The 72,089-nt window shown below is 38.5% G+C and overlaps 2 protein-coding genes across 2 annotated transcripts in view; one reads left to right on the top strand and one right to left on the bottom strand.

Moving 5' to 3' along the window:
- Nucleotides 1-2,388, top strand: part of LOC149798428 (C-type lectin galactose-binding isoform-like) — a 3,790-nt gene extending 1,402 nt beyond the window's left edge. Inside the window, exons 2-3 of the mRNA XM_089963620.1 lie at nucleotides 997-1,179; nucleotides 1,740-2,388. Of these exons, the coding sequence (XP_089819746.1) occupies nucleotides 997-1,179; nucleotides 1,740-1,960 (404 nt within the window). The 3' untranslated portion in view covers nucleotides 1,961-2,388. The remainder of the gene's footprint in view (nucleotides 1-996; nucleotides 1,180-1,739) is intronic.
- Nucleotides 2,389-24,461: 22,073 nt separating this feature from the next.
- Nucleotides 24,462-27,393, bottom strand: LOC149798427 (galactose-specific lectin nattectin-like). The gene is made up of 3 exons (XM_089963619.1): nucleotides 26,872-27,393; nucleotides 25,685-25,867; nucleotides 24,462-25,099 (listed from the first exon to the last, which is right to left on the bottom strand). The coding sequence occupies exons 1-3, from the start codon at nucleotides 27,128-27,130 to the stop codon at nucleotides 24,879-24,881; spliced, it is 663 nt and encodes a 220-aa protein (XP_089819745.1). The 5' UTR covers nucleotides 27,131-27,393; the 3' UTR covers nucleotides 24,462-24,878.
- Between the last annotated feature and the right edge of the window lie 44,696 nt (nucleotides 27,394-72,089).

Raw genomic sequence — 72,089 nt, 5'->3', positions numbered from 1 at the left:
ACGGTGTTGAATGGGCCATGGAAAGGATAGTTGTACAGTTATGCATCTTTTAGTGGCGGTTAAGATAAATTCGCAATTGGTGATTAAGTTGTGTATGCCATTTGGATAGGATACACAAGTTTGTTTGTATAGTATAGTATTTTGCAAAGATATGGATGCTAAATGAACCTGAATACAAGAAAAGTCAAATGTGGCCGGTGGACAGCATAAAGGAAACACACTAAACCAAAAGTCGCAGATTTCGTTCATTTACCCTTCGACCCAATATTAGGATACCAAAATAGTGGTTACAGCTTTAAACTAGATTCAGTAATAGTTGGAAAACTATTACAAACTGCTAAAATTGATCATTATGTACAGGTACATGAGCAGAGAAAATGTAATACCAGACTATTAATTTTGGAGAACATGTTTGGGACTAAAATTGTGTCATTATTAATTCTACCAATATACATGGCGAATTCTCTTTATCATAAAATACTGCTTATGGCAAATACAGACCCTCGTATACTTTCAGCAACTACCGTCAAATGTTCATGCTGTTCATGACTTGAATCAACTAATTTGCAGTTAGAATATGCACAAAAGCTCATGTTCAGTTTGTTTCAATCGCCATCCACTTGCCACGAAATGAAGTCGGGTGGCATTTTGGGCTCCATATTGCTGTGCACTGCATCAATACGAGGACGGAAAGGTGTGACGTTTTTATTATAAGGTATTTAACTAACTTCTAAATGCTCCTGATACTTAAATGAAAGTTAATGGGCATCGCCATGCATCGCGCTTTACCAATAGTCCTTGAAAATGCTCGTAAACGACATCCCGGTGGTTTGGTATTGAAATCACTTAGATGAATGTACACGGTATTTGTAAATGTCCAATGTGGTCAATGAAAGGACGTTACCTTGAATTAAGGGATGCAGCAATTATTGCGCTGATACCTATGTTACGCTGTTCCACAAACGGGATATCATTCACTGAACATTTTTTTTGCAGGCACTGCTACGTGTCGTACTGGGTACGACTATTATCAGCAAGACAAGTTTTGCTACAAGTTCTACAGCGATTGTAAAACCTGGTCTGAAGCCAGACAAGTCTGTCGGCAAGACGGTGGGGACTTAATTAATCTGAATGGTCGCAACCTCAACTTTTTCAAAGATCTGGCACGATCGAAAGCAGGTAAAGTATTGTTAGTAGCTTCTTTTCCATTTGACTTTTCAACATCACCTTAGGCTAAATCCTAAACTATTTCTTCTTCAGCTGCATGTGGCTCTTGTAACATTATTAGTATAGTCAGTATTACAAGTGTTCTCAAAATCGTGAACACAAGCTGTATACTAAATGATGCGATGTAGTTGACAAAAGTTTACTCCCGTGTGTCGAGTTCTCTATATATAGTAAAGTCTGTAATTGACCAATTGATTCTTTTCAATGCATTTTTCTCGTAGTGGTTATCTTGAGCCCAAGCAGTTCATTCATTATGACACGACACTCTTAACAAACTCCTAATTCTAGTCATATCTCGGTATTCAATAGCTGGATCATGCCAGAGTAGTTTTCTATTTAGTAAGTTCAGACGAATGTATGTACAAGTGTTCACGGTGGCTATAAAGAATAATCATTGTGCGTGAAAATCAAAACAATTTCTTTAACAAATGTTCATTCAATTAGACCTACATAACGGATTTTCTTTGGGTAATACATGTCTGCGAAAAATATATTTGGTCTCTTTATTTCAGGTGTATGCGAAAGTGTTTGGGTAGGTACAACGGACATTTACATGGAGGGTCAATGGAACTGGCTAAATGGTGAAGGGATTAGCTCCATTTTCTGGCAGCCAGATCAACCTGACAATTATGGCGGCCTGGAGCACTGTGGTGACCTGGCAAAGCTCTTTGGGTACATGCTGAATGACGAAAATTGCAGTAACAAGTTACACTTTTTTTGCCAGATTGCATGAAACCTTCAATAGTTGGCTTGGCTATTTATAAACATGTACCGATAATTGTCAATTAAATGAACTTGAGAAATTTCATATCTTTAAATAAAGAATTTTCCATGCCCGACATTTGCTATATGTAGCGGAATGTGAAAAATAAATTCGAATCGGACTAGACTCTTTAGCTATCATAATGTATGTGGGCTAATGTTAGAAACAGCCAAGATGTTGAGGTATTTCCAGTTGAGAGCGTCGGGCAAGGATATATTACTGTTTGAATATTATAGTGACGATAAAGTGCATGTCAAAAAAAAATTGCTGAAATGTGTTCGGGTTCTATACATGTTTATTAAAATGTTTGTTAAATTCTTTTTTATTGGTTTACACGTTAAAGTACACAAATGCAAAGATTATATAAACAGGAAATAAAATTGGATTCGATCATGTTATCTGTTCTTTTTAACTACGTACGGATTAAACATTCCTACACTTTTATTCCAAATCGTCTAATGCGCCAAACAGCGATGCAGTTTAAGTTTCACTAAACACGTACCAGGCCCAATCAACAACGACCTTGTTTGCTGATTGAATTAATATATTAACTGGCTTGGAAATTCTGTGAAACACCACATAAATGCCTAATCTTGGTGCACGATACGAATCTCGTCACTCGCACCAAAGATCCCTAAACTGCCACAATGCAGACGTCGAAGAGTTATGGCAGAAAAATTGTTAAAGCTACGTTAAAAATTCAAATCAAATTTAGTTAACGTTTTCGGTTCAAAGCTACTATCTAAAACGCTGTTGCTTGGTAACATCCGTGGGTCAACATATTCAGTCGAAAGCTGAAGCCCAAGGTTTGATAACGAATCCGTTGTAATTGTAAAACATTTACAACCTGAAATGTTAAATAGTTACAATAGGCCAAGAACGATTTGCTGCTTTAAATTTTGAGCTATTAAAACACATAAATACACATTTGTAAATTAAAGAAATTTAGTCGCATTGGTTGAAAACTGGGTACATTTGCTGCTGGTTATTATGGGATTAGCGTAAATAGGGCCGATCCATTTGGGGTCATTTCAAGGTATCTACGGCCAGGAAGAGTTTGTTGGAAAGAAAAACATTATAAAACAAGTTTTGACGATGAGTTCACGGAATCATAAAAATGCCAAAGAAGAACGAGGAAGACACCAGGTACTTCATTTTTAAATCTTGCATTGAAAGTTTAAAAATCCAAAGACTCTAGTCACTCAAGACTGAATACGGTTAGAAATGTCCAGCCCCAGCTTTTGTAAAGGAAACTTGAAATAGTTGGAAAGTACTGTAAATCAATGGCGTTTCTGATTAACCTCAAAGGTATTTAATTACTGTTTTTCTCTGAAAATTTGCCCCGACTCTTGGTTGGATGTCAGATTGTTGGTATTAAGCTGTTGAAAAAGGGTCACTGACTGGTCCTATACCTACACGATTCGAACTTTAAAAGTTAAAGCGTATATCAGCAGTTTAGTAATTTTTTTCGACATCACATAATTGAAACTATTGCAAGAACCTATCATTTCCTGATCCTATATTGATTGTATCAGACTTAACATGCATATGGAATATAATGTCCCTTGCTTTAAATGTTGATCTTTATATTGTAACCTCGGCCTGAACAATAAATGTATACGTAAAGTCGGGTGTAAACAGTTATAATTAAATTCAACATATCCAAAAGTGATAGAGGGAACCGATAGAGTTCCAGATTATGTTGGTATCAACATCTTTAGAGAATACATTAAGATAAACGGTTCAGAAATGTATCCGTATCAGGCCATAATTCTGGTTGAGTTGATCCGGAATAACTTGCCAAGGACTATAGTCTGTGAAAATCTATCACATCTTTACTTCGTCAGCCTAAACATTAGTTCAGAGACTTACCGTAATAAACATTTCTTAATGTTTAGGCTTTTAGGCTGAGGTATGTTGAATGCAAGTGAGATTATTCACGGTTTAGCACCTTTTCATTGCAAAGAAGACATGTTAGTGGTTTTTATGGGACGTTAATATGCTCCAATAAGATTACCACTCTTTAAATAATATAGTACTACATGAACTATAGTACTATAATTAGTGTGAATCTCGTACAATTTTATATTTAGTCAGTGGATCAAAGCGGTCATAGAAAAGCTTAAAATTACCATCACGCCATCCAAGTTCAAACAGCACATTTAGCAATAAGACTAAACAACGATGACATTCAAATAAAAACGGTGAATTCATTAATTTGTTAGATGTTTATCTTTTCCATATTCAAATTAACTGATACATAAATGAGAGATTTTGGTATTTTTGCCGGTCGGTATTTTTTGCATCCGGATTCTAAATTTGTTTCTTTTAACTGAGCTCTTAATGAAACTTAAGTACCCTCGTTCAGAATCAATATACCTGTATGAACGAGACTATTACAGCTCACATCTGCAACATTATTCACATGATTTATTGGCAAGTAACGACTGGGAACTAAACCCTCAACGCTTCATTCAAGTCGGAAGAAAAGAATGTTTCGATATGGAAGACCGAATGCGTTCGTCATGTTCCTAGGTATTCATCATCCGGGTTTTTGGATTGAAATAGAAGTTTTCATTGGGAGATTTAACAGTGTGTGTGTGTGTGCGTTAGTAATCATAAATCACTAGTAAATAGGAATGGTCAGACTACATGTTAGCGATTGTTGCAAATTGATCTTTTTTCTTTCTTCAAAGGAGATATGTTTTTACGACTCTATAGTCTCGTAAATGAAATGAAAAGTAAATGAAAAGAGCGAAAAACCAACAAGTTGTGTAAAACTGAAGAAATAATTTATTTCCCTACTTTACGAATGAAAATTTAAAATGAATTTGCAGTATTGTGTATTAAATCCCAGAGATAACTAAAGTCTCCAAAGTGTAAATGTACAAAGTTCCAATTTAATCTCAGCAGTATTCCAATTGTATTTCTGTATTGGATGTCATGATGTGCACGTAGTCTATAATGTGCTAAAGTGCCAGTGCTCTGGATTGTGGCGATGTGCTAAGAGTCTTTGGATGGAATAGAATAGTATAATTCAACAATTTTCGTATGAATTCATTATAATTCCAAATTAACGATCCAGTACAAAATAGTATTTCTGAATACTTATACCCCATCTAGTAAAAGCGTTCAGTACTAATGTTTCCAAACAAGTCTTATATCCTTTGGAAACGCTTCTCTCAAAACGAGACAACTTTTATATTTAAATGTGAATATATAACCACAATCATATAAATGTTTCGCTGTGCATCCTGTTGCTTAAAAGATAAATGTCCCATGTCAGGTACACAATGAGCGTTGCATCGTTCTTTGCAAGTTCGCTAAGAAATTATAAAAATATCCCCCAATAGCATTAAGATTAAAGTACAGACATCCAAATATAACAGTTGTCTCGTTTTGAGAGAAGCGTTTCCAAAGGATATAAGACTTGTTTGGAAACATTAGTACTGACCGCTTTTACTAGATGGGGTATAAGTTTGTTTTAAGAGATGGCATACATTACTCTACGTTTCTCTCGTATGATTTACAGTAGTGTCAAGAATTTTTAATCTAGCCATCATGGATAATTCCAAAAAAAATCAAAATAAAAGATCGAAACACTTATCAGAGTCTGACGATGAACCATGTAGTGTGGAGTCATTTCCACGCTTCATGGTCATACAGTCAAAAGATGCCACGAAACCGCTTGCCGCACTATCTCCATTTGTCATCGAAAAGACTATCACAGGATCGATTGGCACACCTAAAAGTGTTAAAAAGTTGAAATCGGGTTGTCTTCTTATTGAGTGTGAGCGACGAGGTCAATCAGACAATATCAGGAAAATGAAAACGTTCTTTGATATCCCAGTAACCTCATTCGCTCACACGACACTGAATACGTCCAAAGGCGTGATTCGCTGCCGTGACTTGGCTGGAGTCACCGACGCTGACATCATCGAAGGAATGAAAGATGAAGGTGTCACTGCAGTCCGACGAATACGTATTAAACGTAATAACAATCTGCAGGACACCAACACCATTGTACTCACCTTCAACAGGCCAACTGTACCCAAAGTGGTGAAAGTTGGCTTTTTGCAAGTAAAGGTAGAGATTTACATTCCCAACCCCCTTCGGTGTTATAAGTGTCAAAAATACGGCCATCACGAAGACCGCTGCTCCAAGAGCCAAATATGTGGCCGATGCGGAGACAATACTCATCAGGAATCTGATTGTAGAGCAACTCCGCATTGTGTCAACTGCGGAAAAGAGCACCACGCAAATTCCAAGGATTGCGATACCTGGAAACAGGAGAAGGAAATTCAGAGGGTAAAATACACAAATAATATTCCCTATCCAGAAGCCAGAAAAATTGTACAGGCAAAAACAGCCCATCCTGGCCCATCCTTCTCCACTGTAGTGAAGAGCAATCCTAAAACAACGAAGGACGCTCAAACACAAACAGAAGCACCCGATTCAACACCAAATTCAAACACCCCCCATTACCAAGCACAGAAAAACACGGCATCTACTCAGACTACATTTAATAATACCCAACAACCTAAATCACCAAAGAATAAAAAATCTCACGGAAACAGGCAACAAAAGGGGTCAGATGACCCCATCAAACTTTATAACAGGTTTGGAGACATCGAGAGCATGGATGCAGAAGAATCTGCTCCATGCGCCCAAGGGAACTCCAGACCTACAAACAAAAAATTCACCCCCGTACTTCCTCCAGAGAAATAACAAAACAAATTCCGTCTGCGAAAGGTCTAACCTAGCTCCACAATCTTTAATTTAAATTTATAATGAAAAACACTATCATACAATGGAATTGTCGAGGACTTAAAGCAAATTACAATGATATTCTCCTGCTTTTAAACGAACATGATCCTGCGGTACTATGCCTTCAAGAAACATTCTTGAAAGATACAGACAATATCACATTTAAAAACTACTCCCTGTTTAACACCTGCTCTCCAAATGTTGACAGGGCATCAGGAGGAGTTTCTGTTATTGTGAACAACAGAGCTCCTCATAGTTTCATTACTTTAAACACCAATTTACAAGCCATTGCTGTAAGCGTCACTCTACATCGAGTGATTACATTTTGCTCTATTTATTTACCACCAAACACTAACCTAGTACCAAACGAACTCGATAATCTTGTTCAACAGCTTCCCGCACCCTTTGTTTTTCTCGGGGATTTTAATGCCCATAACATTTTATGGGGATCGAATCATGTAAGTGACAGAGGTCACAAAGTTGAAGACTTTATTTCTAGACACGATCTGTGTCTATATAATACCAAAACACCTACATATTTACACCCAGGCACGGGTACATACACATGCATCGATTTGACAATTTGTTCTCCTTCGCTGCTTTTGGACTATGAATGGAAGGTCGCTGATGACCTTCACAGCAGCGATCACTTCCCAATCTCCCTTGTAAATCATAAGTCTACAATTGATGAAGTAATTCCACAATGGAATTTAAAGAAGGCCGACTGGGCCAAATTCGAAACACTCTGTAAAACCAGGCTGAATGAGGATACCGTTTTCAATGTTAACGACCCCATTCAGCATTTTACATCTATTTTAACCGACATTGCAGAAGAATCTATCCCCAAGTCCTCAGCAAACTGTAAAAGAACCCTAAAACCTTGGCTCACTAAGGAATGTAAGGAAGCCATACGGCAACGCCGAGAAGCCTTGAAAAAATTTAACAATCATCCGACGCCCGAGAATTTAAGTAAATATCGTATTCTCCGGGCCAAAGCTCGCCGCACAATCAAAGAAAGTAAACGAGCATCATGGATGAAATATGTTTCCTCTTTAAACTCTCGTTCCTCAATTAAGAAAGTTTGGGACACGATCCGAAAAATAAACGGAAAGAGAAAACACAATTCTTTCCGACATCTAAAAGTGAACAATAACAATCTTAGCTCAAAACGTGACATAGCAAATGTTCTTGCTGATACATTCTCTAAAAATTCGTCATCATCTAATTATTCCGAAGCCTTCCAAAAATTGAAAACTCAAAAAGAAAAGTCACGTTTAAAATTCACATCCAACAACTCGGAAAGCTACAACCAGCTGTTTTCACTATCAGAACTTATGGAGGCTTTAGACAAGGCCCATGATACTTCCGCTGGGCCTGACACAATACATTACCAGTTTTTAAAACATCTTCCAGAATCATCTTTAACATCTCTTTTAAAACTCTTCAATGATTTATGGATTACTGGTAACCTACCTAAAATATGGAAAGAAGCAACAGTAATACCAGTTCCCAAACCCGGTAAAGATAGTGAAGATCCTACCAACTATCGACCTATTGCACTCACGAGCTGCATGTGCAAAACAATGGAACGAATGATCAATTCTCGGCTTGTATGGTACCTGGAAACTAACAATTTAATATCTCCTTTCCAAAGTGGCTTTCGTTATGGACGGAGCACCAACGATCATCTGGTTAGACTAGAAACATTCATTCGCGATGCATTTATCAAGAAAGAACATTTAGTAGCGGTTTTCTTTGATTTAGAAAAGGCCTATGACACAACATGGAAGTACGGGATACTAAAAGACCTGCACGATCTAGGTCTAAAAGGCCGTCTGCCCTCTTTCATATACAACTTTCTCTCCGACAGAGAATTCAAAGTACGAGTGGGCTCTACCCTCTCCGATCTGCACGAGCAAGAGATGGGTGTGCCCCAGGGCAGTATTTTATCTGTGACACTTTTCAATATCAAAATTAATAACATCACCAAGTGTGGATTGCTCACTATATGTTGATGATTTTCTCATATGTTATCGGTCAAAGCACATGCATACAATTGAAAGACAACTACAGCAAAATATCAACAAGATTCAAAATTGGGCTAGTACGAACGGTTTCAAATTCTCGAAATCAAAAACGGTATGTATGCATTTCTGTCAATTACGACGACACCACGATGAACCTAAACTCACGCTGGACGGAACACCTATTCCAGTTGTTGAGGAAACAAAATTTTTGGGTATTATCTTTGACAGAAAACTGACCTTTATTCCACACCTAAAAAACTTGAAAGCCAAATGCTTAAAAGCACTTGACCTACTTAAAGTAGTAGCACACACTGACTGGGGTGCTGATAGAAAAGTCATCCTGAATTTATATAGAACGTTTATTCGCTCCAAACTAGACTATGGTTGCGTTGTGTATGGTTCTGCCAGAAAATCGTATCTTAAAATGCTTGATCCAATTCATCATCAGGGAATAAGACTGGCTCTGGGAGCATTTAAAACATCCCCGTGTGAAAGCCTTCTAGCTGAGGCGAATGAACCACCGTTATCGCATCGTAGAGAAATGCTTTCAGCACAGTATGCTCTCAAATTAAAATCAAACCCTCTGAATCCTGCTTTTTCGGCTGTTTTTCAACCCAAATACAAAACTTTATACGAAAATAAACCAAACGCCATACCTTCCTTTGGCATTAGAATATCATCCAGCCTTGACACTACAAATATAGATCTTTCAAAAATTCAGAAAACATCCATCTCCGAAACACCACCCTGGCTAATTAAACAACCAAAAGTACGTTTTACGCTACACGATGGAAAAAAATCCGAAACAAACCCTTCTATCTTCCACAACTCTTACCATGAACTCCTCACCGAATTTAAAAACTACACCAGAATTTACACTGATGGATCAAAGGATGAGGAAAAGGCTGCTGCAGCCTTTGTTTGTGGAAATCACACAACGCAAGTTCGCTTACCAAATGGAGCATCAATTTTTACAGCCGAAATCAGAGCAATAGACCTTGCTCTGCAACATATAGAAAAGAATCGTATTTCAAACTGTATCATCTTCTCCGACTCGCTATCTTCAGTCACTACACAATAGAAAACTGGAGAACCCATTATTGAAAAACATACTTGTAAAAAATACCGAGCTGAGTGTCTCCCACAATATAATATACTGTTGGTTACCTAGCCACATTGGTATTAAAGGTAACGAAAAAGCAGATCGCGCTGCTAAAATGGCCCTTTCTCAAGAACCATCTGATTTTAAAATACCATATACTGATTTTAAACCTTGTATCAGAAAGTTCTTACGTCAGAAGTGGCAGGCATCATGGAATGATGCTGTAAATAACAAACTTCATGCAATCAAACCAACTCTAGGAGAATGGACTCCTTCCTACAGAAGCATTCGTAGGGAGGAGGTAGTCATTGCAAGAATCCGAATTGGTCATACTTATATCACCCACACCCACATACTAAAAGGTGAAGACCCACCAGAGTGCGTTTCTTGCAATGAACCATTAACTGTCAAGCACTTTATGATAGAGTGCTTTGACCTACAACCTACGCGCGATCGTTATTACGTTGTGCATGACATGAAAGAACTTTTTGATAATATAAACATCACTCGTATTATCGAGTTCTTGAAAGCCGTAAATATTTACTCTAAACTCTGACTTTTATGCTATCACCTTGTGCAGTTTTATGGAATATACATACCGTCCCATTTTAATACCTATTCATCTTTTTTACGTCTCCCGTTGATCGGGAAGCTTTACTTTGCACCGTTACCATCTTACCGTTTTTAATTTCAACCATTTGTTCTTTTATATCGCTGGTCGATATAGAACCTTTTATAAGTTTTAAAAGATTATAAAAGTAACACTTTCTTTGGCGCTAAATAGCCTAAAAGCGCTGATGCGCCGTAAAAAAACAAACAATCAATCAATCAATCAGTCAAGAATGTACGATTTGTTTTTCTTGCATACATACGAGGACTACCCATGTACATAACACATTTGTGTAATAAAACGATCCGATATCCCGTTTTATTTTTTATTGATTGTTTATCAGTTCTCTGATGAGTTTGAAAATATACTGTCGTGGTTATGGAATGTTAATTGTATAGATGCAAATCTGCAATGGTACATCAAGAAGCCGAAATGTATTGGTATTACTTTAATGTGTATTTCTAAACAGTTCAGATGCACTTCTTGGGATTTTAACTTTATGATTGAAATTCATTCATGTTTATCTTAAACTTGATTCAGACAAATGGATTTCCATTCTTTGTTGTATAAATAGCCGGTTGCTAGTCTATAATGTGTACACGGAAACAAAACGATTGCAATACTCGCTCAATGAACGTGCAAGGTTGGAGTCAACTTGAAGGTACGCGACTTTATACATGCTAAAGAAAATGAAAACGAGTCCTATGAAATGTGGTTGAAATTGCGTTTGTGTGGAATTGGCGTTCCATATGAATTTCACAGCACCAAACGAATATTATTTGCAATCCTTCAAGTTCACTTGTATGAATTAACGGTGAGTCGGTAAGTGGAGAGAAATCATATGCACAATGTTTGTTATAATTGGAAGAAAACGGGATACGTTTCTCAACATTATGGAGACTTGCGTAACGATCGTCTGTGTACAGCAGTATCTAACTTTATTTCTTTTCAAAAAGACCCAAACAGTACGTAATTCACTCTCATATCCTCTCAGACTCGAAATGATTTGTGTGCGTGTGCGTTTGTCTGTGTAATTTGGATTTTTAACGAAGCTTCATCATTTAATCAGTCATATCGCTACTAAATGTCTGCAGTTTGGCATTTTATAATGTCGAGCACAGGGGAGTCATGCCCCACACATATAGTATCATGTCCCATCCAGTCACATTTTTTGACACCAGGTCGATCAGACCTAACATAAACCTCCTAATGCTGAGCGCCAAGCGATGCATTTGCAAGTACCATTTTTACAAGACGTTGGTATGACCCTCGGGGTTCGAAACTGTGACATCCTGCAACCGAGGCAGACGCTCTGACCACTTTGATACTGAATGATTTGTATTGCTTCAATTCTTTGTGCGTTACCTGAAAGATGCTGAATGTAATCTTGCTTTTAGCTCGTAAAATATTATTTTTTCATTGTGTTGAAGCTGTGTGCATAACCGATAATATTTTTAAAATTTGTAACACTGAACAGATATGTGTTTAGAAATTGTTTTATTTTCGAGTACTATATGGATAATGTCAGTGTTTGCTTTCGCAAAGTACACATTTTTGATAGGTCCCTAATGAATCTCATTCGTGTATAATGCATGATATGCAAAAACTGTATGTTCTTTATCCTATTCTAAGGCATCAAAAACGTTATTCTGTTACAAAATTCACTTCTGATCAGTCTAGGTAGCAAAATGGGAGCAATTGTTGTGCAATAAAAAAAATCATTCTTATAATGTATCTTTGCGTCACTTGAAAAGTACATTTAGTTTCTTGCTTTATGGCATATACATGTTTTATATCCTTTATAATGTTAAGTAGTTTCTCCATTCTTCTATTCCATATGCTAAAATATTATTTTATCAAAGTGGAGATGGCATAGTGCATTTTATAAACGTTAACTGATCCAAATATACTTTTTCGAAAAGACACGTATTCTGAACAAGTGGCAGCCGTGAACGTAGAAATGTAAACCACTATCATGCTAAGTTAGGACAAAGCAGAGAAATTTAAATATGCATTAATTGCCTACAAAATGAAAACATCAGTGGCTCTAGCCAGGTACGAATTGAACTTGATTTTGGAAATGGTCAAGTCAAAAGTACAATTCTAAAGAGCCTATAATCATGGACAAAGAAATGACAGATACAGTTTAAATATATATAACACATCCTTTCATTAAAAGAACGATTTATACACTAATGTTGTCCTTTACCTAATAGTCAAATATACATGTGGCTAAAATTACATAATTACATATAAATGACACAAAATATGCACGAAACAATATAATGCTTCTATACATGTGGCATTCATCTGCAATTACATTACCTTTTCCCTTGATTCTTGGTAATATAAATGAATCTATTTTAGTCACACTGTCCACATTGCTATGATCAGTGCACATGCAAAAAGTATTATCTGGTTTCGGTACAAGAATATATGGTGTACTTCAGTCACTTTAATAAATCATTCTCAAGCAAATACCGAATTTCTTTTTTCAGCAAATACTGAATTTCTTTTTTCAACCCTTACTGTTTGAGAGTTTTCATCCTGAATGGATGCTGTTCCAAAGGTATAGAATCAACGATTTCAACACAATGGCGGATAGCCAAATAATAGGTGTTTGCTTCATTCTTTTCTTTAGGCTATATATAAGAATGCTTCTGGGCAGATTATCCAATATTTCTGATTTTCGAAGCTTTGCTACACTAAAGTCAGTACAGTCTGATTGTATTATATTGCTTAAATCCTCACTGAGTTGGACTTGTACAACTAAACTGATTCCATGATTAACCCGGCTATCTCTATCAATATATTCATTTAACATATATAAGAACCCAGAAGTAATAATAGTTTAATTAAAGTCACATATGTTTTTTTTCCTAACATTATTAAGACCACTATACTCAAGTTGAAGAGGATTTCGTGGTAAGGGCAAGGGACACAGATCTCTATCACTAGGCTGTACCTCTTGTTCCTAGTACGTCTGATACACCTTAATTCCATTTCCGACTTAGTTTTAGGAATTGGACAGTGTAACATTATTCTGCTGTATGGTTCGTCAAATACAGGAAACATTTTCATATGAGCCTTAAATATATTCTCATAGGGTTGTTCAATGCATTTGAAAAATGTGACAAGATTTACAGTATTTACAGACATGACTTTTAACTTTGTGCTAATAAAAATGCTTCAAGAGTTTGTGACCTTCCAAACAGGTATTTAATTGGCTATACTAAGAATTTATCATCAATCTAACTTAGGAATAACAATCACTGGCCTCTCGTTACAGCGGGTACCTCAGGTGGTCTCTATGTCCTCATTTGGACCCCATTTTTAACAAAATAACAAACAGGTTGTTGTATGGCTTCTGTCTCGCTAATAGCCCTCTGAAACAAACAAGAGAACTCAGAATCTCGTTTACATTTGACAATGATTTATTCTCGTTTGTCGACCTGATTAGAATAAACAGATTCTTTCGTAAAAAGGAATATTGCACTCAGTACCCCGTACTTGATCAATATGAGAAGCAAATGTGACCTCAACAAAAATATGAACAATGGACGTGTCACCTAAAGGATCAATTTCGTGATCAAAATTATTTTCAAGAGCTTTCTTTGCAATAGCTCTACCAACAGCACAAGCTGGCTATAAATCATAGATTTCAATTTCATTTTCATTATTATCTACTTTAAGATCCAGCCAAAGCTTATCGGATACATGTTTATGTTACACAACCTTATTTTCGGCCCGGTCATTGCGTAGTAATAAATGAATATCTTTGATGGGTGTATGCGTTTATGTTCCAACTGTCACGGGTCCTGATACTAAATCTGATGAGATATTTACACATTGAAGTAAAACATTAACAAAGCTGTATTCTAATCCATGAATAAGAACGATTTCACTAGAAATTTACTCTGCAGATAAAGACAAATTACGTTATAATAAAAGATTCCCTTAAGATTGTAATAGGGATTGGATTTGCAGAATCACTAATAATTGATAAAGAAGCTTTCAACATGAATGGCTCATAATTCTTCATCATTATGTCAACCTGAGGTTAGCATGACCCAAAACATATTGTTTTCAACACATGACTCTGACCTTGACCTCTTAGAAATACAAGCATTGGAATAGCTCTGTCGTGATTCTATTGGTTATTTTATACTGTGCAGCAGTCAGAAATATCACTCCCTTTCGTCTTGCTATACTTACATATAGAAAGTTATAAGGATTTCGGATCAGTCATGTCAGAAAACATTCATAAAAGTTGTGAGGGATTGAGATTTTGGAAGTGCTCGTATGAGACTGAAATGGGTCTTACCAATGAAATGCTGAGTAGAAGATTTGGCAACAATAGAACCTTTGTGAGTCAAGAATTAATTGTCAGCTGTATGAGCAGCATTTTCTAATGGTTTGGACCTCTTGTACATGTAGGGAGGTGTTAACGTCACCGTCGATACAATTCGTTAACCTTTCAATTTATCTTCGTACTTGTATTGGATTTTCTTTTGCCTCAAGCAGAAGCTCCCTCGCCTCAACGCAAGGATCACCAGAAAATATGTTCTAACACTTAGCTCCGTATGACAAAAAGTCAAAGATCCTATAAAGATTAAAGTCTCCGCTTCAAACAGATCATTTGTATGGCGAGCTGAAACAATTTTTTTTCAAGCGCTTTAACCACTCTTGGGTAGGATTTAAAATAAAGTTATCCATTCAAATGATACAGTGAAGGCTTCTTGATTTCACTGATGATTTCTCAGATATGCAAAAATAATACATGGGACTCAGAAAATTCCGTAACAATGTGAAATTTAAATTTAAAAAAAATGTTTTCCATATTTAAAGGAACTTGTATCGTAAGGAAGATCCCAAGTTTACTATTACTATGGTATTAAACTAAATATCAGAAAAGTCAGAACACCAACAAGTCTTTTACTATTCAACGAATAATTTATTTCCCAATAATAGAAAGTGAAACTTTATAAAAACACTCGTTACTGTTAACGAAATACCAAATAATCAAAATCGTTCTATCACCAGTCAAAATGAATAAAGTTCGAATTCAATCACATTGTCTTGTTTTATAAAAATAATATCCAAAGCTAAAGGTGCTACTTTGCCTGTAGTCTTGAATGTACTAATGTACCAGTGGCTTGAAGTGATGTGATGACAGTCTTCCAATTAGTCACTATACTATTATCCGAAATGTCGTCTGAATTTTCTATAATTCCCAATTAATGTGTGTGTGTGTGTGTGTATGTTGGTGTTTAGGATTTTTAACGTATCTTTAAAAAAAAACTCAGTCATTTCGCTACGTCTGCAGTGTGGCAGTTCGTAGTGAAGTCTAGCACTGGGGCATCATGCCGCGGACAGGCATCATGATGTCCCACCCAATCACATTATCCTGACACCAGGCCGACCAGTCCTAACACTAACTTCTTAATGCTGAGCGCCAAGCGAGCAAGCTGTTAGTACCATGTTTGTAATTCTTTGGTATAACTCGTCCGGGGATCGAACCCACGACCTCCCACATCCGAGGCGGACGCTCTAACCACTACACTCTCAAAATACCATCAACGTCGTATAATTTTACAAATGTATTTTTCAGATTAAGTTGTTACGAGATCTGAAACCCAACTTATCCATCACAAAGATTGCAATCCAAATTATTCAATCGAAATCCTGCCTCTTTCAGTCTCAGTCAAACTCTTTTTTTCTTTTGTCAGTGTGGCAAATTGTACAGAGTTAAAACTTTCATGATACAAAGTTTTCTGAGATATAATCTTTGTTAATCCTTTATCTTTATTACGGGATGTGCATAGTTTAGGATAAGTATAACATACTTCTAATTGTCTCTATTTTGTTGTCTCAATACATTGGTTAGATTTGGTTTCAGGTGCATAACTAGGCTTTAAATATGATATGAATTTCTCGAAAGACTTTCAGATGTTTTGCGTTTTGAACATGAGTGGTAGATGATACAGAAGTAAAATATATACGTTTTCATTATAATGTTTTCTTTCTTCATATTTTAAAATATAATGCGTGCACTTTCCGAAAATATTATGACTGAGCTACGAAAATCCATTCCTTATTGAAATTGCTTCAGCTGTTCGTCTTAGACTGCATATAATGTTACCAAGATTGATAGCTGAAAAACGTGTACGTCTATTTTGGCCATCTTTACACTATGAAAATTATACAGCAAAAGAAATTTGCAATGTGCCTTCCGTTCATTCTGCGACATTCCAAAACCCTGACGCTGTATTATTATTCCATTCAAATCTTTTTGAGACATGGTGATCGTGCTTACCAATATTCTAAACTAGTAATTCGCAGAATCTTTATAGTACGGCACATTTGTATTTCTTGTATGAAAAGTAATCTTACTAATAGCATTTAGCATTATCCTATGCAATCATAAAATACAATAACAAGAAATTGTTTATAAATACAACAAACGTTTGTAACCATTAAAAAAAGTAATTGGACAAAAAGAATATAAAAAGATAACAAGCCTCAACATTCCATCTTGTACGCTTTTCTTTTAAAACGTCTACGATAAGAGCAAGTATTCGCTGAAGTATATCTTAGCTTTCTAAACGACATTATATTAAATTAAAAATCTGTATGCAATTGTAAATTTTTTCTTCTAATTTATTCTTACACGATTTATTGAAGATGTAGGTAATACAGATCTAGAAAAATGATACTACAGCAAATAAAATTATTTAGATGTATTAGATATAAATGTATCCAATTTGTCATCAATCGTTCTTGGCTTCTATGTTTGCGGACAATGCTTTGGCTGTCAATAGAGGCTTTCATTGCTTCTTTTCTGCTATCTAGTACGGTGTTCGTTGCATCTGTTATGTATTTGTTTGATCCTTTGTTGACATGATGAATCCGCAAATGATACACATTGTAACATGCACTTCAATCATCATAAGATTTCGTCGTCTTTTCATTACCATCATTTGTAATACTGGTACTAGCAAAAACGATCACAATTAAACGCGTGTGAAACATAATGAGAAAAATACATGGGTATCTAGACGTCATGGACAGATTTATAATTTTCCTCCTGAAGCAGAGTATTGTTTCAAATGGTGAATTAACTCAGTACGCTTTACGTTGTTGTTGTATTTATTTAAACATGTTTTATTGTCACAGTAGTATACAATGGGAGCGTGCACAAGTTTTAGCAAATGATGTTATCCATCTCTCTCTCTACATGATAAAAATATTAAAACATATTCAACATGAGAAAATAATAATAATAATGACAATAATAATAATAATAATAATAATAATAATAATAATAATAATAATAGATGGGAGCAGGAGAGAGAGAGAGAGAGAGAGAGAGAGAGAGAGACAGAGACAGACAGAGCGAGAGAGAGAGAGAGAGAGAGAGAGAGAGAGAGAGAGAGACGGATGGGTCCGAGAAGCACAATGACAGTAATCACGATCTGAGTACATTATTGAAATGTTCCTATAGCGGTTATATATTTGCATGCATGATGTAAAATTCTATTTTTTCTATTTCCGCCACCCTTTCCCCAAATCAGCAAATACAAGCTAATGGTTGCATATGACATTGTATGTAATGTTTTCATCAACTCAGTTCGCTGTCTGCGGTACTTGGAACAGAACATGAAGAAATGCTCGGTGGTTTCGATCCTACGCAGATAAAAAAGCGGGTGTTAGCAACTTGAACACGGCAAATAAAATCTTTAAAGAACTTGCATTAAGTCGTAGTCTAGTATGGATAATTTGCAGGGTTCAATTAATAAAACTTGACAGATTGTTACATACAATATTTGGACAAAGCCCCTTTTATAAAGCACTATATAAAAGATAATGTGGTAGACTTTAGCCTTCAATTGTATATGACCATGTTATTTGAACGTCGAAGGTTATTCATTCGGACACATGGAGAAGAAGTTATTCAGTGAGATAGTCCGAAAATTAATGTTGTAAGGATTATTAATAATTTTGTCTTTTTCTTCTAGACTACCTAGATGGCGATGAGAATCCGCATATGTAAGTTCAATATTATCAAAAACAAGTTCAGAATTACTTGTTACGTTCGTGAAAAACATAGCCACTGTTCTTTTCTGGATTAAACATTTAGAGCCATTGCTTAGACCCGTTATACAGTTTTATTAGATCATTATTCATGACAAGCTCTATTTGAGCACAATATGGTGATGAATAATACTGAAATGAGTCATATGCTAAAAGACAAATGAGATAGCTCATACCAATGTGAATGCAATTTACTTAAATGAAAAACAAGAGTGTTCCAAGCACGGATCCTTGTGGTACACCATATTGTATAACCCTTTCCTGTGAGTACGTATCGTGACAACATACCGTTTGTTTTTTATTACATAAATAACTTTAAAACCATTTATCAGATGACAGAAAACACCGTATTTGTTCAATTAACACCAAATCAAATGCTAGTCCTAGATCACACAATATAATACAAGAATTTGATATTGTTCCAATGAACTGCATATACATACGTTTGAATAAGTTGATCCTCAGTAGAGTGACTAGGAAGAAATCACGATTGTTATTCATTAAAAAGTAAAAATAATCATAGTTTTGGTTAAAAATACATCTTTCACCTATTTAGAAATGGGAAGAACGTGCAAAAGTTTTCATTTATTTTCCTTCTTTGAGCGATTAAGAAGCATCGTTAATGGTGCTGATATTTATAACTGAGGCCTTTAAGCATTCTGAGACTTACGCCATCTGATCGAGTAGCTTTATTGACGGAAATGAAATTAATTATATCTTTAATTTCGTTTTCAGTAATATTCATTTCATTTAGGGTATCAAAGCATCTTTTTCGAAAAATAGGGAGAGGAACATTGCTATCACCAGTAGATGAAATTGAGATAAAATAATCATTTAATTAGTTTTTCTTTTATTTGTCTTCACAGATGCAATCTGAAATATTGTGTAATGTATCTATGATTAGTGGAATATGAGTTTCAGGACTTGACACGTTTTGAAAAGGATTTTCAAAAAATATTCTATGAGCATTTATATAGAGACTGAAAATGCGTATCCATATTATCCTGATATTGCTTTTTAGCATACTTTTACATTATTTGATTCGATTCCTTATTTGTTTGATTTTGTTCCAATGGCAAATTTGCATATTATATCGTTTTTCATATCATGTTTCTTAATTGGTATTCTAACCACTGGTATCCGTTGGTCGAAATTGTTACAGTTTTGCAAGAAATACACAAAGCTGAGAATTCTAATAGTATGGTTGTGATTTTATTATTTATCACATCAATATTGATTGGTGTTAGCAATAGGTCTACCTAGTTAGTTACTGTTACACGAGCGCTCAATTTGGTAAAATCAGCTTTGCTGTAAATCCAGACAGGGCACACGTAGGCCGCTTGGAGGTGCTTGTTAATGCTGATTATTATATTATGGGCAGAAGGATTTCTAAATTATCTATACATTTTAAGATATATGTGTGAATTATATTTGTACAACTACTTACAGAGATTGGATCAAACAAGATTTTGATGGTAGAAGTTACTCCTGTAGGATTTGTTATCACATTTTTAATATTACGTCTTGCCATTAAAATAATGAAATTAAGGTACAATTAAACAGAGGTATAGTTCCCCAAACTAATAATAATAATAATAATAATAATAATAATAATAATAATAATATTCTTATAATTGTTACTAATGATATCAACTGAAGCTTCAAGTCTTTCCCAGAAAATGTTGGGAGGGTAGTTTGATCTGTACCCTACTCCTAAGGCTAAGTTATGCTAGGGTAACGTAATCTCAATCCACATTAGTGCAATATCGTGACAGCGAAAGTTCTTTTTGTGCAGACGTTTTTAAGATAGCTTATCAGTAAAAGATACCATAGGGCCGCCTCACTGACAGTTTATATCATTCTAAAAAATTTTTTTCAATCTGCTTTTAAACAATCCATAGAGATGTTAGAATTTAATCGTATTTCGCTAAAGCATAACATTAGAAATTTCTCTACTATATTTTCCAAGTAATCAAGATTTTGTCTGATTCTCACAATATTTTAATGAAGTAAAAAAAAAATCATTTTCATCGATAGGTACCGGGTTTGTTTCAATGTACCCCAAAAGAGTTTGTAAGAGTGAAATCATCAAAATGAATGGAATATTCTTGATAAATGGCTATATTGTTGTGTCATGTTAAATTTATACATTTTCGTGAATGGTGAAGTTTCTACAAGAGACAATAGCGTACCTCATAAAATATCAAAATGTGTCGACGTTATGTAAACATACTACCCACAGATAGATTGAAAGAAGTCTTTCGTGAATTATTATATTAAATCTTTGCTGCCTAATTGTTTTTATTGGGAGGAGATTTCATCTTGTACAGTCAAATAAGTGACTCTTCGTCAGACAAGGCAACTGAGCTATCAGCTTGATGTACACAAAAACAACTGGTTAGCAGAATTGTTTGGTTATCTTCTACATGGTACTTGTAACTGGTAAGTTTTGTTTAGATCAAAATTTAGATTTCTTGAAAATAAAGTCTCTGATTTATACCCTGCTCGTGCAGTTACTAGAACTATGTCATGAAAAGATCACGTCAATGATCCTGATGAGGATAATAATTCCTTAGGCTGACACATTCACTGGTCAGGCCTTTGATAGGGTCACTTTTCGTACTGGTACTGATCAATCAGGCGGTAATGATCGTTATGATCCTCTTTTAACCACTCATTCTCTTGTGATAAACGACAATCATTTAGTCTCGAACAGGAGAAAGATCCTGACATCTTTTTTGTTTCAGGTGGCTGTTAGTGAAGCTTATTTCGCTCTAAAACTTAGTTTTAATTCGTATAAACAAGAGACTCCCTTGGATGGTTTATTGAATACAGTAAAACCTGTCATAAGGTCTTATTTCATTTTATTGGCCGAAAATTAAAAGTGATGTTTCTAAATACTGTAGGTCTTTTCACACGTGCTAAATTGTAGGAAAAGCATAATAAGGATATCTTAAACCACCTCGACAACCAATTCCGTCGTTTGTCAAACCATTTAAGAGAAACATGTTAGACTGTAGGTCCCATATCTAATACCAAGCAAGGAAACCAATACATGTTGCCTTGACGTGGTTTTCAGAGACAATATATTTACTGAATATTTAGACTACAACTATGCTTATAACAGTAATAAAGTTAGTTTTTACATTTTTGGGCATTCTGAAATATTACAATCTGAACAAGGTTCTGATGTCATGTCACGTATCTTCCAACAAACTATATGAATTAGGTATACAATTAATGCCATCAGCATATCACCCAGAAAGTCAGGAGACATTAGAAAGATTTCATCAGACTTAAAGAGTACGATAAGGTCATATTGCCTTGATACCAGAAGATATTTGGAGGATGTGATGTGATGCGATTTTGATTTTTAACGTAGCTTTAACAATTTTTCAGTCATATCGCTACGATGTCTGCAATGTGCCAGTTTATAGTGATGTCTAGCATTGGAGCATCATGCCGCAGACATGTCCCATCCAGTCACATTATCCGTACACCAGGGCCGACCAGTCCTAACACTAACCTCTTAATGCTGAACGCCAAGCGCGGCAGCTGTTAGTACTATTTTTGTAAGTCTATGGTATGACTCGACCGGGGATCGAACGCACGATCTCTTGCATCCGAGGCCGACGCTCTAACCACAAGGCCACCGGAGCGGTGATATTTGGAGGAAGGTGTTCGTTTGCAATTGTTTTCTGCCAGGTAGTCATATAAAATGCCTAGCATTTAGTCCTTTGGTCTTGAGCCATTGAAGTTGTTCAAAGAGAAACATCTTTCAACATGTATCCGAGATTAATTTACTTGATTATGACTTTCGGAAATAAGTGTTCACTCTGAAGACATAGCATGGCTTTACAAGCAAAGAATAGATGAGTTTCATTTCATAATTAAACACAGATTACTGGAATAAGACTGATAAGACTTGTCTAGATGATGCGACTGGGTGGGACATGCTATTAATAACAGCGTGCCAAAACGGAATGCTTAATTTGTCAATATCTCTAAAAGTTACATGATGAAGAAAGGTTTCACAAGATGTTAATTAGATTAGGTTACAGTTAACTAAATTACAGTTAAGAAAAAGATCCACATTTCGGATTAAACAAATATAAGCACATTCTGCATGTACCAAAACTGGACCAAGTACACAACTAGACTTGAATTCACAGAAAAATCGATGTTTTATTTTTGTTGGGTCAATGTTCTATTATAACCTAGTATCAATTAGAACTGAAAAGTGCATCAGAACCCAAATCTAAAACACGACCATTATGTTTATCATGGTTTGAGTAACATGTTTAATAAATACAATGACCCATTTTCCACAGGTGCGTTTCGAAAGTATGGTTGATACACTTGTCACCACTATACTCCGTTTTCTTTGTCAGATTAAAGTGAAAAATATTACCATTGTTACATAGGCAAAACAATCTCTGAATCTATGTATTTAGATGATTCTGCACGGAATTAACCGACACGAGGGTATAAAAATCTTAAATATTTATTGCCGTTATTACTGTTACGATCATAATCATTCATCCCGATTATATTGTAAATCTGTATTTGCGCCGACACCCGACTTGTAGAGATCATTCGAACTTTCATAAACGTATATGCATACATGTATTAATTTATGTATGCATGATATATAAAATATATGCATGCATGTCCTATAAAACATTTTACAGTTTTGGTCTTCAAGTCAAAGTCACTTATAATTGAGCAAAGTTGGAATTCTGTTAGGTTAAATTTTGGTTCGATTCTTTACAGCACGGCGACACATTTTAATGCAGTGGTAATTTGATCCAGGTGCATTGCCCAAGGACACTACAGTTCTTGTTCCAATCTGGTCTTATGGTAGGACAGGAAGCAATTACAAGTTACATACATTGAATTAATATTACATACGGAGAGAACATTGTCTGAAGCAGGTTCATGCAAGAACGCTATTATAATAATCCTCTTCAGTAGTTTTGATAATGTGTTTCTTATAATAGTGTCTCGTGTGCTACAGCGGTCAATGGTTTGATAAATCTATCGTACTTGATGAAATGTACACATGTGTGCATATGTTCTCTGCAGTGAATATAACGGGGGATGGACCTATATAGCAATCTTATTTGTTCATTAGTTCTATACATTGATCATGCATAGCGATAGACCTATATGGCGATCACATTTATTTACTAGCGCATATATTGACCAGACAAGCACTCATTTAACACTATTTCTTTTCTCTGGGCTGTTTTGGTACTACTCTTTAGTCTAGATATAAAAACGTTAGGATGCTGTTATACAATGTTTATTAGGAAGTCCACATCAAACATTGGCACACTCTTGGTGATGGATTGTTGGATTTTAAGACTATAACGCATTGCGTGCTAAATTTATATTTTATTAAGGTTGTTTTCCATTTACATTTTGGCGAGATGTCTTAGAATTACATCTACCGTGCGCAGGGAGCAAATTTAGGGAGTCCCTATTTATTGTATTTATCGATTACATTTCACATTTTGGCTCAGACGTATCTGTTTCACTTAACGCCTTTAAGGAAGCAGCATCATGAAAATGCAACTTGCTATCTGATCGCGCTAGTGAATATAGAAAACATTAAGACACATGTGTAGCCCACGTTCAAATGATAAAAGTATCCACTGATAAATTATAATTACACATCTACCATTAGGTTGCATGTCCTGGTTGTGCACGTGACGAGAACGCACTATCGATATTAGACAGTTTTAGCCCATATGAGCAACACAATGCGTGTAGTCACATACTATAGCTCTTCCCTACCTTTGGGTATTTAAAACTGCAATAATTTTTAAGTAGCGCATTAATTCTACATAGAAAACAGTTGACAATTGGTTTGCAGATTAGCGGTTGCTTTTTAATTTCATAAAATAATTTGACAGATTAATTTCGCAATACATGCACAAAAACATTCAAAGATAGAAACAAAAGAATTTCACAGGTAAACTTTATATAATCATTTTTATGCTAAACTCGAACCAATTAAAAAGATTTTGCGACAGCAAGTGTTTACAAAGACTTTGTTGATGATAAATGATCGCGAGGGGCATATATTTCAGATCTACAATAAGCAAAATCGACACAAGTATGAAGTCCTCTCATCACGATGTAAATAACGTCCATGAAAACTCTACCGGTGTGAACAGGGTTCACAGAATTTAAACAAATGTTTTCAACAGTTTATGAAATGTCTAAAATTCATTCATTCCACGACCGAATGTCTACGTTTCTTAAACCAAAGGATTGAATGTTTTAAACACTCTGACAAATAAAGTGCAAGTTGTTGCTGCAATCCTCATCGTTCATTTTGTAGCCAAAGAACTTCGACAGGTCACCACAATTCTCCTTCGAGGCCCAATTGTCGGGTTGATCCTGTGCCCAGAAAACCAAGCCAATCCTTTTACCATTCAGCCAGAACCACTGTCCTTCTGAGGTAACGTCCGTTGCACCGACCCAAACATTGTTGCAATCACCTGAAGCACAAAAGAGAAATGTAATACAACATTCAAAACAATGCAAAGTTTACAAGGACGTAGGCAAAGTTTACAAGGACGTAGGCGTAAGTGATTGATTTGACAAAAAGTTTACTACAGATGCTGGATTAACTTCATACAAAAGCAAATCTAATCATTAGTATAATCTTTCTACCTCATTGTTGCAATTGGTGGTCGATAAATTTATGTTTCTGATACAGTATACGACCGTATCAAAAGTAACTATGCACATGTAAAGGCGTGTTATACGCAGTTTGGTATCTTCATTTTTTGAATCTTTGCCTTTCCATATTTTTAGCTGAAACATCCGTTTGGATCTCTATCAGAGCTTTGAATAATTGCCGTAAAAGCCATGCGGCTTCACGTACTAGCATATACACCGCTTAATTTCAAATACGTTATCATTTAGTGTACAAGTTAGGAAGTTTTTTTAAGACCTTAATACTAATAGAATTACTGTAGCTAGCAATACCAACAGCAAAACGCTTACAATAGTAAAACGAAGTAGCACAGGAAGAATATGAACTAGAAATAACAGTAAATACCTTGCTGCTGATACCTTACCTGCCTTCGATCGTGCCAACTCCAAGAAAAAGTTGAAGTTGCTTTCCTTTAGACTGATCAAGTCCCCACCTTCTTGCAGGCAGACTTGTCTAGCTTGTGGCCAGGATTTACATTCGCTGTGGAACTTGTAGCAAAACTGGTCTTGCTGATAGTAAACGTACCCAGGGGGACAATCACCAGCGACTGTAAAAGGTCATTTTATCTGTCATTATGAACTACTGACGTGTGTATTTGTATGATTGCAGCACTTATCAAATTTAGAAGAGCAAAACCTATTTCAATATTATGATCGTTTAGACAAATCTTTGTTGGCCGTTTATTTGGTATTTAAAAGTAGCCGGAATCAAACTAATGCAACCCAACCGATTATCGTAAACACTTAGAAAAATCCCAAAATATTAAAGACCGGTGAGTTAAGGACCCTCGGATGGGCAATGACATGTAACGACAGGTCTGAAACTTACAAGGGTTTTAATCATTTTGCTAGAAATTTGTATTCATTCAATCCCTTAATTATAATATCCTTCCATGGAATTATAATTATTTGTATATGCCTCAAAATTCAATGAAACTATGTTCCCTAGAATATCCCCACATGTAATCCTTGTCAGAAAAATAAGCAACGCGTTCATGCATTAGGAGATGTCAAGGACCTACAATTATCTTATATTTTCGTATACGAAATATTTCGCGTGCACAGTTGTGCCTCACGTTAGACGTGCACACTTCAGACGATTGCTAGCTCTGGATGGATAGTCTTTTTTTCCGAACAGTAAAGGTAACATTTTTTTAACGGGGCCAATAAATTTTGCTTCATATTTGTCAAATGCCCAAACGAATCTACTCAGAAAATAGTAATGCATACATGGCGAACATATCCATTGTGTTGTTTCAGAAAACATACGTAGCCATTTTCATCAGCTGTCAGAAATTCAATGAACAGTATGACTTTTAGGAAGGATCTTGATAATCATTATAAGTATCACAAAACTAATATTACGTATGCAACAGAAATACATACGAGTAACGACAAGTAGCACAATTTTCAAGTTGACAGCCTGCCATAAGCCATACTTTAAGGAATATATTTTCTGACCGAATTGTGGAGGTGCAGTGTTTGAGATGGGTTATCCTTAATAAAAGCAATAACGGCCGAATCCATTTGAACATAAAAAAGTCATGCTTACCTGTGCCTGGTCTGGTAGCTGTCATATATAGGTCAGAAATTCTCTTGTCCAAAGCCTCCAGTTTTGTACCCATAGATGTATATTGTTCGTCGCCTTTCTCCGCGCATGCATTTTTCATAGCATTTGTTATGTCTTCCTGAACGCTGCGTTGACAACCCGAATCCCCCAAAAACAGACTCACACTGCGATCTGTCACAGCATACACGTTCTGCGTCAATAGCTGCTGAACAAGGATCGGTAAAATAAATGTAATTATCATTCTAATTCTTAACACCTTTACTATGATATAACGTAATCAATAATGCCGTGTTGCTACTACGTAGTAGCTTATGTACGAAGCAGATTCGTTTCAGATACCAAGAGGGATCAACAAGGTTTCAGAATGCACACTCGCGTACGTTAGAACAGTCGGTAAAAGTGACCGCTCTTGCTCTTCAAATCAACAGTGAAACAACTGTCACATAATTATGTTTAGTAAAATCTGCATGCGTTATATATGAAGGAAAAGTAGACGGGTTTTGATGGCGAGTAAAGCGTTACCTAATGGCGGTTTAAGTTTTGCCTTAGCTATTGCAAAATACTGAGTTCAGTTTACACATTGCTGCACGAGCAAAGTGACTTCAGCGAGAAACCAGATTACATCAACTTCTCTATCCTTTGACTGAACCATATCAAGGGAGCTTATAGAATACATTGTCACTGTACATTTATTATTCAAATTACTTTCTTTTTGTGTTTCGTAAGGTTATATATGTGAATGTACAATCGAAAATATTACAAGTAAATACATGTTCTAAATTCTAGATCATACATACATACATACATACAGAGACCGCGTATTCTTATATTCTTTAATATGATATAATTGAAAAGAATATAAGACTACGCGGTAGATGTATGTATGTATGTATGTATGTTCTATACTTTTATTGAACAATACCATGATACACGCATTTTCTAGTATATGTACATTATTTTATGAACTTTATAGCTTCCGTGAAGTGAACAGCATGCATGTTTGTATATATGGATGGATGGATGGATCTTTTATATTATATAATTGACCACTCCGGTGGCTTAGTGGTTAGAGCGTCCGCCTCGGATGCGGTAGGTCGTGGGTTCAATGCCCGGCCAAGTCATACCAAAAACTTAGAAACATGGTGCTAACAGCTGCCTCTAGGCACTCAGCATTAGGAGGTTAGTGTTAGGTGTGGTCGGCCTGATGTCGGGATAATGTGTCTGGGTGGGACATCATGCCCCAGTACTAGGCATCACTATAAACTGCCACACTGCAGACATCTTAGAGATCTGATTGAACAATTGTTAAAGCCACGTTAAAAAATAAAATCACACACACACATAAGATATAATTTGGAATAATCTGAATACGTACGGCTCAGAAGGTAATGTATACTATAATAATAATGATGAATAATTGTGGGATTGGGTCAGCTAGCATGCGGCATGAAACAGTGGTACTGCTGAATTTAAAAAAAGTAAATACATCATACGACCTTGAAAAATAGTTACGCGCGAGTGTTAGATACATCGTTTTAGATAGACTTTTCGAGTTCCTCTTTATTTCTCATTACACCACAATTTTGCCATCATGTTTAAATTTACGTTCATCGATCTACACTTTAGTTCAAGAATACCCAACCCCGCACGTGCTAACATTCTTTTCCCTCGCACGAGCGTTTTCTGTACTATACCGGTCTATTCATTTTAAATGACATTTCTTGCTTGTATAATTTTGAATACACTTGTATTTTAATCAGTACTATAGTCTAAATCTAAAAATTGGTTAATAATTTCATATGTTTCCCTTTCTGTGCTAAGTTATGTTAATATCAAACTAGACGTGAAGTAATTGATTATGTATAATTCTTCGCCTATATTTTAACTTCAAACTACCTTGTTATGTGTAATTTTTTCGTCTGGGCACAGTTGCGATCTAATATTCTGTACATGTTTATCTGTGTGTAAACATTTGCAAACGCATATATATATATATATATATATATATATATATATATATATACACACACACACACACACACACACACACACACACACACACACAAAAGCATGCGCGCCTGTGTGTGGGTGTGGGTGTGGGTGCGATCTAATATTCTGTACATTTTTTGTGTAAGCATTTGTAAACAGTAGTATAGTGGGGCGATTCAGCGTCAATGGGAATTAGCATTAAAAACTACCCTGGGCCTGTTTAGCGTCTGTGTAAATTTAACATGGAGAAAAATCGTGGGCCTGTTTAGCGTCAAGGGGAATTAACATGGGGAATAAATCGTGGGTCTGTTTAGCGTCAAGGGGAATTGAACATGGGCAATAAATCGTGGGTCTGTTTAGCGTCAAGGGGAATTGAACATGGGAATAAATCGTGGGACTGTCTAGGGACAACACACACACACACACACACACACACACACACACACACATATATAAAATAAAAATTTGGGGGTAGGCAATTGAAAGTGGATCTCTTTTCGAGAAATGTGGGTGGCCCTGAAAAGGGCCTTTGGGTTTTATGTTAATGTATCCATTAACATAAAGGGCACCGCATTGGTCTTCTTCTTGTCCTTAGGCTGCGCCTGACTGCAGGACCGTAAATCAGGACTCTTTTGAGGCATCCTTGACTTTCTACATAGACTCTTCGCATCCACAGACTGGTGTCTGTCCTGTGGACAACTGTCCAGTTGGATCGGACATACATTAGCATGTCCGTCCTGAACATCATCGAAGACACAAGGGTTGATGATTCGACTGTGGTCCACATCTTGAGGCGCCGAGAGCAGGTGAATCAATGCAGTGAACTGCGCTTATTTATAGGTAGAGGAAGGATTGAAACGGATTGAGTTCATTGACCAATCCAAACACGCGTTACAAAATCCAGTCAGCCCACGTCCAATCGGAAGAGAGCAGTCTGTGACGTCACGTGGTCTATATAGATTCGCTAGCGCCCGTGTGTAGTCAATCCATGCGACAGTTATTTTCAACATGACGGAAACTCAGAAAACGATTAACTGGGGTGCACCAGACGTTGAGACTACACAAGGGAACCCGGACTTACTTTCAGAAGAGGTGAATTGGGATTTTGTGGATTTTCTTACCTCGCAAGAATTTGTTCCGGAACCTTCGTCACCTTCATTACCACACGTGGAGAATTTTAGACAGAGACAGAAAAAAGAATTGGAGAAATTTATACAGCGGCAAAAGGAAGCAGAACAAGCTTTTCTCCTACAGCAACAGCAACAAGAAGAAGAGGTAAGAGAAAAACAACAAGAAGAAGCAGCAAAGAAACAAGAGGGTGAAAGTCAAACCGTCACGGTACTGTTGGACATTTTAGCGGAGTTAAGAAATCTGAAACAAATGTATCAGACTTCTTTATCACGACCGAAGAGAATACGACCTTCCCGAGCTAAACACGCCAACCCTGTGACTAAGCCTACCGTACCACCCTTAGTGATTTCAACCAAATCATCATCATCAGAAGTAGGCCTCGGCCGTGGCAAAGGCTTAAGGCAGTTAAAGTTGATTGCTTAAACTCACACCTACACCAAAAAAGGCCCTTTTCAGGGCCACCCACGTCTCTCGAAAAGAGATACACTTTCAATTGCCAATAACTCAAAAAACCCCCCCAAAAAACAACCCATTTTACCCCTATAGTACGTGTCTGTGTATGAATACGTGAGTGTAGGTTCTTATTTCAAAATCAAAACCCAAAGACACTTACGTTATATAATTAATTTATTCTTTTATCAATATTTACAATTCAATTCACAATTCACAACCAAACACTCTAAAAAGTTCATAGACTTCTTCTGTTTTTTTTGTTTACTCTCTCTGTTTTTTCAATTTCTTCACCGTCACAGTCTTTTCCTCTTCTTCCTCCTCATTTTCTTCCCTTCTTCTTTTCTTCTCCTGTTTCTTTTTCTTCACCTGTCTGCTTTCTTCCTCCTCTTCTTCCTCTTCTTCTTTCTCTGAAGAATCCCTCTCTTCTTCTGACTCCTCTTGTTTCCTTTTTGGGCAATCTGGAGACCAATGTCCTTTTTCTTGACAATAATAACAGGTATCTTGACTTTTGTCTTTTCTAACCCCTTTTTTTCTTTTTTGACGGTCTGGACACTCTGAAGACCAATGCCCTTTCTTCTGACAGATATAGCAAGTATCTTAACTTTTATCTCGAAAGGAAGGAGAGTAGTCCGTCGGCTGGTCTGAAGAAAATTTTCTAATGACCCCTCGCAAAGCTCTGATGAAACGTTCGATTTGTGTAGTCTCTTCCATCGTTGTGCTCGGTTTGAGAGTGAAATGAATAGTGAAAGGACAAGACACATGCCCTTTATATACGCTGGTCTGCCATGACTATAAACTAGTCCATGGTGTTTAAATTTTAGTTATTTGACTTTTTTGCACTCAAGATGAAACGATCCAATTCATTCGAGAAGAAAGAAGAAGAAAGTAAGAGGCAGAAACGTGATCTATCGCCTCGTACCAGAGCTGAAGTCTTGGCACAAATTCATGCCAGTGATTTTGAAGAGGACATGAGCGAACCAGAATCCAAACCCTCTAAACAAAGTTCACCACCCTTAGTCAACCCTGAAAACTACTATTCCATTCGAGAGACAGAAAAGCGCTCCTCTAGAAAATTTAGAACCACGGCTTACAAATACACGGTGAAATTTAAAGATTTCAAGTCCGAAGTACCCTTAGAGAAAGCAGAAGGGTTCATCACCGGGGTGTGGGATTCTTTACTCACCACACTCAAGCGACAATGTCAACCCAAAGAAGACGATCGCTTGAGACTTTCCATACAACACGACGGTTTGAAATCCCCTGTTTGGATCGAGTTTAGCAGCCCTGCAGAATTGACCACTTCCAAAGTCATGGACAAGATTCAACACGTACAACAATCCAATGACCAGTTTGACATCACCGATGGAAAAGCCACACTGGACATGACCCACGTCTCTCCTCCTCAAGGGACCGGACAATGCAATAAGGTGTTATTGGTGAACAACCTTCGCAGCACCAAAAAGAGCCTCGTCCAAATTCACAACCCTCAAGATCAGATGTGTTTAGCCCGTGCCATCGTGGTGGGACGAATCTATGCCAACAGGAACGACACGGTAGAATGGAAAAGAACCTGGAAAACTATTCAACAATCCGACCGAGCCAAACAACGAAGTGAAGCAGAACTCCTGTTACAACAAGCTGGTCTGTCCAAAGACACACCCTGTGGCATTCCTGAAATGCAAGAATTGCAAGATGTCCTAGCTCCACTCTACACCTTGAAAGTGCACCCTCAAGAAGTACGCTGACCTCTGTTGTTTCGAGGGAAAGACTTTAAGGATGGAAAATACATTCACCTTTATCATCACGATGACCATTTTGATACCATTACCAGTATCACTGCATTCCTGGGATACAGTTATTACTATGAGAAATGTGACTATGGCTATAACAATCGAGAACAACACAAACATTACGGATTGAAATGCTCAGGATGTTTGGCCTCTCCACCCTGTCTGAGCGAAGGGCAAGAACCAGTGCACTGTCCTGCTTGTCTGCGCACGTTTGTCAGCCCTACCTGTTACCAACAACATCTGAAGACGCAAGGTTCACAGCAGAAATGTGCTTGTCAACTGCTGCGATTGTGCCCTACGTGTGGACAAGGCATACGTAGCAATAATGCCAAGGCACACGTATGTTCAGGAAAGAAAAAATGTCACATTTGTCACCACATCGTGGACTTGGAACACCAATGCTACGTGCAAAAATACCAACCCCCACCAGAGAAAGAGGACGGTCACAAGAAGAAAGGCAATTTCATTTTTTTTTTATTTCGAATGCATGCAAGAGGCCGGTATTCACATTCCTAATTTCTGCGTGGCTCATCGAGCGTGTGAGAAGTGCATTCAGGAACCTATCTTCAGTCATTGCCCTCACTGCAGCAAGATTCCCGGAGGGCGTGAAAAAATCTTTCGAGGACCGAACACGTTAGCCGATTTTGCACAATGGGTCTTAGACCCCATCGACAAGACGTGGAGCCAAGAGGACATCGAACGTTACGGAGATTGTCATCGTCATGCCACAGTGATGGCTCACAATTTCTCCGGATACGATGGACAGTTTCTTTTGAGATACTATACGGAACAAGGCACCGAGCGTCCTAAAGTCACTTTGAACGGAGCCAAAATCATTTTCATGCAAGTGGGATAAGTACAGTTTAAAGATTCGATGAGTTACTTGGCCATGCCTTTGAGCCGAATGCCTGAAACGTTTGGAATGACAGAAATGGCTAAAGGGTAATTTCCACACTTTTTCAATACGGAAGCCAATCAACACGCCGTTCTACCCCATTTACCTGAGGCTCACTATTACGACCCCGACAACATGCGTACCGAACAACGAGAAGCTTTCTACGCTTGGTACCAGGCTCACGCCTCGGACCCTTTCGACTTTCAGGAAGAAATGTTAAAGTATTGTCGTTCCGACGTGGACATTTTACGACGTTACTGTGGAAAATTTCGAGAACTGTTCATGGAACACGGAGGGGTCGATCCTTTGAAAGAAGCTTGCACCATTGCCAAAGCGTGTTCCTTAGTGTACCGGCAACGATTCATGCCTGAAAACACCGTGGCAGTCATCAGTCCTTAAACAACCAACTATCTCAAACGTCAATACTCGGTCAAAGCCCTACGCTGGTTACATTACTTGTGCGACAAGGAAGACAAATGGATTCAGCATGCCCGCAACGGAGGGGGCGAAAAGACCATCGGAACGCATTCGGTCGATGGCTGGGACTTAGAAAACCCGAAGATCGTGTACGAGTTTAACGGTTGCTTATTTCACGGATGTCCCGTCTGTTACCCTGACCGCGACACTAAAAATCAGTTTTTACAACGAACCATGGAAGACTTGTACCAGACTACTTGTCAGCGACGCCTAAAGTTAGAACAGGAAGGATACCAAGTGGTGGAAATGTGGGAACACGAGTACGATCACCGTTTGAAAACCGATCCCGAGTTTAAACGCCTCGTGGAAAGTTACCAGTTCATGGACCCGCTGAACCCGAGGGATAGTTTGTACAGAGGAAGGACCAATGCCACGTGTTTGCTGTACCAAGCCGACGAAGAGAAAGGAGAAGAAATGAAATACTTGGACGTGTGTTCGCTGTATCCTTACGTGTGCAAATATTGTCGCTTTCCTGTAGGGCACCCACAATTGTTGACGGAACACATCGACCTGAAAAACATTCGAAGGTCTGATCAAGTGTGAAGTTTTACCTCCCACGGACTTGTACCATCCCGTGTTTCCTCACCATTGCCAAGGCAAACTGATGTTTCCTTTGTGCCGTACTTGTGCAGAAACGTGCAACCAAGATCAACCTTGCCATCACACCCAGGAAGAACGGGCCTTGACGGGGACGTGGGTCAGCGTAGAATTGTTCAAAGCTCTGGACATGGGATACCAACTGTTAGAAGTGTACGAAATTTGTCACTTTCCCAAGACACAACAATATCACAAGGGTGACCCCACTCAGAAAGGCATTTTCGCCGACTACGTGGATGCCTTTTTGAAACTGAAGCAAGAAGCCAGTGGCTATCCGTCCTGGTGTCACACTCCCGAAGACCAAAAGACATTCAAAGAGAAATACCGGGCACAAGAAGGCATCTCTTTAGATCACATCGAGAAAAACGAAGGCAGGCGATCGTTTGCCAAAGTGATGTTAAATTGCTTGTGGGGTAAAATGGCACAACGACCGTGTTTACCCAAGACGGAATATTTGACAGAACCTTCCCGCTACCTTCAGATGATTCACGACAAAACCAAATTCATGAAACACGTGGACGTCGTTCGCGAGGATTTGATCTTAGTCAATTACGAAGAAGATCTGGACTTTGTAGAAGCCGACGAATTTGGAAATGTCATCATTGCGGCTTATGTGGCAGCTCATGCTCTCTTAAAATTGTACAAAGCTTTAGAACTGTTAGGGGAACGTGCCCTGTACTTTGACACGGACAGTTGCATTTACATCCATCACCCGAGTCAACATCACCCTGACATCGAAGGAGACCGTTTAGGAGCCTGGACAGACGAGCATCCCGACGACAAGATTCGAAGTTTCGCCAGTGGCGGTCCAAAAAATTACGGCTACGAATACCGGGACAAACAAGGAGAAGTGCACACGACGTGTAAAGCGAAAGGATTGACTCTGAATTATCGTACCAGTCGAGTGGTCAACTTTTGGGTACTGAAAGAAGCAGTCTGGAAAAGATGAACACTTTAAAGTGACCACCTATCAACCGAACAAGATTGTACGTTTACCCACTCACCACATCGTCAGTCGACCCTTGGAAAAAGTCTGTCAAATCGTATACCAGAAGCGAGTGCGACTTCCCAATCATTTCACCTTACCGTATGGACACGTTGGTATAAAACATCGGTTGTAAGAGGATAGTCACCCACCAGAAGCATGACTTCGCCACAGCAAGAATCGAGTGAGAAACCCTATGAGAACTCCAAGTTCAAACCCTACCCTTTTCCAGTCTTCTTACCTGACTATTGTGATTGTGCTCGTCGATTGGACACGTTTCAGAAATGGCCTACGGATAGGGAAGGATTACCTTCGTCACATGTTTTAGCTAGAACAGGATTTGTCTACTTGGGACCTGAGTCAGGATTGGGATACGAAGTACAGTGTTTCGCTTGCGGACTGAAGTTACGAATGGATCTATGTATCTACAAAGATTCAGCTATTCTGGAACATACTCGATGGTCTACGCACTGTCCTTACCTTTCTATGGCCTTTCCACCCATGACACTACGGTACAATGATGACGGCACCTTAGAGACGGTACCTTCCAAAACTAGACATAAAAAACATAAAAAAGGAACGATGTACAAGCTTGAGACTGCATTGCGACTAGTATAAAAAGGGACTATGGTCAAGATCGATAGTTCATTGTGACTTCCTACCAAGATCGAGCGAACAAGATGAATACTTTCAGAGAAACACAAAACAAGTTCAGACAGGCACAATTCAAGTGTGGGACTTCTGAAGTGGAATGCGATTGTGAGCCTTGCGATGGGAACGATGCTGTACACTGTGACCTTAGCGATGCCGTAAAGCATCATGTGAACTTTGTTCTCACTACCCCTATCATGGAAAGTGATGTTGTGCGTGCCAAACCTGAGGGATGCGAAAGCGATGCTGCTCGTCCTCTTGGACACTTTACTGGGTTTCGGTTTAAAGGTGGATGTTCACCTTCACGTCTACCCTCCTACGGATGTCATCCAGCCCTGAGCAAACTCCTGTCCATGTCACCCAACCCTCATCGAAGCGAACCTGTGAAAGACGAATATTCGTTTCCTGTGCGTTTGTCGGAATACTGCGACTTTGAAAATCGTCTTCAATCGTTCAAATGAAAATGGCCTAAGTATCTGGGAGGACCGACCCCCGAAGAATTAGCCAGAGCCGGATTGTTCTACTTGGGCGAAGGAGATAAAGTCAAGTGCTTCAGTTGCGGTGTGTCACTTCATCACTGGGAACCGCAAGATTCGGCCTACGTAGAACATGCTCGATGGTCACCGAATTGTCATTACTTACCCTTAGTGGGACCGAGACATTGAAGTAACTTACCATAATCTGTTTATGGATACTTTGCAAGAGAACATTCGTGCTTTGCCTGTGGAGTTGAGAGAACGCATTTACCGAGAGCTGGTCAAAATACAAGTAAAACGTAAAGAACAGTTGCATTCGTTACGTCACCTGTGTTTGAACCACTTGTACCTGAATGCTATACAAGGACTGATTGAGTTGAAAGTGTTCCATTGGACAGACATTGATCAACGACCCCCTGGTTATAAAAAGAACTGGTTTGGTATGGATGATTCTATCTACTACATTGTAAACGTACTGGATCCAATTCCAGAGGAAGAGTTAACGAATTACCAACATCTTTTACGCAATGTCAACTTAGTGAAAGAGGAAACTTCTGAACGAATTTTAATGTGTAGATTAGTGATGAAACGATTTAGATTCGACAATGAATTAAAACCATGTCTGTGCAAACGGTACATTTCTTGTGTCAGACAAAAGAGGATTTAGTATGACCTATTCATGGATACTTTACAAGAGAACATTCGTGCTTTGCCTGTGGAGTTGAGAGAACGCATTTACCGAGAGCTGGTCAAAATACAAGTCAAACGTAAAGAACAGTTGCATCCGTTACGTCACCAGATCTGTAACCACTGGTACATGAATGGTATAAAAGAACTGATTCGTCAGAAATTGTTTCAGTGGTCAGACATTGTTCAAAATTTTGAGGTCTCCAATGATCGACATGTTCATAATTTTGGTTACTTCGAGATTCACCTAGTGCAACGCATTGAGGAAGACAAGTTAAAGGATTACAGAGAAAAAGTAGGTGAAGACAGAAGTGAAGACAGAAGTGAAACAAGAGCCGATATCCCCTGTTCAGACATCCTCCTCCTCGACACCTATTGCCGGTCGCACACGCAAAGCATTGCAATCCAAGAAAATACTCAAAGAGAAAAAGAGTAGCATCCTCCAAGAGTGGGTGCCTTATTAACACACAAAAACAAAAAAATGGAAAACGTGTTAGCCAGCATTTACTACGATCCCTCCCATCCTGAAGGTTACGCAGGAGTTCAAAAATTGTATCGTGCTGCCAAAACTCGACTGAAAAGTCTCCGTTTACCTCAAGTGCAACGATGGTTACAAGAACAAGCTCCCTACACTTTACACAAACCCATTAGACGCAAGTTTTCCAGAAGTCGCACCCGAGTGGAAGGCATCGATCAACAATGGCAAGCCGATTTAGCCGAAGTCTCTAATTTGGCCAGTTACAATCGCGGCTACAAATATTTGTTTTGTGTCATCGACGTCTTTTCCAAATTTTCCTGGGTCGTGCCCTTGACTTCCAAATCGAGCAGTGAGTTAGTGCGAGCCCTGCAACGGGTGTTGAAACAAAGCGGTCGTCACCCTCTTCGATGGCAAACGGACAAAGGTACCGAATATATGAACCAAGCTTTCCAAAAAGAATTAAAGAAACGTGACATTCATTTTTTTACCACCGAGAATCTGAAACCAAAGCCAGCATCGTGGAACGTTTTCAACGCACTTTGAAAGAACGCATGTGGAAATATTTTACGCATCACCACACTCTGAAGTACATCGACATCCTACCGCACCTGGTGCAAGCGTACAATCAATCTTGCCATCGAAGCATCGGACGTGCCCCGCAAGAAGTGACTCCCGACAACGAAGTGCTGGTGTTTGAGCGCCTGTTTGGTACGTCCCCGACGAGGGCTGTCCCCAAGAAAAGTGGAGAGTTGACCGTAGGAGATTGGGTGCGCATTGGCAAAACCAAAGGCACTTTCGACAAAGGTTACTTACCTAACTGGACCACTGAATTGTTTCGTGTTACTGGACGAGTGCGTGGCCGTGATCCTGCCGTCTATAAATTGGAAGACATGGACGGAGAAGTACTCAAAGGAACGTTTTATTTGCCCGAGTTACAACGTGTCACCAAAAAAGAAGACGACGTGTACGACATAGAAAGCATTCTCGAACGCAGAACCCGTAAAGTAGGCAAACGACGTGTCAAAGAAGTCAAAGTACGTTGGAAAGGATATCCACCCAGTTTTGATTCTTGGATCGAGGTTTCGCAAGTCATCGACTATAAAAAGAAGTGACCATCATGCCCATTCACACAGACGCAGCTACGTCGACCACTCCTTCACCCAGTTCTTCTCTGCAAGATTTACAAAAACAACCTTTGTGGGTGTGGTGTGGAGAACGTGTGCCTAAAACGCAAATCGTCTTTTTCTGCCAAATCTTCGTGGTGTATTGTGTCATCGGGGCAGCCATTGCCAATTTGAGTTTGCAACAAGGAGACAAACAACTGTGGGCCATTTTATTGAGCAGTTGCATCGGTTACCTGCTTCCCAATCCCTCCCTGGAATTCTCCTCGAACGGGAACCACGGGAACCTTGTGTCCAGTGCCAGTGCCAGTCACCACTCCAATAACAACAACAACCCTATTTTGGGCGGAGACACGCCTCTGAGGTCCAGTAATCCCTCGGACAGCCACAGAACTCTGGAATTATGAGTCACACTAACCAATTTTACTTAACCTTACCCAGTGACAGTTCCATGGAGGTGTTTCCCAAGAACACGTTGTGCTGTTACACGGCGAAATTACCTCAGGCCATCGCATTAGATCACGAAGCCCATTGGGAGGTGGCTTTGGTAGAAATCATTTACCCGACCCAAGTCCTCAATGTCCTTCCCAATCAAAATTTTTTTTACGGTGGAAGTTCATGACGAGCAAATGCAAAAGTACTTGAATACCCATGTCAATTATAATCACAAAGCCTATGATGACAAAGCTCAAACGTGGTCCTACCAATTGTTCGCTCCCCCACGCTATTATTTTAGTGGTCAACATTTGGTGAGCACCATAGCCTCCAGGTTTAATGTCGTGTTTCTGAAAGCTTTGGAAAGTGTCACAAAAAGTGTCACCCTGGAGTACCACAAAACAGCTCGTCGCTTCCTGATGAAATTTCCTGAGGGGGGTAAAATCATGTCTTTCTTATTTTGTCCTGAATTGTTTGCCATGTTGGGCGGGGACATGGAGCTGAGGAAGATAGTAGAACAAAAACAAAAACCCGAATTACCAGTCATTTCCGACAACGATACTTTTGCCAAGTTTTTTCTTACCCCGGTAGAACTGAACCAAGGACTGAATTTGATGTTTGTGTACTCCGATGTCGTGGAGTACAACGTGGTGGGACACACCTCCGTGCCGTTACTGCGTGTCATTCCTTTCAAAGTGGATTATGCCACGAACGCTGAAGAGGAAGGTGGAAACACTTACCACGTTCACCGCGAATTTGTACATCCTCAATATCTGCCCGTCACCAAATCGTATTTGGACACGGTCAACATTGCTATAAAAGGAGATCTGGGACAAAATATTCCATTCACCAAAGGAAAAGTCACGGTGAAACTCCATTTTCGCAAATGGTTCTCTCACTACTCGTAAGTCATGTATCCAGTGTACCGAGGGGTTGCTCGACAGCGAGGACACGGTTTAGGAGATATGTTAAAATCGGCCTTTCGTTCGGTGGCCCCGGTGTTGAAACCGATGGTGACACGCGGATTGCACGCCTTGAAAGATGCAGCATTGACGCAAGGCAAAGAATTTCTCCAAAATGTCATCATCGACAAACAAAACCCTAAAGAAGCTTTCTTGAGGGCAGGCAAAAATGTCTTGCTGCAAACGGGTAAAGACCTTTTGGGCCGACGAGAAACTCCTATAAATGCCCTGCACGCTACCGAGTCAGGCATTCAGCAAGGACAAGGCAGAAAGAGACGACGAATAAAACGCCCTTTCACCAGACTTCACACGTCTAAAGCTAGAAAGACAAAGAAAAGAAGAACCGTTCGAGACTTAGACGTTTTCGATTATTGAGACATAGAAAAAATGATGCACCGAGAGTCTTGCTCATGTTCCAAGTCGGAACTGGAACTGTTTGCAATGCCACCCACCATGATGAAGATGCAAGAATCCCAGTGGGTGGAATTTCATCCCGTCTCCTCTTTGACGGATTCAGCACCTATCGAGTTTGAAATCAAAGGACAGCCCGAAGATTACATCGATCTGAATAGCAGTTACTTGTACTTGAAAGTCCAAGTAATCAAAGCGGACAACACTCCTTCTTGAGTCAATGACAAAGTAGCTGCCGTCAACAATTTCATGCATTCTTTGTTCAGCTCAGTGGATCTGTACTTGAATAACAAACTAGTCAGCAGCAGCATGGATACTTACCCTTATCGCGCCTACCTGGAAAATCTCTTAACGTACGGAAAAGAGGCCAAGAATACTCATCTGGATGCTTGTGTGGTATGGAAACCTGACACAGCGGGTATAACCACGTTTACCGACCAAGCTATTGCACCAGAAGATGACAATCCTCACAATGCGGGATATATAGCTCGACGACTGAAAATGAAGCAAAGTCGTAGTTTAGAACTGATGGATCGTTTGCATTTGGACATGTGGTTGCAAGAAAAGTATTTGCTGAACGGAGTGGATGTCCGCCTGAGACTGAATCGTAGCAGTGCTGCATTCCATTTGATGGCTGATGCCTCTTACAAAACTATCATTCAAGAAGCCTGACTTTACGTGCGTCGTGTGGAAGTGTTGCCTAAAGTGGGAAACGACATCAGTCAGACGTTGAGCAGAACGACCGCCAAGTATCCCATACGACGCGTGGAAGTGAAAACGTTCACCATTTCTGCCGGACTGCGATCCATGATCGAAGATCATCTGTTCCAAGGACAGTTACCCAAACGTTTAATCCTTGGCATCGTGAGCAATGCAGCCTTCAACGGAGCCTACGATCAAAATCCTTTTGAGTTTAGGCATAACAATGTGTCCAAGATTGAAGTCAGTCGCGACGGCAAGACCTTGTGTACCCGACCTTTCGAACCTGACTTTAGTGGCAAGAACAATTACTTGAGGTCGTACTTGTCCTTTTACGAAGCCAAGGGGCAGTTAGGAACCAACACCAGTCACGGTATTACGTACGAGGATTATGCAGGAGGTTATGCTTTGTGGGCTTTTGATTTTACTCCAGACCAAGGCAGCGACGAGGGACATTTCCACCCTATAAAATCGGGTCAGATTCGAGTAGAAATTCAGTTTGCAAAACGAGACCCTGATGTAACGTTGAACGTTATTCTGTATGCAGAATTTGACAATACGATAGAAATCAACAGTTTGAGAGAAGTCATTCTAGATTATTAGAAACCATGGAAGACTGTTATCCCTCTTTACCTAGTGGAGAAATTTTAGACATGGAATGTAAGGAAACCGTGGAAGAAGAAGTTATCATGATGAAGTCGAGATGGCCAGAACAAGAAGCCCATTTAGTCTCCTGTTTCGCCAAACACTTGGTCGAAAAAATGACGGAATTGATCAAGAAAAATTGCTATGGATGTCAAAACGATCATCCCAGTCAAATTCAACACGATAAATGTCTGATGCTGAATCAAGAAGAAAAATTGGACGAGTATCTGGACGAAGCTTGGAGTCTCATCTCAGACGAAGTCGTGTTGCACCAGTGGTATAAAGACTTGCGTGAACATTCTTGTCCACCATTAACCACTCAAGAGATCCATCGTATCGAAGCTGTCCTGAATCAGAGTGAGGAGACGAAATGAAGAAACGTTCATTTGTCAGACATTTTCAAGCAAAAAGTCAGGATCGAATTGATGTCATATTATTACCTGTGAAGAAGAAGAAGAAGAAAACAACACAAAACATGGATACCTGGGAACTTTATTACCTTTTGAACCACAGTTCGTATACGGCTTCTTGGAATCCTGTCGTCTGTGCTAAAGATGAACTCCCTCATCGCAGTCCTCAAGACCATCTAGCTTATGTGATCAACACGGACGACAGTCATCTCCCAGGAACCCACTGGGTAGCCGTCTACTTTCCTCAAGAAGGATGTGTGGAATATTTCGATTCGTACGGATTGCCTCCTTTGGAAGACGATATCATTGACTTTATGAGAAGAAATGCTCAGACCACCCTATTCAATAATGTAAAATTACAAGGCACAGATTCCTTGGTGTGTGGACAATATTGTGTGTATTTTCTGCATCATCGCAGCCTGGACTATTCCTTAGAACATTTAGTGACTCATTTTGATCCTCGTTCTTCTTCTAGAAATTATGTGAAAGTAGATCAATGGTTTTGTGACCATTATGCTTATCTTTTGTCTCTAGCTAGGAAACGTAGTGACCATCAATGGCCTAATGACTTCCAACAGTGGAAATCACAATTTCATTCACAACGTTGTCAGCCCTGTTTAAAGTAGAGTGTTAATTGAAAAAAAATGTTTGAGATTTGGAAAAAAAAATGTTTGATGTTATATTGTTGGATTATTGTTAAAAATGTTAGAGTTGTTGGTTAGTGTTAAGTGATTTTGAATAAAAAATGTTGTGTTTTGAAAAAAATGCCTTTGTGGTTTGTTTGACTATAGAAATCTTGATTCATGCTCTTTGACTTCTTACTATCCCTCTCATGGCACTCATTGAACGTTCCGGCTCGAAAACCATAGAGGGATGTTTTCCTTCACGTGCGCGCTTTGACTTTAAGAACCGGGGTAGTTTCAAGTCTAACCATCCATTGTCGACTCATCCTCCTACGAAGATGTGCTCCAAACTAGCTAAGCTAAACGAAGCCTACGTGAATTTGCATAGGGACAGACACAGTCTGATACCGAAGCCTGAAGAGATAGAGAATGTGAGAATGCTAAAAGTCACTGAAGACCTGATAGAAGAGCTCTTCAGAGAAGAAGTGAACAGGGAGAAAGAAGAATGGACAGAGAAGTACAGACTTCAGAGACAGCAGCAACAGCAACAACAACAGCAGCAACAGCAGCAGCAGCAGCAACCTGAACCTGACAGAGGCTTTGTCGATTGTCGTATCGACACCAAAGAGTTCTTCTTCTCTTTCCGAAGAAGCAGACCTATCGTCAGAAAGTCTATCCTCAGAGGACGTCGCATTCTTAGAAACTAAATGATTGCCATAGCAAACAAAAAACAGCCCTTTTCAGTGCTACCCAATACTCTAGAAAAGAAATAACAATCAATTTGCCAATGTGTGTATGTAGAGTAGTGTGAATATAAACACTGACTCTTTTTTCATAGTGTGAGTGTATGTGTTTGTGTATATGATTGTGTGTTTGTAAGTGCTCACGTACGTTTGTGTGGATAGTAGATTATGATGATTTTTTTTTTTGCTGTTTGACGTGTGGGGAGAGTAGATTTGGGGTTTGATTGGATTGCTTTGCGTATGTGGATAGTATATTATTTGTTTAATAAAAATTTTTAGAATAGTGGTGGGTAGTATAAAAAGTGAGTGAGTGTTTCTTTTGGGTCCGCGCGTTTGTTTGGTCATGATCTAGGTAAGACAATTTTGTTTTAGGGGGATGTTTTCCATCACGTCCGCGCTTTCAGTATAAATTAAAAATCGTTCGGCAGTCTAGCTACCCTTGTTGATTGATCAACACCACCAGAATGAACACCAGACTAGCTAAACTGCTTGAACTTCATGTACACCTGGAATATGCCAGGCGTATAGTGAATGAGCTGGCTGCAGAGGCCATCGTAGAAGAGGGAAGGATGAAAGAGGACAAGAGAAGAAACAAAGAAGAGGAGGAGAGAAGAAACAAAGAAGAGGAAGAAAAGGAGAGAGGAAATTTCAGAATCCCAGAGACAGAAGATTGGGGTTCTGAAGCCACTTATCCCGCCTCTGCTCTCCCCCAAAAAAGAGTGAAAAGAGACTGGGGAAGAAGATGTGTGTGTGGTGCCAGGTCTGGAAGGTGCCATCATTAACCAGGTGCAATGGAGTTCAAAAACAAACAGCCCTTTTCAGGGCTACCAAATACTCTAGAAAAGAAATCGTAATCGATTTGCCAATGTGTGTATGTAGAGTAGTGTGAATATAAACACTGACTCCTTTTTCTTGTGTGTGTGTGTGTGTGTGTGTGTGTGTGTGTGTGTATGTGTTTGTTTGTAAGCGCTCACGTACGTTTGTGTGGATAGTAGATTTGGGTTTAATTTTAATGTTTTGCGTGTGTGAATAGTAGATTAGGGGTTTGTTTATTGATGCTTCACGTATGTGGATAGTAGATCATATGAAATGAGAAAAGTCCGCGCTTTAACTATAAAACTAACAGTGTTTGCCATTGGAGCCCATTCCACGGAATAAGCAAACAATAAGATGCCAGCAGCTTCAGCTTTGTATAACAACCTTATGGGAAGTTGGTACTGGATGGTGGATGGATTGAATGTAGCAGAAAGGCTTGAACAGGAATGGAGGCATGCAGTGACAAAAGACTTCGTCTCAAGACAAGTAACCAGCCTCCACTTAGCAATCGATATTGTGAAAGAAATGATAGAGGATGAGGAGAAGAGAATCAAAGGTTTCATTAACCCACCGTATCTGAAAGTGGGCAAGTTGAAAGAAGCCATAGTATATGTGACGAGTGTAAGGTGTTTTTTAGAAGACATTGTAGAATGGACATATTGGTCTTTTGTGAAGTGGGGCTTAGACAAGCTTAAGAAAGCGGAAGAAGTAATGAGGAAAGTGCTGACCGAAGAGGTCAAGAACATCAAAGAAAAGTGGTCAAAGGAAAGAAAAGAAGAAGAAAATAGAAAGAAAAAGGAAGAACTAGAGAAACTAAACGCTAACTGGATGAAAATCCAACAGAAGTTCCGAGCAATGGGTCACCCGGACTGGATACCGGAAACAGAAAAGAAGAAGAAAGGAATGATGGAAAAAATAAGGGGATGGATAAAGAAGTTAAGGAGTTAGATAAAGAAGAAGAAACCCAAAGGCCCTTTTCAGGGCCACTCCAATTTCTCGAAAAGAGATCCACTTTCAATTGCCTACCCCCAAATTTTTATTATATATATATATATATATATATATATATATATATATATATATATATATATATATATATATATATATATATATATATATATATATATATATGTGTGTGTGTGTGTGTGTGTGTGTGTGTGTTGTCCCCAGACAGTCCCACGATTTATTCCCATGTTCAATTCCCCTTGACGCTAAACAGACCCACGATTTATTGCCCATGTTCAGTTCCCCTTGATGCTAAACAGACCCACGATTTGTTCCCCATGTTAATTCCCTTTGGCGCTAAACAGGCCCACGATTTTTCTCCATGTTAAATTTACATAGACGCTAAACAGGCCCAGGGTAGTTTTTAATGCTAATTCCCATTGACGCTGAATCGCCCCACTATACTACTGTAAACGCATATATGAGCAGTAAGTGTGTATATCTATCTATCTATGAATACTGCCTTCAGCTCTGTCAGAGCATCCAGTCAGCAGCAAATATTGGAAACATCAGAGGAATGTTTGATGACATAAAGAAAGGCATGGGTCCCACGAAGAAAGTGACAGCAGCACTGAAGTCAGCCACAGACGATACCATCCACAACAAGGGCAAGGGTAAAGTTTTCGCACGCGTCATCCTGGACAGACTGCAGACGCTTGCTGACAGAGTGTACCCAGAGTCGCAGTGCGGGTTCCGCGCAGAGAGGTCCACAATCGACATAATCGTCTCTGTCAGGCAACTGCAGGAAAAATGCAGAGAACAACACAGACCCCACTTCCTGGCCTTTATAGACCTTCCCAAGGCATTTGATCTGGTCAGCAGAGACGGACTCTTCACAATTCTGGCGAAAATTGGTTGCCCTCCAAAGCTGCTAAGCATGATCCAGTCCTTCCACGATGACATGAAAGGCACAGTGCAGTACGATGGCTCAACATCCGACCCCTCTGACATCCACAGTGGCGTTAAACAAGGCTGCGTCCTTGCCCCCACGCTCTTCCGCATCTTTTTCGCAGTCCTGCTCAAGCACACCTTTGGGACGTCCACAGAAGGGATTTATCTGCACACGCGATCAGAAGGCAGACTTTTCAACCTGGCACGACTGAAGGCAAAGAGCAAAGTGAGTGAAGTAACCATCAGGGACATGCTATTCGCAGACGATGCTGCTCTAGCCACCCACACAGAAGCTGAGCTCCAGCGCCTGATGGCCCGCTTTTCTAAAGCATATGATGAGTTTGGGTTAACCATAAGCCTAAAGAAAACAAACGTGATGGTTCAGGACGCGGACCCCAAGCATCATCATCAACAACTACGAACTTGAGGTGGTGAGTCAGTTCATCTACCTCGGCTGCACCATCACCAACAACCTCTCGTTCGATGCTGAGCTCAACAAGCGGATCGGAATGGCATAAACAACTTTCTCCAGGTTGTCGCAGAGAGTTCGGAACAACAGCATGCTGCCCTGAACACTAAGATCACCGTGTATCATGCCTGCGTGCTAAGCACTCTCATGTACGCCAGTGAAACCTGGACTCTGTACACCTCACAAGAGAAAAGACTGAGCGACTTTCACATGCGATGCCTCCGACGCATACTCGGGATCACCTGGAGCGATCGAGTAACAAACAACGAGGTGCTCGAGCTTGCCAAGATTCCCAGCATGGTCACACTCCTCCACCAATGTCGCATCAGATGGCTGGGCCATGTACGTTGGATGGATGACGGACGGATCCCCAAAGACATTCTTTATTCGGGACTCGCCTCTGGCAAAAGGTTGATCGGACAGCCACATCTTCGCTTCAATGATGTCTGCAAGCACGACATGAAAGCCCTTGATATCGATGTCAACACCTGGGAAGAACTCGCTCTAGACAGATCAAGCTGGCGACATGCTCTGATCACTGGTCTGAAAGCCGGAGAGAACAAGCTACGCTTGCTAGCTGATGAAAGACGATCGCAGAGGAAGAAGAAGCAGCTCCAACCAACACCAGACGCAACCTTCAAGTGCAGTAAGTGCAGCAGGGACTGCCACTCCCGCATTGGATTACATAGCCACAGCAGACGCTGCACAACCACCAACCGGGTCATCTCTCATGGGCGCAGTTCCATCGTCTCTCGAGACTAACGGATGCCAACACACTATCTATCTATCTATCTATCTGTATAGGCGCGCGCGTGTGGGTGTGGGTGCGTGTACGGGTGAGCGGGTATATCGAGGATGGATCCAGATACTAATATGTCACTTGTATATGTTAACATGTAAATACTGACTACATATTATATGAAAATGAACAACAAAAAAATATATTTGTGAATGTGCAGCTGATTATATACAAATAAATATGTGTACTATGTTCTACATACATACATACATACATACATACATACATACATACATACATACATACATACATACATACATACATACATACATAGACCGCTCCGGTGGTGTAGTGGTAAGAGCGTACGCCTCGGATGTGGGTTGTCGTGGGTTGGATCACCGATTGAGTCATCCCAAAGACTTACAAAAATGGTACTAACAGCAGCTTCGCTTGCCGCTCAGCATAAAGAGGTTAGTGTTAGGACTGGTCGGCCTGGTGTCAGGATAATGTGACTGGGTGGGACATCATGATACGTGTCTGCGGCATGATGCCCCAGTGCTAGACATCACTATAAACTGCCACACTGCAAACATCGTAGCGATCTGACTGAAAAATTGTTAAAGCTACGTTAATAATCCAAATCACACACACACACACACACACACACACACACACACACACATACATACATACATACATACATACATACATACATACATACATACATACATCCATACATACAGACAACACGTATTGATATATTCTTTTATATATAACATGGAATGAGCTGTACATGTACGACTCCGACTCTAATGCGTGGAAGCATATACAGATATACACAATATCATAATGATGAATAATTGTGGGACTCGGTCAACCAGAACATGCTGCATGAAACGCCGGTATTGCTGAATTATAAATAACGGAAATACACGATACGACTTTGCAAAATAGTTACATGTGAGTGTGTGTGAATGGTAGTTTCAGCGTAGCTTTACAAATGTTTCAGTCTTATCGCTATGATGTTTGCAGTGTGGAAGTTTATAGTGATTTGTAGCATTGGGTATCATGCCCTAAATATGTGGCTTCATATCTCACCCAGTCACATTATCCTGACACTAGGCCGGCCATTCCTAATACTTAACTCTTAATGCTGAGCGCCAGACGAGGCAACTGTTAGCTTACGGTTATCAGATACTGAGGTCTGTTATTAATACGAAAAGCCTCGTAGCTAATAAACAGCTAAAAAGAGGCAAAGATTTTTTTAAATTTAGGCTCTTGGACGAAACCTCATTAGTAAGAAGAACGGATCTCAAATACATCGCGTACAATTTTGAGGGACGCATCTCTGGTGATTGGGTATATACATTGATTTACAGATAACTCGAAACACGCCAAAACTCATTCACGTTAAACAAATACAACACATCCCTTTGGGACCGGTGATCGTCATAAAGAGTCGTCCGGCCCCCCCCCCCCATTATTTTACTATTAATGCGAGCAATGCGACCTCTGTCGAAAGGTCGGAGCCCAAAAGTGACCTTTGCATGCTACTCTTGCAACAACCAAACCACTACACACCATGCTGTCAACACAGACATCCAACTCGCAAACATCCATTCCAGAACAAGCAACTGTGACTCTTTTAACTACCAATCTTGTCACACAGCATCAAGACCCTAAAATAAATCATGGCTGTACTTCATGCACCCCAAAAATATTCCCCTGGAAATAAGAGAGGAATCATTAGATGTTGAAGCAGCTTCTTCACTTGAAGGCCAAGAAATGGGACAAATAACCAAAATGAACCAACGCAAAAGCACACGTTTTGTAAAGGACACGAAGCAGCCAACAGGGACTATATGGAATATTAATTCTTTACTTTCTGCTCTGTGTAAAAATTGGTGACCAAGGACCGTACATGGACTATGAAGGAGGTGAAAGATATTCAAACGACACGGAGAAGAACATGACAAAACACACTGACAATGGTATCATAATTTCAGGTGTTCACCAGTCTTCTTGTAAACGTAAATCTTTTGCATACAATTCATACGTATTTGTTTTGTACAAGACACGTATTTTAGTATATCTTCCGCTATTATCTAACTGCATTTGTCACTATTATTCATTCTTTAATTGTATATGTAACATTTTCTTGCTGTATATGCACGGTGTTATTTCTACAGCTTTCATAAACTATCTTTTATATTCCTAATTTAGTCTCTTGAACCAGTTTTTCTTTACATTACAAATGCCTTCAGTACGTTTTCATAATTTCTCTGTGCATTTGCAATTCGCGCACGTGGCGAACATGCTACGTTACTGAGCTGTCTCCCTCCAATTTAGTCATGCACAGTACTAACTGGATTAGTTTGTTGTAAAACACATTTTATCATATTTACTTCCGCTAAGAGGTCCACATTAAAAAGATAGTTTATACCAAACTTGCAATTGATTTTATTTGCATTTACAAACAAATATGTCACTGATGTGAAGATTTTCTGAAGGGAAAATTTATATTTTAATGATATGCAAGGTTTTTCATAAGCATTGAGAGGAAAAAGCTGCTGTTAGAGTATTTCGCACACGTCTTGAAAATGGCATGTTCTATTAGGACAGCTGTAGTACACGGAACTGGCCACGATTTTCTAGAATTACATCTACCTTGTGCAAGGCAAAAGTTCAAGTGTCATTACGTTTTGTGAATGTTGATTATTTATTGATTATATTTTTCTGCATGAAGTATCTCTTTATTTTTTTTCACTAAAAAGCGTCATGGAAAACCAAACGACAGTGACGAAAATCCGATTGTATCTAACAGTGCGAGCACATTTGTAAACATTAAAATAGAAACTTCCTTGTGGCGTAGGTATAGCCTACGCACAAATGATGTAAATACAAAACAAATGATCCAAAGTCCAAATCAGTTTTAATCACACCACTGTCTGTTTGCATTGCCTGGAGATATATATATATATATATATATATATATATATATATATATATATATATATATATATATATATATATATATATATATATATATATATATATATATAAATTTGCAGCATAGATAAGAGGTATAATCTATATCATATTTGATTTTTTTTGGTCAGTGTTTGCTTATTTTGACATTTATTTGAAACAATAAGTTGTTGTTGTTTTTGTTGGGTTTAACGCCATTTTTTCAGCCCACGATAGGCTATGCATGGCGGCCAGTATTAATGGCGGAGGAAAACCCCAGGAAGAACCACTGACCCACGAGAAGCTATTGGCAAGCTTTCTCACATACCCACATTAGCCGAATCCGAGACTCGAACCCACGCAGACAGAGGTGAGATGGCAGTGATCCGTGACGGAGAGCGCTTTAGACCACTCGGCCACTCGGGGCCCCGAAACAATAAGATGACAGCTTTAATAAAACAGCAAAAATATGCACAGATGTAATTTTAAATATTGAGAATGTCAAAGCAGCTTCGAAGATTTTTCACATGTAGACGTGAATACATATCACACTTGTTTGTATGCTAAACTCGAAACGGTTGAAGAAATATTTTGCCGCAACTAAATGATATACGAAGATTTCGCTAATGATTTCACAATTTTCTGCGAAAGGTACAAACAATTTCCATTGCATTAAACAAAGGCATCAGATATACAAATAAAAAGAGTGTTTATTCCTAAACGGACAATTCAAGTGTGAAATGTTCCCCTCTTGAAAAGAAAACTCTGGTTTGTCAAAAGAGTTTTTCTGCTGTATTCAAAATTGTTTATTTGCAGATACAATCTGAGATGTTCATGGAACTACTGGACTATAAATCTGAATTTTAATACTGAAAAGTACTCCATCAAACACAGCGATATATCACAGGACCCAACGGGAACTGAACGTTTTGATTCATTTATTATCCATTTATGAGTACCCATATTAACGTCGCTTTCAAATACATACATACATATATTTCCTCTTCATATACATTTGGACAGTTGCACACAATTACCATAAGTTTCTGGTAAAATATGTTTTCTTAAAATCCGATACTTTATTTCGATGGAACTATGATCATCAAACTATATTTATTATGACGCTAATCATGTTTATTAATTATTTACTGACGAGGCTAAAAGTCTGTCTGAAAACTCATGTTCTTCCAACCATATGCTCTCCATTTTGCTATTGGCTCCATGTAACATGCCTTTCTTCTCCAACATTACCATACAGAATAATAAAAACTTGGGAATAGATTTTCCCACATTATGATATAGTGCGGAGATTATCTATACGTCATATGTCATTTAAACACTTGACAAACTTCCCTCCTTCTATTCCATTATGTATCCAAACCATTTCATAAGTCACGCGTGTTAAAGTGACAGAAAAATTAAACTTGAAATATAGACGAGTGAATATAAATGCAGACATCTGCATGATTCATGTTAAAAAAGCTCTCTCTCTCTCTCTTTCTGTCTGTCTGTTTCTCCCTCTGATTATTTTGAGTCGGTTGAACATACGAAGAGTTGTGCAAATTCACTGGAACTGAAGCTGCCTTTGGGAAATTTGCGCTTGACTCATTAGATGACAGTATATCACAACTAAAGTTTAAATATTAGAATAAAACGGGAAGTTAAGGAAATTGCGTTTCATTCATTTCACAGTTAGTTTTTTATTTGTGTGTGCCTTAAAAGCATACGCCCATAATTAAAGTTATCAAAAAGATTTGTGTACATAATAAATGAAGATAAATATGTACGCGATTTTGCATATATATATATATATATATATATATATATATATATATATATATATATATATATATATATATATATATATATATATATATATATGTATGCATGTGTATATACATAGATAAATATATTATGCTTTTGAAACATTTAGAATTAAGAGAGTATAGAGAAGTGTGGGGGTAGGTAAAATGCATTAAATTGAAACATTACATTTTTATTTTTCCTAAAGGGTTCATCTGATATTGCTTTTGGAACCGTTATTAAATTCACTTTACTACGCTTAGATATGCTACCAGGTCAACATGTACAACAATGGAACGTAGACTTTATGGAATAATATTTTGTTCTTAAAACTAAATGATTTGACAACACTGACTTATCCATTTGCTTAACAGTAATCATCTAGTCACCATGATGTCGGCAACATGCATTTATACTCTCTCTGACGAGCCGACTTTTGAGAAGGAGTTACCTACACTTATTTTAATTCGTTTACTTCTTTTTCAAACAATAAAGAGTTACCAGCCTTTTGTCATTTTCACGTAAATCGTCATAAACTAGATGATAAACACCGATTGGGTTGCTAGTGTATAGGCTGATTGAGTAGGCATTTAAAGAAATAGAAATGGTTATAATAATTATGGATACGTGCTTTATCAAGCATTCCTGTAAAATAAATCTCACACGAGTTGCATTAGTAACATGTACAAGTATTACCTAATTACTATACAGTAGGTGACATGTATCAAAACAATCTTTGAGAAGCCGATTGTTTAGGGTCCGGAATCTTGGCATTGTAATGCAGCCCGCAATCTTTCCACGGTTATGTTCGGGTTTGTAGTCCGCGTACCACGAGAAGTATACATTTTTCATTAAAAGAAAAAGCGACTTGTCGAACATCCTTTTAATGAAAAATGTATTCGAGTGGCTTATAATTGATACAGCGTACATACTGTACATATATTATATTTATATCACATGCAAATACATGTGTTTGCACTTTGAATGGAATTTAAGATTAACTACAGGCAAATGTGTATTGACAGCGAATGAACTACTCGCATCCCTACCAAGTGTATCCATTACAAAATGCAGTATGTGCCTTTTGTTGCTATTTAAAATCGCCTTCGCAGTTTTATAAGCTGATCGTTTTCTGTTTCAGTTTCTACTTTTTACATTCATAAAATTAATATAAGACACATTTATGATTTAAAATTGAAAGATGGTATTAATGAAGAAAGTAGAGCACTACAAACAGATGATTAGCTCAATCATCGACATGAACGATCACCCCTTCACGGACCAGCGTATGGAAATTAGTGTGAAATAGAAGCCAAGCGAAATGATGAACAAACAAGAGGATTACAATATTTTAATATATTTACAGCTGATCTAAAAAATCATTATTCTGCTTTTAAAACAGTACTAACGACATAAACTCTCTCTCTCTCTCTCTCTCTCTCTCTCTCTCTCCCTTTGGTCGGCTTGAATTAACTTTTCCCATCATTCATAAGTCCAGAGGCATTCTGGGATGACACAAACGAAAATCCTCCTGTTAGCCCGTCTTTTCATAGATTTTCGCCCGTATCTTATTACTATGGTCCAAAGAGAGAATGAGAGAGAGGGGGTGGGTGGACATTTTATATTTAATTAACAATAATCGATTTAGACCATGATAATAGGTTTAAGAAACAACAACTAAACATTAGATACACAACAATATGGACCGCTCAGGTGGACTAGTGGTTAGTGCGTCCACGTCAGATGCGGGAGGTCGCGGGTTCGAACCACGGCTGAATCATACCGAAGACTTATAAAAATGGCACTGCTGCCTCGCTAGTTGTTCATCATTAAGAGGTTAATGTTAGGATTGGTCGGCTATGTTATAAAGATGATATGACTGGCGTGGGACATCGTGCTACATGTCTGCGGCATGGTTTCCCAGTGCAAGACATTTTGTTTAGAACAGACTAGAAATCATACGTTTTTCCTTGAAGACCCGATGGCTATATAACTTTCTAGCATGGGGTAGAAAAACGATTTTCAAGATGCCTACCATGGTGGCCATACTTCACATCAGATTGGCACCATTTTAATTAGGCTCAAGACATTACAAGAAGTCTGTTGGTGAAAACCTCATATTGGTGCGACTATCCACTCAGAAGTAGCGAGAACAATATTGTCAAGATGGACGCTGTGTTGGCCATGTTGAATGTTCAAGTGGTATCATTTTCATTTAGAACCAATTAGACTACGTGTGGTAAATTTTTTATGGCAATCCTCAAGGTCGATTCGTACCAGCAGACAATGCTTCTTTACAATGTGTTATCTTCACATTTTGGTATGATAAATTCAATGAGCCTAGTTCACTTAAAGTGATCGTGCATCTGAATATCTGAACAATTTCATTGAATTTTATTGTAAAATACCACCGTGGAAACAAGCCATTACCTGAGAAGAATATGACAAAAGCTAGGGATTCCCCTCGTCATTGTTCTAAATTATGCACCTATCATCTTAAGACTAAGGATGGGAGCGGAGTTCTGTATAGTTGTACATTTCCGTTCACTTTCTCGGCTCTCTTTAATTAAAGACATACTCTATTTCAATTTGAAATACATTTTTAGACCAATGGTAGCAAGGGAACCCCATAATGATGTAAAAAATGTCTATTTTGGAAATGTACTGAATTAATTTAAGACATTTTGGATTATATCACCCCGATACATGAAGACTGTTGGCACATTAGCAGAATTGAGGCTATTGACATATCAAGTTCAATCTTGGAATTTGTTTGCATCACTACTGGAATTCATTTGAAGAAGAGAAAGACAACCCCAATTTCAGAAAGAGAAAAGAGAGAGAGAGAGAGAGAGAGAGAGAGAGAGAGAGAGAGAGAGCTAGATAGAGAAGATATGCAATTGGAGTGTGTGTGTGTGTGTGTGTGTGTGTGCGATTTGGACATTTATCATAGCTTTAACAAATGTTCAGACATATTACTACAATGTCTGCAGCGTGTCAGTATATAGTGATGTCTAGCACTGGGGTATCACGCTGCTGTCCTACCAAGACACATTCTTCTAACATCTGGATAACAAGTGCCAACATTAAACTGTTAATTCTGAGCACCTAGAGCGGAAGCTGTACCATTTTTATGTCTTTGGTATGACTCGGCCAGGTTCGAACCAGCAAACTGCCCCATCCAAGACTGATGCTCTAGCCACTAGGCCAACGGAGTGGTCTATAGGCAAATGGAAATAAAAGAGAAGAGTTGAAAATACAGAGAGAAAAGGAAAAAGGGGAAATGCAATTTAGATTAAAAAATTAGAACTGAAAAGTGAAAAGAGACCATCCCTTTACATGCACGCTTGTGTTTTGATGCTATCATAAATAATAGGTTAGTATCAATTATTGGAGAAGGGGAAGTAGATCAATATGGCCAAGAGAGCATTGAAATATATTTGTACAAAGTGTACTTACTGGCAAAATTAATAAAATCTACACATCATTGTCATTGCAACATAGTATTAATTATGATATGGTTAAGGAATGTATCTTGAGGGGTGATGAGTTGGTACCTGACATATATCGACACAGGTTAGGAATTTGAAAATGGAAACTGGATAGACCTATATTGCAACAAGAAAGTGCATGCCATTTCTGATTGCTAAAGATTGAAAAAGTAAGCAACATAATAAAGACAGACTTTCCAAAGGCTTCTATTTTAAGAGGCCATGGTCACAGTCCTGTATTCAAAGCAATAAATTTGTTGGATCAAACAAATCAGTCTGATTTTATTATTGAGAATTATAAGCCATTTATGTTGAAAGGTTCCATATCAGCTGTGGGCAATTCTACCAAACATATCCCAATTAAAATATTAAGAGACACAGGAGCTTCTCAGAATCTTTTATTATCAGGTACATTGTCTGTATCCGAGAAAAAATCTGGTTAGAGTGTTCTTATTCAGGATGTAAAGTCAGGCTTTGTTTTTCCTCTCCAGTGTAGTGAACTCATGACCATAGGATTACGAAACCCAGTGATCCACCTGCTGAGCTGCTATGGCCACCTACCCAATACTGTTTGAAACCAAAGAATAAAACATAAATAACAGTAGGAAGTTGAGAAGAAAAAGAAAAAGATTAAATGGCTAAATTGCATTTTAATTTAATTGAGCCAGATAAGCGTGTATAAATATGACACATATGTCACTGCATACAGTAAATGTTCATCTCCATAAAAATGTTTAATATAAAAGATGCAACCCAAATAAAGTCATTTCAGTCAATATGCATGTCATTATTGAATAAATACAAGAAGCTGGCCACAGCCTGCATATTGAGCCCACTCATGAACAACATTCAAAATGTTGATTACAATGGTATTAAAGTGAAGGAAAGTAAAAAAAAACTGTACCATTGAGTGTAATCATAGGGTGTTGACAGATGAACTTCCATCTAAAACTGGTATCACATGAAGATATATGCAATACTGCTGTATTGTTACATGAAAACTTCATCTTATTTATCATTACTGTCTGCATGGACAATCTCTATTATAATCAGATAAGGTAGTTCCTTCCAAACTTGATGAAACATTACACTGTCAATTCGTTTTTGAAAGGAACACCAAGAAGCAAGACAATTTCCTTTTTAAAGTGTAAATGTATTTGAATAATTCAAATAATTTCATCTTTACGTATTCAGAGAAAGAAGCAAACAAAGTCTAAGTTATCTGCGCTATAATTCCAATTAGATTTTTCCCCTAAATCCAAAATAATGATAAAAATGAGACGTGGGCAGCAGACCTTTCGAACACACTTAAAACAGGTGCATAATACAAGTCAAGAATATGGATGTAATCTCATCGATTAACATTTGACAAACAGAACAGTTGCATGCCACTCTGCCTATGTATGATACATATCTGGGTTAAATGTCAGCAAAAGGACATATGAATGGATAAAACAAAACTGCAGAATAATCAGACAGACTTTGCACAGCACAATGACAACATCATCCTTCCAGCTATTTTTTAATAATAATGAAAAATTTTGGATTGCAATAGAAGAAAAAAGTATCAATATGTAACATGAGTCATTAAAATCAAAGTGATTATATTTAAACCAATTAACTGGAATGCCATTTATTCAAGCTGATTGTCATTTATACCTAAACTTTGTGCTTTACACCGTTTCATTATTTATAGTACCATTTATAAAGCCCAATGTTGATATCGTCCATGGAGTCAGGACAACCCATTCACATTTTTACTATGCAACAGAAGTTATAAGCATTATAAGAAGCTGCTACTAGGGTACCAGTCAGTCATACCATGTAGGGCATCACCCATGATACATACTGGTGGAGGGTCCATGTACTCCATGAACAATCACAGATCTGTAGCATGACCTATCAGCAGTCAACAACAAAGAGAATCTCTCTCATACAGTCCATATTGATAAAACTGCTCAGATTTGATTCTGTGTTAATCATACAAAATTTACTCTGATGCCTTTCTCCTTACAGAAGTATAAACAGATAAAATTAGGTATTTGTTCTTCAGAATGTGTTGACCATCATTTCCGTAGATTAAAAAATTATGGAAGCAGAGATATGCCTAATATGTGTTAACTAAGTGTAAATTTGTAAATTTTCTTTTAACAATATGGTTAATAACTCTTGGCAGTCCAAACATTAATAAAATAATAAAACTACTTGGTGGTCCAAAACTTTAAAAGAACTAAACTACTTGATTCTATCTGGATATACTTCCAGAAGTGAAAAGCATAATGGTAAGTTCAGTATGACCAAAGCAATTAGACAACGCAACATGTAGGCAAGATATATTTAAGAAATGTATGTGTGATTTGAATTTTTAATGTAGCTTTAAAATATTATCAGTCAAGTCGCAATGATGTCTGCAGTGAGAAAGTGTATAGTGATGTCTAGCAATAGGCATTATGCTACAGACATGTAGCATCTTGTCCCACTCAGTCAAACAGCACTGGCCTTAGCAAATGTTAGGCCCGATTCGGATCATTTTGGTGGGGCCCCCTGGATTTATGCACGCGACCCATTTGTGAACAAGGTATTTAATCTTTAAAACAAGTTTTTATGATATTGAACTTAAAATAGGTCCCATCAGACTAAGACTCACATTATCCTGACAACTGGCCAACCAGTTCTAGCACTAATTTCCTAATGCCGAGTGCTAAGCGAGGCTGCTGCTAGTACCATTTCTATAAGTCTTTCGTATGACCTGGCCGGGGTTCGAACCCACAATCTCCCTCATCCGAGGCAGACACTCTAACTACTAGGCCACCAGTACGGTTTGTTCAGGAATTAAGACAATTACCAGCTCTAATCCCACTATACTTTTCAGGGCGAAAGCTTACACAGTAAAACTAGGATAACAGTGTTATGTTGCTTAGTTAGCAACCTTAATACTATAGTAGTCCATTATTCAAGCATTAATTTCTAATTTTGGAAACAGTAATGCAGCCAGTGCTTTTAAAATTCAATTCTTTACTGACCAGTTAACGGGGCCTTCAATGGGACAACTACTTAATTCATAAACATCATTTAAGATTCAAATAAAGCTAATCATAAAAACACATTAAATACTGCATATGTAATAAAAACTATGCACTACTCATTTGATTCTGTAGAAAGCATTGATAAGGAATTTTAAGATAGAAACAATCATGCTACTGTTTTGACAAGGTATGCCCTCCTTACACACAGAGGCAGGATTCTTAACATATTTCCAAACTAAAGAGTCATTTGACAATTAATTCCAAAATCTCAAGGGCGTTTTATTATATGTCTTCTCAGAGGTTGTAATTTAAAGCGTTCCTAACACTATACTGTATAAGTTTAGATATTGCAGCTATATTAATGTACTTTATACACAATAAATCATGGTCTAAAAACAGCAGATACAATAACAATTTCATCCTACCCCATTGTGATGATGCATTGTTTTGACTCAAAGTCATAAACTCTCAGTTCTAGCACTATGACTGAATTTGTTTTAAAGCTACGTTACAAAATCAAAGTCACACACTACTCCCAGTTCTCATGAGAATGAATCCCTGAATGAAAAAAAGTTACTTGCCATAAAAATCTATTACACTAATTATCCTGTTTTGAATTAGTAAAGTTCTCATCAAAGTTCTAGAAACAGTGTCGACGAGGCAAATCAACTTCTGCCTAAAACAGTCAGCTACTAAACATGTGTTGGCAATGTGACACAGTGGACATCTACATCAGTAACACTGTTCAGAATACTGAAATGAAATATCAAGTTCCATGAGGAGCTGTTATAACCGATTTTCTTAGGTGTTTTTTTGTTACTGTAAATACCTTTACAATACATTTCATAGCTGTATCAGTGCCCTTTATATTTGTTTTAGGGGCCCCGAGTAGCCAGTGTCTAAAGCACTCACTGTTCCTGATTACTGCCATCTCACCTCTGTCTGTGTGGGTTTGAGTCTCAGGCTCGGCTAACGTGGGTACTTCAGATAGCTTGCCAGCAGCTTCTCGTGGATCGATGGTTCTTCCTAAGGTTTTCCAGGGTAATTCCTCCACCAGTTATACTGGCCGCCATGTATAACCTATCTGGTGCTGAACAACGGCATTAAATCCTTCAAAAACAACATTTGTTATGTATGAATGTACTATGATCTTAAATGTGATTATAAAAACAATTTTACTTTAAAAGTCAATTTCCAACAATCCTTTAAAATAATCTTGATATTTAACTCAATCTGATCTATATACTTTAGTTCCTTTGAAGATAATCATGATAATGGTAAGAATGATAATAAATTGATATCAAAATCTTCTCCTGTAACTTTGTCTTTTGTCTGTGATTATCTGCACTTCTCGAGGAATGAGTCATTATGGATGCATATGCAGATTGCCCATTTATGTTTTTAAAACGGGTCGCAAGCTAAATCTGATAGGCTATTTTTTTTACTTACAAGTAAGCAATTTTATTATAATACCATCATGATTTTCCCCAAAGTTTATTATTTTTATTTTCGAGACAAAAACCTTTAGGAATGTTAAAGTGAGTATTTTTGTCTCATTTTTCTGGTGCATTTGAGTTTTTTTATGTACTGCTGTTGTTACTTTAAAACACTGTTTTCTACTGAAACATATATTACAACAGTGGCAAGGGGAATAGTGGACTTGTGTGAAGGTGCGAAGTTTGACAAATCTTAACTCAGGTAGTTTGGGAGCCATATATTTATGGATGACATCACCAAGATTTATGTGTGGCAGCTATATATTTATGGTCAAATATCACCTAGCTCTTTGGGTGGATAATACGTGTATATGTTTGTGGCACAGGACAGTAACGTCTTCTGACTAAGCCAACTATCAATCATGTGCTAATAATAGCAGGGAATAGTCCATAACTCTGTATCACTGTAAGAGAACATCAGTGAAAGAAATATTACAACAGACTTATTTGCCCAAGAAAGCTGTTGTCAACACTGTCCGTTGATGTAAGCAATGGCAATGCTGCTTACTACCGTATATATGTATGGGATAGTCCTAAGCTGAATAAAGTTCGTTAGGGCTTAGTGTGTAAGTGTAGAAGTATAAATATCAATATGCATGGGTTTCCAAATTTGAGAATTAATTTTCTGCAGGATAATACGTGTTGATGTGAAAGTGCTCTCACATATCACATGCTGACATTGCCATCCCATTCAATAACAACAGCAAGTTCCACTAAATCAAGCTTAAACTATAGTCTAAATATCCTTCCCCATTTGATTATTACTTCCTCCAATTTAAAAAGCAAAACGCACAAATGAGATCAGAGATGCTCCGAACTTAATCAGTTCATTTATTGATTTACAATTTCAAATCTGATTATGCGAAGGTGGCCCTAACACAGTTGTCATCTGAACACTTCACTTCAAATGAAGTTTTCAGTTTAAAAGATGCGCCAAGCTTATCAGTCATTTCTGGTTCCTGGACAAGTCCATTTTCAGTGAAGTGGTATATGCAGGACTACACATGTATGTACATAGAAGGAAAATACTATGTTGTTTGATTCCGATATTTACAATGTCAAATCAAGCACACACACACACACACACACACAAAGACAAATACAAATGTGCCTTTCCCGTGGATTTAACAAGCTGTGTAATATTCATATTCATGAGTGGAAAGAGATATAAAACTAAAGTCTCAAAATTATGGTAATTTACGGAATTATCCGGCAGTTATCGAATAGGATGAGCTACATCACTATGTTGTCTAAGGAAAAGAGACTCATCCATAGTGTATTCAACATGCTGTGGTGATAGTATGGAAAGTCGGTTAAGCATGAAAGGTGCGGAGGATGCTAGTATTATTGACAATCGGGTCACAGTCAGGTTAGAAATTGGGAGCTCTATCTATCTATAAATATGCTGATACAGTCACACTTGGGCTTGGATATTAATCAACGGATGGTGTGTGGTCCAAGTTAAAGTAAAGATGGAAGTGATAGGACAGTCCGAAGAGTAATGATAGGAAGGGCAGACATAAGTAAAAGAGTGTCAGTATGTTTTCATCCCTTAATATTCAGACTAATCCGGCTACAAAAGCAGAGATGAGATAATGACCTCCAACCGACGTAGTCATGAGAATCACTAGGTCTTACTTGTATCAGTCCTCACAATGTAGTCCAGTCCTCAAGATGTTGGTGTGCATTCAAACTCAGGTCCTCGCAAGTATACCTACTCCACACACACATCCGTATATTTTTTTACTATGATTTGTGTAACGGATGTAAACATCAAGATCTTTATATTACATGAGACACCCCCTTTCTTACGTGATTACAATTTTCTATTCTTATGAGTATCTCTTCATGTAGGTGTGCGGAACATACAATAATGTAATAAATGGGCACGTTTAACAGAGTTCTACTCGACACACAAATCGTAAATAAGGAACCATTTAAATGAAGGATATAATCACTTAAGATATATTTTCTAAACTGGATAGAATTCAGGAAGGAAATTCGTTAATGAAAGTCATTGATTGAAATTTAATTCATACATAAGCATTAGACGGTTATTTGAAACATTACATTTTGACCGCTTTTACAGCTTAAAATAGTTTTGATCTTCCTTATTAGAAAACTCAGCCGAATGTGCACTGCTATATGTTGATATTTGGATACATCAATTTGCATTCAAGCAGAGTAGCGTTCCTAACTGTACAGTATATGCACTTATCTACATGTCTTTTGTTCCAAATGAGCGGAAAGAACGAGTTTGTTTTAGTGTAGGAATATTTCAAGGCCATTACGTATGTTCCTACTCAGTATCATACGAGTTCTTTTGCCCAACTCGGATGGGGGCACTTTTGTTGTTTTGATATCTCATATATCCTCTTTCCAGTCACACATTCCTTCCATTTTTAATATATTCGTTTTGCAAGAATGAATTCGATGTTTGGCATTTTTTTTTGTTTGATGATATTGTACAGCCCATTGAAAATCTACATTTGACTACGTAACAGGGGCTAGGTCTAGATAAATACTGTACAATTGTATCATCAGTCGGTTTGAATTGTCAATGTGGTAATATATAATAGTGAATTCAAAACAAATATGAAAGGTTTTACACCGCAATTTCTTAACGTCTCAAATGAAACAGGTCGGACCGAGAAGTGAACTTTTTCTTGCAACTTTCTTACCAAATATACTCTACATCGAAGGAAAATTCAGTGCAAAACTTTACATAATAACCGTAATTAAATATATTTAATTTATATAAAAACTTCATTAATTTACAATACCTTCAAATTCTAAAATTATATTTTCATTCCAAGAACGTATTCTTGCATTTATCTTAAAGGTGGCATATTAAGCATACACTTTCAGAAGATTATATTTCTAACATGTGGACTAGATTTTTAATCATTCTGATAACTTTAACAAGAAACTTTATTAATTTGGTTTACTTCTGTTTGTTTCCTACTTTAACAATCTAATGAATTTAAAGATTGATAGAAACATGCAATGCCCCTAAGTGCTCCAATGATGAAAAAATAAACTCAAAAATGAAACTATGTAATTCTTGAAAATTACGAGCAGCAGAGGGGGCGAATCCGACATTTTGTCCAATCGTCATTTTGCTTAATTATTACTTCTGCACTCAGCGGATCCGGTGTAGTCAGCGCTGGTAAAAAAAAAACGACGACGTCGTTGGGGGATCGTCGCGTCGTCATTTGGTTTAATTAACACCTTCTGCGCGTCGATCCCCAGCGTCGTCAGCGTCCGGTAAGCACATCGACGACCGCGTCGATGTCATCGCCCCCTCTGCTGCTATGATCTTACAAACAGAGTGATCACTAACTCCTCCTCTTGCAGATCAATTAGGTTATTTGACTGATCGGTAAGTCTGAAATTAATTCTCGTTAAAAGCCGATTATGGCATCGCATATAGACCGGATTAATCGGACTCTCAATGATCAAAAATCCCGGAGGGGCTGTTGGTGAAAACGAATAAAGGATATACCCCTGTTGAGCTTGATTTGATTGCTTGGTATCCACCTGGTAACTCCCTTCGATAACATCACACACCAGATTGATTGCTATCACCGATGCAATATTTACGTTGTATGGAGCAATATGCCTACCACCATCTCCGTTATCGTATCTGAGGATAGTTGATGGGGGGGCGTCCGCGGGTGGATTCTTAGGCCATCCTAGTATGGTTCTTATTGAACTGTTATAAATATCAACCATATACCCCGGTGTGCTTATTTCAATCGTCGACGATAACGTCGGTTCATGAACCGTAATAGCGATTTTTGATTCTTTTCCTGTGATCGATTTTATCCTCCGTTGAAATTCCTTATTGATTTGTTCTATTTGGTATGACCCAGTTGGTATTGTAACCTCCTCCCAGTCTGGGGTCCCATCGGGTTTATTTGTCCGTGCAAAAACCAGCGAGTTATTAGGTTGTTGTCCATTAAATGCGTCCGCTCGAATATTAGGCCAACTGTGATATATTCGCAATTTTGCCAGCGCTATTTCCTTCACTGGAACCGGTGATGGAAAGTTCACACTGAATTCGGGTTTCGTTGATGTCACTGATATCATACTTGTTTGTACCGGAGTGGTGTTCTCCGCGATCCGCTGAAGCAACTGAAACCCTTCGGGGTTCAGCGACATTATTATTATTCGTTGTCTTTAGTGTCTAATTTCAGCAACCAGGTGGTTCCGGCTTCCAGTTAAAAATCCTCGATTTTTGACATCGCGGAGCTATACAACTGGACCATCGTGGAGAATTCAACATCGGATACGAACAAATTATCAATCGATAATGAGATCAACCCGGATAATTTCGAGTATGCGTCGGATACTATTTGATGTTTTACTGTATACTCGTTGAGTTTTTTCTGAAAACACGATGATATCTTTCTAGTGATTGCGTTGGCGACTCCAGCAACTGTTGTCATCGCGGAGACAGCGATTGGAACAGCGATCGGGGCTATCGTGGTCACCGTGGATAAAATAACACCGGTGCCAGCTACTATACCCGACACCGAGTACACGACCGCGTCGATGGCGGTTATTTTACGACGGTATTTTTTTATTTTTGCACGGTATTGTTCGGAAAGCGTTTTTAAGTTCGCGGAGAATTCTTTTGCGGTATCGAATCGATATTGATGTGACGTCGGTGATACCTCTGATTCAATTACCTTGGTGGTCATTTTATTCTAAAAGAGCTAGTGTTTTTAATTACTTAGATTCGCTACAAATTCCACATACCATGTGATGTTTGCCCGGGCTAAATTTCCATCAACGGCATAAATTGTAAACTGTTCAGTTGCGTTCTTGTCTATAATTGTTGATATTGTATTGTTAAACCCGGATGAACTCGACGATAATATATTAAACTGCATCATTGAAACCAGTGTCAATCGATAAATGCCCTTAACAGTTGCGGTAGTATTTACTGTATTCTGTGTAGGAGTCCAATCGAATGATCCATGCCGAATTGTGTATACTGTGTTGATGATGTTCTCATGAGGGATTTTTATTTTTTCGAATTGATCTGCTACTCTCGGTAGTCCGTCTTTAATCGCTTCAACATCAGTTCCGATTATTTCTATTCTCCGCAAATTCGCGTCTATATTATTCTTGTTCGCTGCAACCCTAGTAATGAGTATATCTATTTCCTGTATATGCGCGTCCACATTTTTTTTGTTCGCTGCAACCTTAGTAATGAGTGTATCTATTTCCCGTGTATGCGCGTCCACATCTTTTTTGTTCGCTGCAACCTTAGTAATGAGTGTATCTATTTCCCGTGTATGCGCGTCCACATCTTTTTTGTTCGCTGCAACCTTAGTAATGAGTGTATCTATTTCCCGTGTATGCGCGTCCACATCTTTTTTGTTCGCTGCAACATCAGTTTTGACTGTTTCTATTCTCCATTCATGCGCGTCTATATTATTCTTGTTCGCCACAATATCAGTTTTGATCGTTCCTATTCTCTGTTCATGCACGTCTATACTTTTTTTATTCGCTACAATATCAGTTTTGATCGTTTCTATTTCCCCTGTATGCGCGTCTATATTTCTTTTGTTCGCTGCAACATCAAGTTCGATTGTTTCTATTTCCCCTGTATGCGCGTCTATATTCCTTTTGTTCGATGCAACATCAGTTTTGATTGTTTTTATTTCCTGTCCATACACGTCTATATTTCTTTTGCTCGTTGCAACATCAGTTTTGATCGTTCCTATTTCCCCTCTATACACGTCTACACCCTTTTTGTTCGCTTCAATATCAGTTTTGATTGTTCCTATTTCCTGTGTATGCGCGCTCATATTATTTATGATCATTGTAACATCAGTTTTGATTGTTTCTATTTTCCGTCCATGCGAGTCTACATTATTTATGATCGTTGCAACATTAGCGCCGATTATTTCTATTTCCCGTTCATGCGCGTCTACACTCCTTTTGTTTGTTGCAACATCAGTTTTGATTGTTTTTATTTCCTGTCCATACGCAGTGATATCATTTATAGTTGTTGTAATCTCATCCAGCTTGGTATTTTTTTTACCAAAGAATTTATCAAAGTTGTCATCGATCCTGTTAACATTTTTTCGCAACGTGTAAAATTGGCCCGACAGCGTTGCAAAATCCAAAATAGTATTCCTTATTGTTGTAATATTCGGTTCGGTTACCGTCGGGGTCCCGAAAAAACTAGCGGTAGTGAGCTGTATATCGGTGATAGATTTTTTCACCTCGGTGGCAGATTTTTTCACCTGCGCGTCGAGTTCGGTCACCGATCTATCCAACCTTATAAAACCGTCTTTGACTAATGTTACCGCCGATATATGTTCACCCGGTTTGAGTCGTCCGTCGCCGGTATACAACGCGATAGTGTCCTCGGCGGCATCACGCTGTCGTGTTAAAACATCATCCAGCGACACATTACTGGATTTCAATTTACCCTGGCGGTCTTGAAATACGACTATTTCACCTGGGTCAACACTGGTTAAATTCAACGTATCGGCGATTTCATCCTCGATTAGTTTTTTTATGTCATCGGTGGCGAGCGTTTCCGTGGATTCCTTCAGCGCCGAAACCGGTCGTCCCCAAATATCAATCATCGTTATTGTAAAAAAAAACGGCGTTTCTAATTAACCCGCCGGGCCTCTACGACCCCACTAGTGTATTCGTTTACAACTACATGAGGTGGTTTTCGCGATGATGAAATCGCCGCGAGTACGTTTAATACCTCACGGCCGCATATCGGCGGGTCGCTTAACTGCTGTGTTGGCAACGTGGAATAAAAAACCCGGGCTGAACACGCCCGGATATACCGCATAAACTCTTTTGGCGGAGCTAACCCGTATGAATCAAAATAGACGATCGCACGCGGATCAATCGCGTACGCAACCCAATGAGTTCCCGCTCCGGAGGACCCATCGAGGTTAATTATGCCGGTTTCAATATTCCTTGGTGCCGCCGGTAATTGATCCCTCATAAAAACACCTCTGAAGTTTTTTATCGCTAGCGCGTTTGCGGCGTCTATTAAATCAAAATTAGACATTGGAGTCATAGACTCAGGAGTCATTGACTCTCGAGTCAATAAACGGTTCCCGGTAGTCTTAGACCCTTTCCCGAGTACCATGAATACGGGGTTCCCGGTAGTCTTAGACCCTTTCCGGCCACGGGTCGTTTTTTTTTGTAGCCTTTCCCGGTTGCCTTCTTCAATGCCATTCCCGCCGCGGTACCAACGGCTCCTAACGCCGCCGCCTTAGCCACTGCTGGTGCGGCCGCGGCAATCAACGCTGGAATCGCGGCTAACAGCGGAAATATCCCACCGGTCTTTTCCATGTTTTTAATTGCTGCGGCTGAAAAATCTATTTGAACACCCTTTTTATTCTTCATCGCATCATTGAAATGTTTTATTTGACGCGCCGTCAACGATATCTTATGATTACCACCTGCCATCTGTGACGGCTTCAGCGTTATTGTGGTTCCGCATTGTTTAGCCGACTTTGATCGTAATTTCTTGACTTGACCATCAGTCAACTCTACACTGACGACACTATACGACATTTATTGTAAACGCGTTTGTGCTTTCAATTACATGTTTTCCACTGGCGCATCAACGATTCTCATTCGTCCACCAACACCTTCCAACAGCATTGATTTATCGCTGAGAATGACAGCAATAGCTCTATAATCAGCAATAACGCCGCGAGTTACATTAGCTCGGAAGTGTATATCAACGACGGATTGTCTCGTTAAATCAAGATGTTCCAGCGAAAAGTAATAGATCGGATATAGTTCTCTGAAATCATATTGTGATATTTGCAAACCAGTGTCGACGTTTTGATCACGACTCATATACGACAGCAACCGATGGTACACGCGTGCAATATGGTTTTGACCGTAATTAAGCTGTATATCCTCGGATGGTTCCTGCTGACCGTTTATTCTCAGCGAGACGTCAGTAACGCCTAATCGATCAAATATCATATGGCTGGATAATTGATTATCAACTCTCGTCATATCCTGCAACGCGACAAATATATGACGTGGAGCCGAAATGCCTTGTTGTGATGCCAGGTTCCATGTGAATATACCATTGATATTTGATTGCTTAGTATCTGTTGTTGTTGTTAGCCAACTTAGTAATGATTTTCCTCCCTGCTCCATAAAGGATAGCAATCGTGCCTCTGTGGTAATGGATGGAGTTATTACTGGCATCCACAATAATATTTTAGTTAAAACGACTTTACCAGGGTCATTATTTGGATTTGCAAGATCCGCTGGAATTCTCCAAATTGCATTTCTATCATCACCTTTTCGCACAAGCACCACGGTATGCTTTGCTCCGTAGATAACTTTTCGCACGTTCCTACAAAATCCAAATATATGATGCAGTGGAATCGCGCATGAGAAAGATCTACGCGGTCCTGTTAACATTGATATGCGTGTTGCAGCTCCGAGGTTGAAATTAGGATCGCTGTTTATAATCATATTCTCAACATCAGCGTCATTGTTATTAGCATTATTTCTTGGTCGTCTTACCACAAATTGCGAGTTTCCAGCAGTGTTTTTATTATCCTTTGCAAACATCATAGATGGACCCGCTGATCTTGTATAATCGTCGGAATATCTTGCTAGCCCGATTATTGTTGTAGCAACATCAACATCGCGTTCTATAGACTCGATCTCTCGCCCGTCAATGAGATATTTTGCGCTCTCAAATAGCGCCATTAGCGTTATTGACTAAGCCAACTTTGGTACCATCTGGATACGGTGCTGGTACAGCAGGAGTATCGGCCTCTGTTACAAGTTCTCCTTCGATTTCAATAAACGCTTCACACGGTAAAAAATATTTACTGGTATCATGGACTTGAAGTTCAATTCGCGATCGTATGTTGGGTTGTACTGCATGATAGGAATAAAATTGATAATTACGGACAGAATCATCCTTGTGCACTGGTGCGTCCATATCAAACGCCGGGTCAGCTGTTCGTTTAAACATTTTATTTAATAATACGCTGCTGCATCTAAATCATCGTCGTGGTTTTAAACCACTTCCCGCTATTATGTTTGCGATGTCATCTTGATTATTGTTTACCAACGACGCTAGTTTTTCTTCCACGGCGTTATTTATTACTTTACTGACATTTGCAGGCATCACTGTCGTTGATGGCATCACCGGTGGTTTTTGTTTTTTTCTTGAAAATCCCCTAGATTTCACCAACGACATTAGTTTGTCCCGTGCGGCTGAAAGCGCCTTTCCGGCGACATCTCCAATGGCACTAATACCCTTATCACGAATAACATCAATAGCCTTCATTCCTAATTGTTTGGCTAACGGCGCTACTTTTGGAGCCATTCTTGTAAATAACCCCGCAATGGTGCTACCGAGACCGTCTCCGTACCACGCGCGGTAAATAGGCAATCGCGAGTTTACCACGTAGACGAGTACTGGTTTATCGTGGTTGTAGTGTATGATCATCCTTATTAAAAACACCAGTTTTCCAATTAGTGATTGTAATCACCAGTGATTGTGATCACCAGTGATTGATTACCCTCCCACCGCCGTGTGGAAAACCGGAATAAATTTTATCAAAATTTCCTTGGGTTTTTGCCCTCGATAAAAATCCGGTTTTTTTCTGGTTTTTTCTTGATTTTTAGTCATTTTTGGTCGTTTTTTGTTGCCTATAGTCGTTTTTTTCTCGATTTTTCAGAAAAACATCGATTTTCTCTAAATGATTTCCTTGGGTTTTTGCCCTCAAAAAATGGCCAAAAACAGTCAAAAAATGGCCAAAAACAGTCAAAAAATGGTCAAAAACAGTCAAAAATTAACAAAAACGATAATTGTATAATTTTTTTAATCATCCACGAGTTCGTCTATGAGCGTTCGATATGCATTAATGTCTATGATACCACCTGCAAATAACCGCTTGCAAATATCAGCGGCCTCATTGATTATTTCCGTAGAGTTATTTCCGGCTCGTTTTCCTCCGATTAGTACCTCTAGCCGTGATATATCACTGAGAACACTACCAGGACAGGTAACACTAGCGTTTTCAACTAGACCACTACCACTTGGATACCCCTCTCCGCTTGTTTTTTTAGAACCAGCTTTTTTTTGACGTTTTTCTCGGACTTCTTCTTTTTTCTGTTGTAGTATTTCTTGTTGTTGTTGTATATCATAATCATCAATTCCCCTTCTAAATTCTTTATATCCCAATTCTTTTGTATGCAAGCGATCAACCCCTTTATTCGTTTTATACAACCAATTAACCCAGTCATCTCGTTTTATATTACTGTTTTTATACTCGTCTTTTAAAAAGTCATTTCTTGAATAATAGCTTTGAGCGGCAAAATTACCAAAAATCCTATAATCGTCGAATTTCAGTAATTGAGGTCGTTTTATTTGTGCTATAGCATCTTCAGTGAGTTTATCTATAAAGGAGACCCCTTTTTGAGTGGAAATTTTTTGAAGTTCACCAACATCACCCTGTTCAGAATCATCAATATCAGCTAATCGTTCATACTCTCGTTGGGTTTTTATATCACTGGAAAGTTGTTTTATCCGTTGCTGTGTTTGTTCTGTCTCTGCTGCTATCTTTTCAAGTACAGGAAGAAGAGGCACCTCTTTCCGTTCGCCTTCCTTAGGAATATCCCCATATATTGCTCGTTCTGTTGCCGCTGTAACATCCTTAGTCGCTTTAGTTACCGGGGCAAAGAGTTGTTCGCTTCCAACAGTAAAATCGGTTTGCATTTGTTGTCGCGTTTGAAGTTTCTCTCTCACTCTGTCTCGTAACGGTATGAACTTTTTAAGCGCTGCTAGCCGCTCTCTGGCTAGCCGAGTAGTAAGTGATTCACCTACCATTATTGTAAATTGATCCGCAATTTTCTAATTTTCCGCCGAGTGTACCATCGGGAGCTCCACGGAGTTTTCGTCTATAATCCTTCTAATGTTTTTGATCTTACTAGAAATCTCCCGGCGTCGTTCATAAACACGTCCGAGTTTTTTTCGTATTATTTCAACGGCAGTGAATAGTCCAATGAATGCATTTGCGTCATTGTGGTACAGGTTCTCATTAATCGTATGTTGTAATCGTTTTATAAAAAAATACTCGCGGGCCAGGGTAAAACGCCCCCGTTTCGACTGTTCGTTAATAATCTCATAATCGGATAATATTTTTTCACTGTCGAGACCATCAGATAATTCAATTCCTTGATTTTTTAATTTTGAAATCTCAGTTAATATATTATTGATGTCTTGGGAATCCATATTCTTATAAACATCTTATTTCTAATATCAAAAATTTTAATAAAATTATTGGGGTCATTTTTGACCCCGTTTTTTGTATGGACAGTACAATGCCGTAGATCTCCACTCGAGTGTTGTGGCAGATTGCAGGCATACATGGACAGTACAATGCCGTAGATCTCCACTCGAGTGTTGTGGCAGATTGCAGGCATATACATATACTTAATTAAGGATGAATATATTTACAATGAAATGATTGATGGATGATCGGACGACACAAGACAGCACAAACATAAAACGGCGGGGCGGAACTCTACGGCCAATTCAACCAATCAAAAGCAACCCAATTAAATTAACCCGGTTGCATGATTGTGAACAAAAGACAACCACACGCCCGGGTCAAGAGCGTGGGTTAGTTTTGATTAGTTGAATTGGCTTTCAAAAGCCCCAGGCTTATAACGAGTCAACTTATATATAAAGTGACTAATACAGCGGCGTCAGTCACAAGGTGTGTGTTAATTTGAATTCCCTTGAATCGTTGAATCCTTAAATACTTATTAATGGTGTTTCACGGCATTTAAATGAAAC

The sequence above is a fragment of the Sinohyriopsis cumingii genome, chromosome 6 (genome assembly GCF_028554795.1).
Source record: "Sinohyriopsis cumingii isolate HCF-2022 chromosome 6, ASM2855479v2, whole genome shotgun sequence".
NCBI lineage: Eukaryota > Metazoa > Mollusca > Bivalvia > Unionida > Unionidae > Sinohyriopsis > Sinohyriopsis cumingii.
Note: the sequence above shows the minus strand (reverse complement) of the source record. Positions and strands in the feature narration are given on the sequence as shown.

Coding starts and splice junctions, on each gene's coding strand:
- LOC149798427 (XM_089963619.1), bottom strand. CDS start 27,130: ATGATAATTACATTTATTTTACCGATCCTTGTTCAGCAGCTATTGACG. Junction 25,868..26,871: donor AGCTACCAGACCAGGCACAG/GTAAGCATGACT, acceptor GACCTTTTACAG/TCGCTGGTGATTGTCCCCCT. Junction 25,100..25,684: donor GTTGGCACGATCGAAGGCAG/GTAAGGTATCAG, acceptor TTTGTGCTTCAG/GTGATTGCAACAATGTTTGG.